The sequence below is a fragment of the Ostrea edulis genome, chromosome 7, assembly GCF_947568905.1.
Source record: "Ostrea edulis chromosome 7, xbOstEdul1.1, whole genome shotgun sequence".
In the NCBI taxonomy this organism is placed as follows: Eukaryota; Metazoa; Mollusca; class Bivalvia; order Ostreida; family Ostreidae; genus Ostrea; species Ostrea edulis.
Window position 1 is genome coordinate 2,703,454 of NC_079170.1, and position 55,593 is coordinate 2,759,046.

Below are 55,593 nucleotides of genomic sequence, written 5' to 3' on the forward strand. Positions count from 1 at the left end.
GAAAAGTCAGCCTGCGTATGCACAACTGTACGTTTCCTTTGGGCTTGATGACGCGATCTTTATGCATGGACTGGAATCTACAGTATAGCACGTTACCGTGGCTGTGGGAGACAAATCAGATTGCGCATGCAGAAGTAAATGAATGGTTATAGGGATTGTGATTCAATACTGTGAGTACATGTTGATGAAAGGCACAATATCATATTGTAGCTCTAGACAGTGTCGGATCCATACACTTTGCGACTTTTACCCCCGAATGTGTGTGTGTGTGTGTGTGTGTGTGTGTGTTGATTTTACCCATCTCCCGAGGACTATGATGTGAAAAAACACCAATAGTCCGAGAAAAAATCGCGTCCTCGGAAGAAAATTGTCGGGATTGTCATAAAATGTCCATATCTATCATTTGGTGAAATTTGGTAAAAGTCCTCTGATGGAAGGTAAAATGTGATTGTGTGTTAGACAGTCACACAGTTTTATCAGTCTGCCATTAACACACATGAATATTTCCGACGCGCCCGTATGCGCGCGCATTCATATGGCGGAAATGATGTAAAACCTTCGAGTCGATATGTAAGTATTCACAGCTTCATTTAACGTTGTTATTATTAATGAAAAGATAATGTAAAATGTTCGAAGTAAAATTTATACATTTAAACAAGCAGTTTAATGATAATTTTATCAAGCAGCTCGGTAAACTAACAGGACATGCGCTAAAAGGAAAAAGGCGTGGTACGTCAGGTACCTATACACTGTGGATGATAGTTAGTGGGGAGAAAAATGTTAGTAAACATGCAAGGGAAATGATAAATGCACATAATACATATTGATATTCACATATATATAACCCTCCTTTGAACGATTATATGAACGACTGTAACGTTAATTACTCCGAGTTTTTATTTACATTGATTTCATGATGTGATCAAACTTGTCTTCAATGTAGAGTGCAATGTTGTTCTAAACACAAGAAATAACCATGTAATAAATTACTTTTGATGATAATATTTAATTCTTCACCATTTTAGAAAAAAAAATAAAAAACGGTAGATTTATGGTAATGTCCGACTTTAAATAAATAAATATTATTTGATTTGAGAGGAAATTCGAACCAATAGAATACAATATGATTTTTTTTTCCAAATTAGAACCCTTGTTCCGTCACCGGAATTATTTATCCGGATTTTGATTTTTAGTTCTTTCCGATCTGATGTTTTGAGAACGTAGTACAAACGTTATATGCAGCATGTGCTCCTGAGCACTCGTGTATCTGTTTACCTGCATAAAATGTAGATCTTCAGTGTCTTGTTCACTTGAAACTGTTCCTGCACAGCGTAAGTGTTTATCTAGATGTTTTTTATTTAGATTGCAAAGTTATGGAAACTTGTTTACCTATTCAGTTTTGCATATGTATACTAGGTTGTGGATCAGAGAAATTTCGGGATAAATATGAAAGGAACTGTTATTGTGAAATTATCTGGATTTTTTGTAATGCTATCATACTAGCATTATCCTGTTATTCGCTCCGAGGAGCGAATAATATTTGACGTTGTTGACGTTACGCCAAAACTGTCAATGGAGGAAAAATAGCAACTGAAACAAAAAGCAAAACCTCGAGTACCATCCATTTTGAGAAGGTCAAGTGTTAAAAATAGGTGAAGGTGCAACTAAATAGAGAGAATATACCTTCGTAATAAACATGAAAATCTGAAGTTTTATTTCATTTGTAGCGTTTGTATTCGTATTGTATTTTAAATATAAGATTTATTCAGAAATATATGAATGATATTTTGAAAGATCGTCCTTATATATATACTCCTGTTATTCGCACCGGTGCGAATAACAGGAGTATATACAGACGAAGTTTCCAATTTCAAGCTATAACGCTCTAAAAAGGTAAAAAGGGAAGAATTTCGGATGAATTTCAATGGATATGACATTTAATGAATGAATATAGTGCCATAATTATTCGCACCGGTGCGAATAACAGGAGTATATATATACAGACGAAGTTTCCATTTCAAGCTAAAACGCTCTAAAAAGGGAAGAATTCCCGGGAAAAGGGTTTCTTTGGGGGAGAGTATATAAAAAATGGGGCTTGGAAGTTTTGGGGGTGAATTTCAATGAATACGACATTTAATGAATGAATATAGTGCTAAAATTATTCGCACCGGTGCGAATAACAGGAGTATATACAGACGAAGTTTCCAATTTCAAGCTATAACGCTCTAAAAAGGTAAAAAGGGAAGAATTTCGGGTGAATTTCAATGAATATGACATTTAATGAATGAATATAGTGCCATAATTATTCGCACCGGTGCGAATAACAGGAGTATATATATACAGACGAAGTTTCCATTTCAAGCTAAAACGCTCTAAAAAAGGGAAGAATTCCCGGGAAAAGGGTTTCTTTGGGGGAGAGTATATAAAAAATGGGGCTTGGAAGTTTTGGGGGTGAATTTCAATGAATACGACATTTAATGAATGAATATAGTGCTAAAATTATTCGCACCGGTGCGAATAACAGGAGTATATACAGACGAAGTTTCCAATTTCAAGCTATAACGCTCTAAAAAGGTAAAAAGGGAAGAATTTCGGGTGAATTTCAATGAATATGACATTTAATGAATGAATATAGTGCCATAATTATTCGCACCGGTGCGAATAACAGGAGTATATACAGACGAAGTTTCCATTTCAAGCTAAAACGCTCTAAAAAGGGAAGAATTCCCGGGAAAAGGGTTTCTTTGGGGGAGAGTATATAAAAAATGGGGCTTGGAATTTTTGGGGGTGAATTTCAATGAATACGACATTTAATGAATGAATATAGTGCCATAATTATTCGCACCGGTGCGAATAACAGGAGTATATATATACAGACGAAGTTTCCATTTCAAGCTAAAACGCTCTAAAAAGGGAAGAATTCCCGGGAAAAGGGTTTCTTTGGGGGAGAGTATATAAAAAATGGGGCTTGGAAGTTTTGGGGGTGAATTTCAATGAATACGACATTTAATGAATGAATATAGTGCCATAATTATTCGCACCGGTGCGAATAACAGGAGTATATACAGACGAAGTTTCCAATTTCAAGCTATAACGCTCTAAAAAGGGAAGAATTTCAGGTGAATTTCAATGAATATAGTGCTAAAATTTTTAGCACCGGTGTGAATCACAGAAGTATATATATATAGACGACGTTTACAAAATAAGGCATAATCATGTGATCCCCCACCCTCCCCTACCTCCAACCTACAAGGTTGTTTTAATTTATACTTCTTTCACCTGTGACATATGCAAATGTTTGAAAATTTGCATGTTCCTATAGTAATTGAACAGAATAAACCAAATTTAAAGAGCAAATAACTCTTACACTTTATCGCGAATCAAATAACATGATAATGCCTAAAATAATTACACATTTACTTAAAACATACCTCTTTATTGTGAAAAGGAAACAGTAGCATACAATATGTAATAATTTTTACGGGTTAAACGTACAACAAATATATACATTTGAAAATGTGCGTCTCATTTTACAATTACTATACAGTACAATGGAATTCCTTCCCAAGAAATTTATACACAAATTGAACAGGAAAAAAAAATAACATTTACATCAAATCCAAGTTTTTCCCTTGCAATTAACATACCATCATGTGTACATTCTATGAAAGGAATCGGGGCGTCTTAAAATAATTTAAACCTGTATTTGTCCATCTCTACTCATTTTGAAAAGGTTTTTAATTCAATAATAATAATTTTTAAAAAAGACCATTTCTTAAAATGTTTGATCCACCGTTCAAGCAAGATTTCCATTATACGGGACTAACTTAGCATGGTTTTTCCCTTTCTCACGCAATCTGAAAACGACCCCTCTAGGGAACAAAACAGAAATGATATCTTAAACCTAGTGTACCTCACTTGAATAGAAAGCAATTATTGAATGCGAACAATAAAAAAAAATTGAACGCTACTCATGCAATTGTTAGTAAAGGAATGCCATTGTTAGTCAAAACTTAGAAACGGAATAAACGTGCATTTCAATACACGATACAAATAAAATTTATATAATTAAAATTAGAAAGTTTACTTTAACCCGTATTAACAAAACAAAAATGAAATTTAATGCAAGAGACAAATACATAAGCATTTGAATGAAATTTAGTTGACCAGTTAGCATTAATTTTATCTCATGTTGGGGGGGTGGGGGTGGAGAGAGAGAATCACGGAATAGACGCTATACATTTTATTCCGTGATAATATTTCGATATTGAAATTGTGTAGTTTATAATTTTTTATTTGTATTTAACGGAATAAACGCTATACTAAAATTTTCCTAATATTATATAAATTGAAACACACTATGAAAAGGTTTACCCCGTAATATTATATTTAGAGATTTAGTTGGCCAGTTAGCATTAATTTTATTTCCTTTTGGGGGGTGGGTGGATCAAGGAATAAACGCTATACGGTTTATTCCGTCACATTATTTAGAGATTAAATTGGGCAGCTAATAATTTTTTGTTTGTTTAAATCACGGAATAAATGCTGTACTCAAATTTTTCCCAGTATAATAAATATTACATTTAAGTAACGGGGAGGTGGGGGGGGGGGGGGGGGGGCGCTGCATGAAAAATGCATTTTGGTTGAAGGCTGCATCAACGCTATATTTAAAAATTTCGTGCGGCGGGAATTTATTAATCAATACCACGACAGCAGAATGTCATCACGCAACAGACACATTCACAAATCTTGGATGGCCATTCAAGATGTTGTAGGACCAGCGGCACAATGGCCAATACTGGTGCGGCGATTATTTTGGACCCCCTGTTTAAGTCATTGGGAGAGGTTGTTGATATGTACATTTGTGTACGTTAACGGGTTAAACCCAGTGATGTTCATTGAATGGGCAACATTGCAATTTAGTACGAAAACAAATTAATAAATAACGTCAACAACGTCAAATATTATTCGCTCCGCGGAGCGAATAACAGGATAATGCCAAGTATTTAAACAAGCCTTAAATATGAATATTTCCTGATGCATACACAATTTAGGGATTTTTATGCCATTTACATGTGTGTATGGATGATGTTTATGATGCGGGGTTTTGTATCGATGGTATATACAGTTTTTTACATGAATTTATGAATATCAGAGAAAAAGTGTATGCGCTTATATTTTCTATTATCATATTTCAATTGTTTGTTTGCTTTAACACAATTTAAAGCAAATTGCTGTCTGAATTTAAAAAGTATGGTCACCAGTTATTGTCATAATCTTACATTGATTTGTGTATGTATGGTTAATCTCATTTTTTGTACATGATTGAATTGTAATAGTGTGTTCTTTGTTACTTTTCAGTTTTCTTACCATTTCATCTTTACTCAATAAAGTTTTGGAGTATTTTTGACTGGTTTTACTGCAGTATTGTCTTGGACTCTCCAGACTACAGACTGTACAGTAAGAAAAGCTACTCAGAATGGATCCAGTGGTACAAGAAGAGGGAGATCTCCGCTCCACAAGGACTTTGACCGACAAGGGACAAAGTGTATATCAATCCTCCGTAGATAAATACAAATCCAGGCTCGATGACTTGTGGAAGACTATTGGTTTGTCAGTCAGCACAATCAACAGAGAAACCAAATTCCCTACACTGTGTAAAATAGAAGAAGACCTCAACCAAGCATACGAGAAACTCAGTTTGATCAGAGAGGACTTTACGCACTTTCTTCAAAGGACAAAAACAGAAGAGAGTGAAAATTACTTAAAAGATGTGGTTATTGTGTTCGATGAAAGAACAGTAATAGTAGAAGAAGCATTTCGGAACATTAGTGAGTTAAAGGAAATCGCAATAGAAACAGCTTCAGTTGTTTCCCGTGTCACATCTCGGAAGTCTCGGTCCAGTGGATCACAAGTAGACACTGTTGTAGCCCTCAAACGCGCTAAGGCTCAAGCAGCAAGAGTGAGAGTCAGATATGCTGAAGAAGAAAATCTAGTACTTAGAAGGAAAGCACAGCTGGAAGAGCAACAGACCTTATCCGCGGCTAAAGAAAAGGCATACATAGAAAGATCTAAACAAGAATGTGAGGCAGAACTTAAACTGTTGGAAGAGAAGAAGGCAGCTGCGGAAGTTGACGCAGAACTGCACACACTTGAACTTGAGGCGGAAGAACGTGGTTCTGTTATTTGTGCACTACCTAGAGAATCAGAAAACACTCAACAAAGAACAGCTAAGTACGTAGAGGCTCGTAGGTTGAATTTCACACCCGATCCTGAGGATGAAAACTTAACATCACATCACCGTACTGAAAATTCTTGTGATATAGAGCCACCTACCAACAACATTTACGAAAGAGGAGGCCTTTCAGCTCCAACAATGTTAACGACAGCTCCAATTGAAATAAACAATCAACTGTCCGAATTCACACGTTTCTTATTAAAGAAGGATCTTTTGATGTCAAGACTCAGGAACTTTGATGATAAAGCAGAGTCTTTTGCAGCATGGAAAATGACTTTCCAAAATATCGCCAAAGAATTGAGTGTGTCTACATAAGAAGAAATAGATTTGTTAATTAAGTTCTTAGGCCAGATTCATCGAAACATGCCAATAGCATCAAGACCGCTAATTACCATGATTCTAAAGGATGTCTTCACATAATCTGGGAACGTCTCAGTGATAGATATGGCTCTCCAGAAATGGTGGAATCTGCCTTAAAGCAGAAACTCGCGAACATACCCAAGTTGACGGATAAAGACAATAAAAGACTTTACGAACTCTGTGATGTATTGAGTGAGGTAGAAGCACTTAAAGAAGATAAAAAATATGCTTTGCTTCTAGCATATTTTGACTCCTCTGCAGGCATCTTACCCGTATTAAACAAACTGCCACATTCGATCCAGGAGAAGTGGACAAACCATGCCGTGAACTATATAAAGAGAAACGATGTGTCTTTCCCACCCTTTTCAGTGTTTGTAGAATTTATGAGAGACATAAGCAGGGTGAAGAACGATCCAAGCTTTCAGTATGGTGGAATTCAGTCGTCGACAGAAAAACCATTTGTCTCCAAGACAAAGAACTTTCACGTGACAGCGAAGAAAACAATTTCTCAACAGGAAGTTCACGAGGAACCAGACAAGGAGTGTCCTCTACATCGCACAAAGCAACCATTAAATGACTGCAGAGTCTTTAGAAACAAGTCATTAGAAGAAAGAAGAAAATTTGTGAAAGAAAATGGCATCTGCTTCAAATGTTGTGAATCAACTAAACACGCTAAAAGGAACTGTCGGAAGGATATCAAGTGTACCGAGTGCAACAGTGACACACATCCCTCTGCTTTACATGGCACACTTCAGCAAGTAAGATCCCTCGGAGTGCCCAGAGCTGACGGCGGGGAGGGAGAGAAAAGGGGTGACATTGTAGACACCAAATGCACACAGATTTGTAAAAATGTCAGTAGCGTCAGCAGATCATGTTCCAAAACTGTTCTCGTTAATGTCTACTGTGAAGGATTTCCCAACAATGCAGTGAAACTTTATGCGATAATAGATGACCAGAGCAATCGATCACTTGCAAAATCAAAATTATTTGATGATCTGCAGGTCAAGAGCAGATTAGTGGATTATATCCTCACATCATGTGCGGGGTCTGTACCTACTAAAGGAAGACGTGCCACAGGTCTTGTTGTGCAGTCTTTAGATGGCAGCACCAACCTTAAACTTCCTACTCTCATAGAGTGTAACAACATTCCGAATGTTCGTTCCGAGATTCCAACACCAGACGTCGCCAGATCTTATCCTCATCTTCAGGACATTGCTAAATACATTCCTAATTTGGATGACGGTAGTGATACTCTGCTTCTTATTGGTAGAGATCTCATGGAGGCACATCATGTTTTAGACCAACGCCTTGGTCCCAGGACCACACCTTACGCCCAACGCCTTCGTCTCGGTTGGGTTATTGTTGGTGAGAGTTGTCTCAACGGAACACACAGACCAGAAGTTGTGAATGTGAACAAAGTACACATTTTGGGAAATGGACGACCATCTTTGTTTGAACCGTGTGTTAATGTACTGAATCTCAAAGAAAGCGGATTAGACACTTGTGCGCATTCTGCGTCGTTTAATACCACAAAGTATTCAAACTGCAATAACTCCGATATTTTTGTGAAAACAGCTACAGACGAAAAAATTGCGTTTTCTATCGAAGACTCCGAATTCTTAGAGCTTATGGATAGTGAATTCCGAAAGGACTGCGACGGAAGCTGGACAGCTCCTCTTCCTTTCCGGAAAAATAGACCCAAATTACCAAATAACAGATCTCAGGCGATGAAACGAGCAAGGATACTGACAGACAGCCTCCGTAAAAACACTCAGAAAAGGCAGCATTTCACCGAGTTTATGGAGAAGATATTCATGGAAGGGCATGCTGAGCCACTCCCCTTGATTAACAGTGACAAAGAATGCTGGTATCTTCCCTTGTTCGGGGTATATCACCCACAAAAGCCAGATCAGATCCGAGGCGTTTTTGACTCATCTGCCAAATTCAATAATATTTCCCTCAATGACGTTCTGATGTCAGGACCCGACCTCACCAACCGTTTGATTGGAATACTTCTTGGCTTTCGTCAAGAACCCGTTGCATTGATGGCAGATATCCAGAGAATGTTCTACTGCTTCAAAGTTGAAGGAGAACATAGGAACTACCTTCGCTTCCTATGGCACAAAGACAATAACATTGACAATGAGATTGTAGACTTCAGGATGTGCGTGCATGTGTTTGGAAACAGCCCGAGTCCAGCAGTGGCAACTTATGGTCTAAGGAGGACGGCTATGCTTGCAGAGAAGCAGTACGGCGCTGACATGAGGGAGTTTGTCAATAAGAAATTTATGTTGATGATGCCTTAATCTCACTCCCGACTTCAAAGGAAGCCATAAGTCTCCTAAAGCGGACACAAGGAGCTCTAAAAGCAGAAGGCAACTTGCGTTTACACAAGATCTGCTCCAATTCCAATGAAGTTTTGTCAGCCTTCGACAAAGAAGACTTAGCCAAGGAACTCCGTGACCTGGACTTTGACCACGGCAATCTTCCCTTACAACGTAGTTTAGGAGTTTGTTGGAACCTGCAGCTTGATACATTTACTTTTCGTGTATCCTTGAATGAAAAACCATTCACAAGGAGAGGTGTGTTGTTGTCTGTGGTAAATGGACTGTATGATCCGCTTGGATTCGCGACACCAGTGACAATTGGTGGGAAATTACTGTTACGTGAAGCAATGATAGAACCAATAGAGTGGGATCAACCACTGTCTGATGACTTGCGAGTCAAATTTGATTCTTGGAGAGACAGTCTTATCTCTCTAGAAAACGTCAACATCTCAAGGGCTTATATTCATCAAGTTTCAGGAAGGAAGAATCCCAAGGATCTTCTCGTATTTTCGGATGCTTCCGAAAAAGCTATCGCCACAGTAGCATACCTGAGAACTTTTGATAAAAACAGTACGCAACATTTGACATTTGTGACCGGGAAGGCTAAAGTGGCACCAAAACATGGCCATACCATTCCGAGATTGGAATTGTGCGCAGCTGTGATGGGAGTTGAAATTTATGAAACTATTCAAGATGAACTTGACTTGGATCTGAATCAAGTGACATTTTTCTCAGACAGTAAAGTCGTACTTGGATACATAAACAATGAAACCAAGAGATTTCATGTATATGTCAGAAATCGCATCGACAAGATCAGAAGAATTAGCAAACCTGCACAATGGAGATATGTTCCTACGGGTCTAAACCCAGCAGATGAAGCCACACGCTCTATACCTGCTAGAAACCTTCAAGAAAGTTTGTGGCTTAATGGACCGCCTAGAAAACTCCTAAGTCAAGTAGATTCAGATACTTCTTTCCCACTAGTTTCACCAGAAGAGGATAAAGAAGTCCGAGCCTTGAAAACGAGCACGAAGGTAACATTAGGTTGTCATTATTTCGAGAAATTCTCAAATTGGAGAGATCTGAAGAAAGCGATTCGCATTCTTAAAAATTCAGCCAGATTGAACGGTGTAGTGCACAATGACAACCCTGTATCAGAAGAAGAGTCGCAGATCTTCATCATCAGAACCCTTCAAAATGAGATGTTTCAAAAGGAAATAGAAGCATTACATTCAGGACTACCTTTGCCGAGACAGAGCACTATACTTTCTCTCTCCCCATATCTAGATGATCTTGGAGTACTGCGTGTAGGTGGTAGACTTCGAAATGCTAAGATGAACCTCATGCAAACGAATCCCATCATCATTCCCAAGCATCATGTATCTGGTTTGATAGTACGTTACTATCATGAAAAGGTTCACCACCAAGGTCGTCAAATGACAGAGGGTGCTATTCGAAATGCTGGCTTTTGGCTGATAGGCAGCAAAAGGCTTGTTACCTCTCATATACACCACTGTGTCAAGCGTCGTAAATTACGAGGCCGTCAAGAAGAACAAAGAATGGCGGACTTACCTGCTGAGAGATTTGACATTGCACCGCCATTTACCAACATCGGTGTGGATGTTTTTGGGCCCTGGACAATTTCCACGAGAAAGACGCGTGGTGGCCAAGCAAATTCCAAACGATGGGCATTGATGATCACCTGCCTAGTTGTACGTGCGGTCCACATAGAGATTCTGGAGGAGATGACATCCTCGTGTTTCATTAACGCATTAAGACGCTTTTGTGCCATCAGAGGCGAAGTCAAGATGATAAGGTCAGATTGTGGAATGAACTTTATTGGGTCTGTAAAGGACTTGAACGCGAATGTCATTAGCATAGAGGCACGACCTGTCAGAGAATATCTTATTGAGAACAGAATCAACTGGGTGTTCAATCCTCCCCACTCCTCACACATGGGTGGAGTGTGGGAGAGGATGATTGGTGTAGCACGTCGGATTCTCAACCCTCTTCTTCTTGATGTCAAGCATTTAACACATGAAGTACTAACCACACTGATGGCAGAGGTTTCATCTATCATGAATGCGAGACCTTTAGTACCAGTGTCGTCTGATCCAGGAAATCCACTTCCTCTGACGCCCAACACTCTTCTAACCATGAAAACGGATCAAACTGTGCGGTGATTCGAGATGGATAACTTTAATCCAAAGGATCTTTACAAAAGGCAATGGAAGTGTATTCAGTACCTTGTTGACCAATTTTGGACGCGATGGAAACGTGAATACTTACCAACTCTACAGTACCGCAATAAATGGCAGCAAAATCGCAGAAATGTGAAGGAAGATGATGTCGTACTCCTCAGAGACAAATCGCTGGATAGGAATGATTGGCCCATGGGGATTGTAGTGCGAGCTTTTTTGAGTGACGATAAAAAGGTCCGTAAAGTAGATGTCCGCACTGGACTAGATAGAAAGGTTTTCACAAGACCTGTCAGTGACATTGTTCTCCTTTTGTCAGAATGATTGTGTAGTCATTATTTGTAATGTATATGATACTTTGGATTTTGTATTGTGATATCTATTGATATCAGACGGGGAGTGTTCCGTCACCGGAATTATTTATCCGGATTTTGATTTTTAGTTCTTTCCGATCTGATGTTTTGAGAACGTAGTACAAACGTTATATGCAGCATGTGCTCCTGAGCACTCGTGTATCTGTTTACCTGCATAAAATGTAGATCTTCAGTGTCTTGTTCACTTGAAACTGTTCCTGCACAGCGTAAGTGTTTATCTAGATGTTTTTTATTTAGATTGCAAAGTTATGGAAACTTGTTTACCTATTCAGTTTTGCATATGTATACTAGGTTGTGGATCAGAGAAATTTCGGGATAAATATGAAAGGAACTGTTATTGTGAAATTATCTGGATTTTTTGTAATGCTATCATACTAGCATTTCTTGAAGTATTTAAACAAGCCTTAAATATGAATATTTCCTGATGCATACACAATTTAGGGATTTTTATGCCATTTACATGTGTGTATGGATGATGTTTATGATGCGGGGTTTTGTATCGATGGTATATACAGTTTTTTACATGAATTTATGAATATCAGAGAAAAAGTGTATGCGCTTATATTTTCTATTATCATATTTCAATTGTTTGTTTGCTTTAACACAATTTTAAAGCGAATTGCTGTCTGAATTTAAAAAGTATGGTCACCAGTTATTGTCATAATCTTACATTGATTTGTGTATGTATGGTTAATCTCATTTTTTGTACATGATTGAATTGTAATAGTGTGTTCTTTGTTACTTTTCAGTTTTCTTACCATTTCATCTTTACTCAATAAAGTTTTGGAGTATTTTTGACTGGTTTTACTGCAGTATTGTCTTGGACTCTCCAGACTACAGACTGTACAACCCTCTCGGGCATACAACATACATGATTGTTAACATTTCAATGTGCAATGTTTATTTTTAAAAATGATGATAAAAAGAAAAGAACGAAACAAGAGCAAAATATGCACTATTAGTATGAGGAATGTTCATACACGAGACATTTTGAACATGATAATACTTATTTGTATTACATGTACGTAAGTACCACCGTGTATCCTAATGCAAAACAGTCAGAAATACACACACACAAATATATATATATATACATGTACATAACCGCACTGCATGTAATAATAGTAAAGGTAGTATAAGTACACATGATTAATACTCCACTGTAATGCAAAAGATACCACGAACCAGAAATATTGTCACAAAAACTTTTTTTATTCCATTTTACGAATAATGTGTTTGTTAGATCCCATGTATCATTTTGAGAGAGAGAGAGAGGGGGGGGGGGGGGGGGATTCATACTAAATTATACAAAATAAGTAATTGAAGATTTTTTTTTATTTAAAAAAAGTGATAAATTTAAATAAAGGATGTTTATGATAATGATATCATTAATTAGGCATATGATAGGCTTTATCAGTAAAAAATAAAATCTGACTGTTCTTAGATTTTCATCAGTGGTGTCTAAAACCAGGTCCGATGTATCATGGCATATATTTCTTTCATTCTGTCTTCACATATGTTTATGAGTTGGGTAATCGGATTGGTTTATAATAACCATTTCATATCATGTCTATATTTATGCTGTCGATTTGGACAACCGCGTTATGGACGTATTATTCAAATCGTCTGTGACTGCACGTAGCGTTGATTAGCCTACTCTCGAAATGTAAACTGGTCTTCAGTTAGGAGAACCAGATGACGGAAGACCATGATGTTCTGACACTTTGGTCAGTTTGGAACTTGTGATAAAACGGTAGTAGGCGTACTTTATTGACCACTAATATAGTTATGTGTGTCATATTTAGTTTTAGCAGCATTAACTTGAAACTTTCATTAGATGTGCATTATTGACAACGGGGCTGCATATGATATACCTTCGACGACGACTGGGGAAATCTAGCCGTGAGTAATAGTCTAGTACAGCTACAGTGCAGTGTATGCAGGCCTAACAGGGTATTATAAACAGATAAACTTAATTGTTATTTTATGGCTATTGTAAGTTTGTCATTTTAAGCCCTAACAGTTCAATATTGGCATGATAAGAATTTGAAATATCAACTTTTCATGTTATTCATGAAATCTGATGTCATGTTTGACAGGTTGGGAACACTTCCCCTTATAGCGAGATATTCTCGCTAAAACGCGATTATCAGGGTTGTCACTAGAAATTCTTGAAGACAAGTCCCGGACTCGTGGTTTATAAGCATCTTGAGTCCCACGAAAATTTGATGAGTCCCATGAATATCTAATGAGTCTTTTATATAAGACAATTAAAATGGAAGCAGTACTAAACATATCAATTTTAAAGATTTATTTTAAATCATTCGTGACTAATGGCCTCGGACATCTAATTGTCCACGCCAACAGAATTATTTCCCCGAATCTCCTATCATCACAACAACCCTATTCAGCGGGTTGGGAACACTTTCCCCTATAGCAAGATATTCTAAAAAAAACAACGCGATTATCCCTCTCTAGCGAGATTAAATATATCCCGTACAACTGAGAAAAACACCTGTGGAGTACATCTCTTCGTGTTTCACGTGAAAAGAAGAAAAAGTGCTAAAATGTTGGATACTTCTGCAAATATATTAATCAAAACAAAGACACTATGTGTATTGGATTTCAGACTGCCTCCCTCTTACGCAGCAACTTTGATATGCAATTTTTTTTACTATGTTTTAAATTTCATAGAAACAATTCACATCATGTTGAGTTTGTGTCACACTTATTCAGCGTTGCAAGGGATTTGCCATTATTTTCAATAAAGACGCCAAAATACCTGTTTATGGTAATGTTTACTTTCTCGCTAAAGAGGGATACTCGCGTTTTAGCGAGAATATCTCGCTATAAGGGAAGTGTTCCCAAACTGTTCAATATTGAACAGCATTTTAATCAAATTATTATTGTGATGAAATAGATGCGTACTAGTTTTGCTTCACCCCTTGGGCCCCCACAAGGACTTTGCCCTTGACCCACTGGGGACCTCAAGGCGGCCTCCAGACCCCCTGCCTCATAAAGTGGTGCCCCCCCCCCCCTGTAACCGCAATTCTTGGATCGTCCCTGTCTTGAACCAGAAAATAGTGATGTTGAGATATTACAACAAGGACAAATGGTCTTTGACATTTCAGTATTTTAAAACCAAATCAAGAACGATAATTTAGATGCAATGTAACATGTTAACTAACATTTATATAATTACTTAAAACAATTACGGATATTTTTTAAATTAAATGACTTTCACAACTCAAACATGTGTGGTTAACTATAATGTAAGTCAATTATGCATGAAACTGAGATACATTGATATTGATTTGAACCAATTTCTTTGATTTATGAAAATGTTGAAGGAAGACTGGAAGTTGATAAGGAAAGATTTGTTAAATTCATTCGAAATTTTAAAAGATTTTGTGATAGTAGCGTAGCGGACATTTTGAAAATATTGGAAAATTTCCCTTCTTAGAAAGTCAAACCAATGGAAATTCTTTACAAATACACATTTCCTTCAGGGTTCCAACTTTGACTATAAATACCTTGGGGGGCCAAGTGGGCCCCTGAATAAGAAATCATTTTAGCCCACATGAAATTTTAGTAGCCCCTACCAGTGCTCCCACTGGACCAAAATTCCCTTTCGCCACTTTTTCGGGGTGCGGCGCGGAGCAGATAATATCATGCTTTACAATTATTTCCATCATATTATTTTATTCATTACACTAATTTTAGCATTTTGAATCAGTTACATTAATACTTAATCATATCCAGCTACAATACCTAAAAATAAGAAGTTGATTTGTTTGATAAATTATATTATGGAAATCAAAAATCAAATAATAAATCATATAAATATAAATTTCATGATGCTACACACCCCTCAGTGAGAACATTGTGTACATTGCCCGAAATGCAGATGTCACAAAACATCAAGCCCAATTTAGAGTCGTATCTCAACCATTCCCTACTAAATTTCCGTTTTGGTATGGAATATTTTGCAATTTGGACAGAATCAGATGTTTGAGCAGGTGGGGTTGACTGTAAAGCCAAATATAGTTGTTTTTTTTTTAATTTTAGACTGACTAGGGTCAGAAGCTACAAGTTTAGTGTCAAAATAGAATGGGGTGCATAGTCTTATGAGATTAGCATTTTTGTAATCTTGTGCACCGAACCTCAAAAGAAAATTATTTATTAAAATTGTTATGTCCATATCAATGGTGACCGACCGCAATGTTTATGAAATATTCGAACTAAAATCAAACACATTAAAATCTTGTAATCAACGAGCTTGGCCCGCAAAAACAAACAATGGATGTATTACATTATACACAATAATACGGCCAATTTAATTACCGGTCGGGTCTGTGGTTAAGAATGGACATTAATGTGGAGATGATAACACGATAATGAATAAAACTGTAAATGTTAAACAATTGACCCCAGCAGGGTACACAGCTGTCCAATGTACTTTATTACATAATAATCGATTTTTTTTTTGCAGCCATACATTACCTGAGGCTATTATCTGGTCTTCGTGACCAGCTCTTTGTGCACTGGAGCGACGCGAGATTTCTGGTCGCTCTCGTTGACTGAATAAACAGATTTTGACCGCATAAACAAACAGGCGATAATGTGTCACTGACAAGACAGATTTTGAAATACAATTTATTGCAAAAAGGGATTTTCGCCACTTCCATTTTTTTTTGTTGCCATTTTTCAAATAAATTCGCCATTGGCGAAAATGTCGAAGCCCAGCTCGAGCACTGGCCCCTACATAAATAATTGAATAACTTGTTGTTTATTTTATAAGAAAAAAAATATCAGGTCACATTGCGATTTATTCGAAAAATTGAAATATCAATATTCAAATTCTGTTTCCATTTCCTTATTGTTTCAAATCTAAATCTCTCTCTCTCTCTCTCTCTCTCTCTCATGGCATCTGACTGCAAAACATTCTTCATCAGACTTTTTATGCGATTTCGAAAGTTTTCAGCTTTACAATGCTGTCAAGTTTATAACTCGGGCAAGCTGTCATAACAATTGGACCTTTCGTGTCATGTTTTGTACACACAGCACATACCATCCCCTTTTAGCCGTTGTCGAGCTATATTCTCCCCTTCTTTCCACTTTGGTAAAAACAGACACTTTCTTTTCTATGGAACGCCGCAGCTGTCTTAAGGCTATAAAATATGCAGCATATTGTCACTGATATATAATATCAAGTTTATTCCTTATTCAATGGGTCTATTCTCTATACCATTAAGGCCATTTTTTATATCATTACGTCTACTTGATATAATATGTAGTGAAAAACCAATAACATGATGTCAAATCAATGTATTACATAGTTGGGTATACATAATATTCAATCTAAAATCTATAATATGTTGTCGAAGTTGTATTTCATTAAGTCATATTCATAAATCAGAGGGTTCAGACGTTATAAGATGACGTCAAAACAACATGTCACTCTGTCGTTTTAAACAACGACATCAAACACACACAATATCAAGTCTATCCACTGTATCATCAAGTTCATTTATTATGACATGCAGTGAAAACACTATAATATGATGTCACAACAATACATCATTAAATCCTTTTCACATGACATGTGGTTCAATGTATAATAATTTAAGTAAAATTTTTATATCAGTTTCTCGTGTTTACTGTTATTTACTCTGTTTTAAATGACGCGCTGTGAAATATTTATAACACATTGTCAAAGTTAGGTTTCATTTCATCGTTCATAAGTTACATATACCGCTACGTTATTATACGATGTCAAGACAATACACCGTTATGTTGGTTTTATATATTATGTTGTTGTATTCCGAATGATTTAAAGTGCATTCGGAGTTTCTCTCGCCGAATCCTGGTGGTTTCGCCTCAAATTTTACATGTTCACCCTGAGTGGATTCGCCCCAGTCACAGTAGTCGAGTGATATCGCCGATTGAAATTCCACACAATTCCTATCACACATTTTGCAAATTCTTTTCCCTATTTCCTTTAAGTATAACTTTCTTTCCGTCAGTGTTATTCTTACCTCTCACTTTCAATTCTGAGATTATGAGCACTTTTTCTAATTTCGCAGTTTTAAAAACCTTTTAAAAATATATTTTTCATTTTCGAAATTTGTTTACAGTCAAAATATGTAAGAGATTCTACACAGGTAAAGGGGGGGGGACCCGACTATATAAATAACGCAGCAGGCGCGGATCCAGAAATTTTTTCCAAGGGGGGGGGGCCGGGGGGTGGGGTCGAACCTATTATATATAATATAATAACAGTCAACTCAATTTTCTTATAAATCGTTATATTGTAATTTTTTTTTCTTTGCAAATTCCGGGGGGGAGGGGGAGGGGGTCCGGACCTCCCACCCCCTCTAGATCCGCGCATGCGCAGTCTTCAACTATATACGTTACCTGTATTAAATTGGGGCGAAACCACACGATCCTCTGGCGCGAAAAGTCATAAAAACATGGAGGACCTACGCGAAATACTTGAAGAATTAGGTATACCTAACGTTCTTGAAAATTTCGAGAGGGAAAACGTTTCACAAGAAATGATATGTATGTTATCGGACAATGAATTAAAAAGGTTGGGCATAGAAACAATAGGATTGAGGCATAAACTGAAACAACTTCTCGATTTAAAGAAACATCAACCTTCAACTTCTGTCATTTCTGAAAGATCGCGCCTATTCAGCCCTTATTCTCGCACTTCAGCAAGTAAACCTGGGAAAAGATCACGTAAGAAAGAAAAGTTTATCACGCTGCATTTTCTCTGCTTGGCACACACAGGACAGAAGAGTGTCCCAAACGGCAACGAAAAAGAAGTTTTGAATAAAGCAGGACTAGGAAAGAAAAAAATTCTTTTGAAAAAATCTGATGATGAGAAGGAATTAGCAGAAACACTTATTTCGAAAGAAGTAAATGAAGATGGTGATTTTGTCGGCTTTCCAAAATTAGCAGATGGGGGTGGTTTTGAATTACTTCGCAGTACTCAAAACTGCAGAGATTTAACTTTAATAAACTGTTCATGGTCAGCTAAAGAATTGCAGAAAAATGTGAACCCACAGGTTACCATATACATTAGACCAATACAGAAGAATTTATCGACTGAAGCTATCGTTAATCGTCCTGAAAAATTGGCAGAATTGAGCATTGAAGAAAATTGTGTGACATGTGGAAGAAAATTTTAGTAAGGGAACTACGAAAACACACAGAAACGTGTGACCAAGCACCCTCAGTTTCTACAGATGTTGATACTACCAGTATAGTGCCAGTAACACAAATCGTGCAAACTGATGTACCAGTTGATGTTAATGGAATGAGTTTTTTTCAGAGCCTATTCGAAAGTAATGACATTACCCTTACAGTGGCCCCAACAGTTGATATCGAAAGTGTTGCAACCCCATCGATAGAGTTTGAAAATGTTACAACCCCATCCATCGAGGATGAAAGTGTTGCAACCCCTGTGCATGTTGAAACTGTAACAGGTGTGACAAATAGAATAGTTAATTTTTGCAAAACACAAAATATATTGGACCCTGTTGAAATTTTGCGTAAAGTTCAAAATGAAATGGTGACTGGTAGACCTTTGGAAGTCGTTGACGTTACAAATAGTTCTGAAGGCGACACAAACTTCATTTTGGTAGACAGAACTCATCTTTTGGAGACATCGTTTGATGAAATCAAAGGAATTGAGGATCTTAGAAAGACTTTAGAAGTACAGTTTTATGATGAGGTTGGTATAGATATTTTAGAAATGCATATAGAGTGATGATAGAATTTGAAAAAAATGGTAACAAATTACTTTTAAGAACAAATGTGGGGTGATTAATTATGACATCAAATATGGCATCTTGGTGGCCAAGGGTTTATGATCCTCTCCGCTTCTCTACAGGTGTAGAAAAGCGGAGCGGCGTATCACAAACCCTTGGCTAGCGAAGATAACAATATGGCTGAAGAGTAGAGAAACAACCTAGGAATGCTAAAGTTTTATTATATGAAGTGTGACTGTCAAAATTCTAAAGGATGAAAGCACTAACAGATGACAATATTGTTGAGTTTAGTGAATATTGACTTTTGGGAGGGGGGATATTTTATTATTGTATCAAGATTTGGATTTACAAACTATGTAATAATGCATAAATTTATATGCATATATATACTTTTTGTTGTAGACGGCTGTAGATTATGGAGGCCCCAGGAAGGAGTTTTTCAGATTAGTTTTGCAGGCCATCAAGGAGAAATATTTTGACAGTGGACTGAGAGAATTACTTCATGAAGATTATGAAGTTGTTGGAAAGACTTTTGGTTTGTATTAAACTTTTAATTTATAATAGTGTGCTAATTAAGTAACTACATTTAAACGAATGTCAAACAAGAAATTTCAGTGCAAAGAGCCAAGACACTTTGGCCTGAAAACTGTCATCTAAAAGACCAAAAGGGGAGGGGGATTTGCCTTATAAATGTTGTACCCTCCCAATTTTACTATAAATGTAACATATGAATAATCAAATGTTACAATATATTGAATAATCATATTAAAGTACTCCTGGTGTATAATATCATGATTTTAATTGTTTTCTCTTTCTTTTTAGGGGATTGGTGGGGTAGCGATATTTAATAGAATTATATGTTCTTGTTATTGTATGAATAAAATTTTGTACATTTATTAACATCTACTTTTACACAAAAGTATAGAAATATTTCATCATCAACACTAGAGACAATGATGCCTTGTTATGATTCTGTAATAAGCAATATTGTTGAGTTTTTATAGAAATAATGTTTAAAATGTGCTTCTTTTTGTTAATAATGCCTTCCGGGGCCCTTGATTGGTCGATGAAATACCTTGTTCGGGGAAAGTAGGGTTTTAAAAAAGACTTATCATAAATTATGATACAGATACTAAGATGTACAATGTAAATTAAAGCTGATTTCAGAATTTAGGGAGACTCTTAAGTTAAGCTAACAGGAACTCTTTTACATAGAAGCTTGAATGTTATATTAATGTATTATAAATGATAATGTTACATACCTTTGGAGTTTAAATGCATGTGATTACAAGTATGTTTGTATTGCAGCTTTAAGTATTCTACAAAATGGCAAAATCCCAACTTTTTTGGACCCAGATGTAATCCAGAAGATATTTTCTGATTCCACAGACAATCCATGCATAACAAGCTTGAGAGGAGGGCTTGAGACATTGGGACTGTATACAGTAATACTTCTAGTATAATTTTGATTTCAAAGACCTTCATAATTGTGTGAATATCAAATTTACTCATGTACTGGAAAAAGTGCTATGGATATATGTACATTAGGGCTGTGCGGTGCACCGAAAATTCCAATACATTGAGTTTTATACCATTCGATTCTATGTACTGATTACAAATTCCGGATTTCGGTTTGGTTTAGATTTTGCATGCACCAAAACAACAATTATGGCGGATGTGCAGACGTGTATTTTTATACAACAGAGAATCAAATCATGACTGTTGAGATTTAACATTTTCACCACTCAGATACATGTACCAACTGGGCAACAGAATATGATCAGCCAGATCATTGCAGTGTATCTTTACATGATTTATGACTTTTCTGTCAGTGCTGGGGATCGTAGATGATGACACAGATTAAATGATTTGACAGTTGATATGAGAGAGAAGTAAAGATTTTCAAAGACTCAATTGATTATGATAGAATTGTTGAATTTTGACATAAATGAAAACAATATCATATACATTTTAGATTGACTAATAGATTTGTATGATAATCCAAAAACTATGCTGCACATTAATATAACAAAATTTAATAGACTGTTAGTGAATGTTTTCTGTTTTTATTAAAGTTAAAATATGCAGTTATAGATATGATGTTTACAAATGACGTCATATAGTTATATAAAACTTGAATGAAATTAGATGCAGTATGCTACTCATTAAGAATATAAATTTTTGTACTGTTATTGAATAAATTGGACCGAACATGAACTGAATCGTAATCTAACTTAATCGTGCTGCTCTGAATCGAAACGGAATTGAACTAACCCTGAATCGTCACAGCCCTATATGTAATGAATTTGCCATCAATGCTGTGTACATAAGTAATTGTGTGCTATTTTGGAATCAATCAACAGTTACAATCAATGAAAATATGTGCTGAAGGTTTATTAATATGTGAGATTTTTTTAACACTTAATGATTGATGTCTACCCATCTGTCTGTCACAATCTGTAAACTTCTCACATTATTAGATATCATCTGTAGATTGAACCAAACTTGCACACATATGCATTCTTGTGTATAGGGCTTTAAAAATTACTAAATCATATCTACATGTGTACCATACCCTGGCATTTAGAAAGGGAGGAGGGATTATTGAACATAGGTACAATGTAGTGATCATTCGAAATCTTTCACAAGAACTTACAAAACTTCTGTGAAAGAATTATTGTACATTCTAAATTGTTCAATCAGTGAACTCGGGCTGCCCCCACAATTGTCAAATCAATATGAAAACATCCTTATACTGAGTATAATGCAGATTCTGTATATTTCACAAACTATTCTCTGGGGCCACGAAGGGGAATATATTTTAACATAGATTTATATTGGAAAACATCTTTAGAATTTTCTCAGTACCAGTAAATGCCCAAACTGTCAGATAGAAATGAAAGCTTGTTGAAAATATGGCATTAGGGAAAAAATATAGTGTGGGTTTAAAGATATTCAAGTTCATGCTGTTTGAGATTGATTGACATAGTAAATCCCCAGAAGATTGCATGATGACGACTTTCATCAAAGGTAGTATATTCTTAATTCTATTGCATTTTTCTTTTAGATTTGTATGCAGCTTCCAAGTTTTCTGTACCTTTTCCAAAAACATTCATTACCCTTGACATTTAGGATGCTCACATTCCTTTTAAAGCCTCAATTTTCTCAAGAGGGCAGCAACAACATGGAAGTTGAAAAGAAGGTCTACGCTGCATTTGTTCGATATCTAAGAGAAGTCGCAAGTAAGACATGCAAGTCTGTGTAACGGTTTTGAGAATGTTTTCCTGTTTATATTGCAAACAACTGTGACTCAGGTCTGAAAGAGTCCAGGTAGACATTTTGGTTTTTAAGCTCACCTGAGCTGAAAGCTCAATTGAGCTTTTCTGATCGCCTGTCGTCTGTCTGTCCGTCTGTCTGTACACTTTTTACATTTTTGACTTCTTTTCCAGAACCACTGGACCAATTTCAAGCAAAGTATTCGATATGCAAATTTGGTAAAAGGCATCCTTTGGTGAAGGGCTTTCAAGTTTGTTCAAATGAAGGGTCATGTCCATTGCAAAGGGGAGATAAACACAAAAATGCAAAAATAGGGTGGGGCACAGGGCCTAAGTCTGTTTGGGCCCGAACTCTGTGATACCAAAAATGTAGAAAGGGGTCTAACTTTAACCCAGATCAAAAACTACCCACTCACTTCAAATGCCCAAAAAATCAGAAAATGAGTGCAGTATGCATAATTTACCGGTCTCCTTGCATAGATTAATGTCTTAACTACTTGCATGCCAAATTTCAATCCACAGGTTCTTAAAATAACAGAGATATACATCATTGTTCTCTCGATTTCACTTGTTTATTTTTACTAAGACATTTACCAGTCCAGTTCACCAGGTGGTTTTTCACCTAAGACAGCAGCAAAATTCAGACTAGTGTGGAAGATTTTGGACCTATCAATTAAAATTTCACATTGATAAATAAAAAAGCCAAAGGTGCACAGATTAGGTCCCACGCGAAATGGATATATGAAGGGGAAACGAATTTGTCCTTTTTTCTCAAACATGAATCTTCCCACCAAGAAAATAATATTATTAAATGTATCAAATATGAAGATAATATTGCCACCATTTGTAATGATATTTAAGGTAAAATGTATGATTTCTACACAAAACTATATAAATCATCAAATATTGACGACAATAATATGAAATTCTACTTAGATAGTACCACTATATTGTATAAAGTTAACGACAAACAGAAATTAGAATTAGACCGGTAAATTACGCATATTGCACTTATTTTCTGATTTTTTTAGGCATTTGAAGCAAGTGGGTAGTTTTTGATTGGGGTTAGAGTTTGACCCCTTTCTATATTTATGGTATCACAGAGTTCGGGCCCAAACCGGCTTAGCCCCTGTGGGGTAGGGTCATTTAAAAATCTTCTCAAGAATCACTAGGCCAAAAGAGCTAAAAAGAGCTAAAATTAGTCTAGTCAATCTAGCTCATATATGAGCAAAACCTCTAATTGCAACAGAAATTAAATTTTGATTATTCATGCAAGAAAACACATGCAAACAACAAATTAAAAATCGGCTTTTGTATTTCAATGGGAAAATTGGAATTTTGGGGTAAAATGATGTGCTTACCATTCCGGTCCTATGTTTCACATATTTAAAACAGTGTATAGTAAAGCTTACGTTACCAATTCTTTATTAAGCTGAGTTTTATAATAGTTTGTACTACATCTATGACGAAACAAGGTTCAGTTTCTTCGATTTTATAAAGAAATCTTTAATACGTGCACTTCGTCAAATTCTAGAGTTTGGGAAAGAGGGAGGGGGGTATAGCCGTATTTGACATATAGTTCTATCCAAATTTTTGTGCAATTAATATCGAGAATTTCAGAAGTAATCTGTTTTAAAAACAATGGACACATAGAATTAAAAGCAAAATGAATCAGGCACAAGCATCGTAAAAAAAAAAATGGGTTGGGGTGGGGGAGTTTGAAGATAATTTCACAATATTGCCTGAAAATTGACAAGTAAATTTTAATCCAAAGTTATAAATATCGTCAATATATATGTTGTTACAAGGTGAAGGTCAGTTGATCCGGGTGTGTATTGAATTTGAAGAGCAAAACAGAATGTATGCTATAGGCCTACCAGTGCTTATAGCTTCGATATATCCATTTTCTCGCATTTTATCAGGGTCTCTGTCCAAGCGGGTTTTGAAAAGGTGACTGGGTGTGTTTTTAGCTCACCTGAGCTGAAAGCTCAAGTGAGCTTTTCTGATCGCTTTTTGTCCGTCGTCTGTCTGTCTGTTCGTCTGTCTGTTAAACTTTTCACATTTTCGACTTCTTCTCCAAAACCACTGGGCCAATTTCAACCAAACATGGCCAAAAGCATCCTTGGGTGAAGGGCTTTCAAGTTTGTTCAAATGAAGGGCCATGTCCCTTTCAAAGGGGAGATAATCACAAAAATGCAAATATAGGGTGGGGTCATTTAAAAATCTTCTTCTCAAGAACCACTGGGCCAGAAGAGCTGAAATTTACCTGAAAGCTTCCTGACATATTGCAGATTCAAGTTTGTTCAAATCATGGCCCCCGGTAGTAGGATGGGGCCACAAGGGGGGATCAAAGTTTTACATACAAATATATAGGGAAAAACTTTAAAAATCTTCTTCTCAAGAACCACTAAGCCAGAAAAGCTGAGATTTACATTAAAGCTTCCTGACATAATGCAGATTCAAGTTTGTTCAAATCATGGGCCCCTGGGGTCGGATGGGGCCACAATAGGGGATCAAAGTTTTACATACAAATATATAGAAAAAATCTTTAAAAATCTTCTTCTCAAGGACCACTGAGTCAGAAAAGCTGATTTTTACTTGAAAACTTTCTGACATAGTGCAGATTCAAGTTTGTTCAAATCATGGCCGTTGGGGGGGGGGGGGTCAAAGTTTTACATACAAATATAGGAAAAATCTTTAAAAATCTTCTTCTCAAGAACCATTGGGCCAAAGAAGTTGACATTTACATGAAAGCTTTCTGACATAGTGTAGATTCAAGTTTGCAAAGGGTAGTTTGGGCCATAATAGGGACTAAGGTTTTACATGCAAATATATATGGAAAGTCTTCAGATATGGGCCAAGGTGACTCAGGTGAGCGATGTGGCCCATGGGCCTCTTGTTTCATGATGGTGCTATTAATGTAATGTTAATCACTGATTGAAAATAATGACATTTTACTTTATTTTTTTACACAGATATTATGATATAATAACATAAATAAAGTCTAGTAAAGTTCTTTCTTCTCCAGGTGGTCGGAGAGAACACTTGTCCTTAGCAAACGTACTACAGTTTGTGACAGGAACTGATGAGGAGCCACTACTGGGGTTCAAAATCCCACCCACTATCCAGTTTCCAGAAGTCATGAACTCATTCATTCCAACTGCCAACACATGCATCAACTCTCTCCAGCTTCCAAGACCAAAACCAGACTTAAATGTGAACTTTCCTTTAGATGAAAAGCTATTTGAATTATATGATTATGCTTTCTTAAACCTCTTTTATGGACTGCATTAAGTTTTTAACAAATTTTTAGTCATTCTCTATCACCCAATCAAGTCTCAATTTTTTTTATAAGAATATGTTACACAATTATACAAGTATCACCACATACTTATTACAAAAAATTCTACAGTATGTAGGGTCCATGGGTACAGCTTTAGGGGATTTGTTTCATAAAACTTGCTGAATTTAAAAGAAATTTGTTATATCAATATAAAGTAATCTTTATATATAGTGAAGAACTAGTAAAGTGCACTGGTCTGGGTCAGGACAGGACTATTTTTAGTGCAAAGTTTTATGTAAATTTACACAATGTATCTTAAAAGATATTCCTTCAAAATGTGTAGTAAGAACCTGACCAATTGATATGAAAGCATTCTTGTATAATAATGCACATTCAAGTTAGTTCAAATATTGGTACCAGGGGAGTTGATGAGGCCACAATAGAATTTCAAAGTTAAATGTATAGAATACCAAAGTTGGCACAAAGCATCCTTAGGTAAAGGGAATTCTAAATTGTTAAAATAAAGGGCCAGGCCACCTTCCAAGGGGAGATAATCAAGAAAAGATAAAAATAGAGTAGGGTCATTAAAAAATCTTCTCAAGAACCACTGGGCCAGAAAAGATGAAATTTATAGATGAGCTTTACTAGGTAGTGCAGATTCTAAATTGATAAAATCATAGCCCCCGGGGGTTGGATGGGGCCACAATAGGGGATCAAATTTTTACATACAAATATATAGGGAAAATCTTTAAAAATCTTCTTCTCAAGAACCACTGAGCCAGAAAAGCTGATTTTTACATGAAAGCTTTCTGACATAGTGCAGATTCAAGTTTTTCAAATCATGGCCCCCGGGGGTAGGATCGGGCCACAAGGGGGGATCAAAGTTTTACATAGAAATATATAGGAAAAATCTTTAAAAATCTTCTCAAGAACCATTGGGCCAAAGAAGTTGACATTTACATGGAAGCTTTGTGATATAGTGTAGATTCAAGTTTGCAAAAATCATGGCCTCCAGGGGTAGGTTGGAGCCATAATGGGGACTAAGGTTTTACATGCACATATATATGGAAAGTCTTCAGATATGGGTCAAGGTGATTCAGGTGAGCAATGTGGCCCATGGGCCTCTTGTTAACTCATCTGAGTCGAAGGCTCGAGTTAGCTTTTCTGATCAAAATTTGTCAGTTGTCTGTCAACGTCGTCGTAAACTTTTCACATTTTCCTCTTCTCCTGCAGAACTATTGGGCTAATTTCAACCAAACTTGGCACAAAGCACCATTTGGTAAAGGGGATTCAATTTTGTTCAAATGAAGGGCCATGCCTCTCTCAAAGGGGAGATAATCACAAAAATGCAAAAATAGGGTGGGGTCATTTAAAAATAGTCTTCTCAAGAACCACTGGCAGGGCAAAAACCGTCCAAAATCAAATAATTTTCAAAAATCCTTTCTTTACAACTACACATCTACATGTATATGAAAAGCAGGAACGCCTCCACCAAAAGTATAAATTCATAATACCCTGGATAGTAGTTTTTGACTCAATTTATTATCAATAGCAATAAAGATGATGTTATTTAAATGTTTTACACAAATTTCATAATCACAGGGGTAGGGATTTTGGTTTGAGGGTGGGACCAACATTATCATAATGATTATTGTCTTTACTTCTTAAATTTTACTGAAACTGTATAAAAACTAAATGTATAATAAAAAACAGCAGAAAAGTACGCACTAATTTTGAATTTCATAACAAGGGTTGTGACTCGAGGGCTGGTCCAAAATAGCTGTATAGTGGGTTGGTAACAAGCCATCCGATGCGATTTTGTAACAATTTAATCCGTCATGTTATAATGGGGAATCGCCCCATATGGGTGTACTTCTGTTTTGGGCAGTATGTGGTTGTCTATATTGTATCAGGTCGAAGATTGTTTTTCCTTTACATTTAACATGTGTATTATTGTCAATGCCACATGTAATTGAAATCCATTACTTTATGAATTTTTGTATTCTACATCTTGCCATAAGTTACAGGTATAACTCTGTCTCAAAGTCCTTCTAGTCAAAAGTCTGGTCATTTTGTACTTGTAACATTTTTGCTCTTGGTGTGAATTACCATATATGTCTTCTTCATTATTTAATGATTCTGTGTATATATGTTTACATTTTGTCATTTATTGAATTAATAAATGACAGTTTTAATCACCTTCATTTGGTGTTCACGTATGTTGACATAAATCATATAATATGTAGTTTTTCAGTAGTATGGGCAGTTTTGGGGTAATTTATGTTTGAAGAGCACATCTTGTTAATCCTGTTGCCGAATATTAGAATTTAGCTTTGATATGCTGAACAAAAATTCCTCTAGATTTCATGACCCTTGGGACTAATGATTCTTTTAACTGATCCTCGGGTGATCGATAAGACCTTTGGGCCTCTTGTTTTATGCTCGTCTTTAAATCAGACATATTAAGGTACTGTAATGTCTTTGTCTGCATGTTTGTCCCCCCAACTCCAACCTAAGTTTTCATGTTACAAAGTTCTTGTATATGTTACAGAATGTTTGTATGAGTATTGAAGATTTGCATTACATTAAGACTAGGAATTTTTTTGGCTCAAGTGAGCTTTTCTCTTCAAAATTTGTCCGTTGTCTGGCATCGGCGTAAACTTTTCACATTTTCATTTTCTTCTCCAGAACCACTGGGGCAATTTCAACCAAACTTGGCACAAAGCATCCTTGGGTGAAGGGCTTTCAAGTTTGTTCAAATGAAGGACCATGCCTCCTTCAAAGGGGAGATAATCACAAAAATAGGGTGGGGTCATTTAAAAACTTCTTCTCAAGAACCACTGGGCTGAAATTGACAGGAAAGCTTCCTGACATAATGTAGATTCAGTTTGTTCAAATCATGGCCCCTTGGAGTAGGTTGTGACCACAATAAGGGATCAAAGTTTTACATGGGAATAAATAGGGAAAATTAAAAATTCTTCTCAAGAACCACTGGGCCAGAATAGCCGAGATTTACATGAAAGCTTCCTGACATAGTGCAGATTCACGTTTGTAAAAATCATGCCCCCCACCCCCTGGGGTAGATTGGGGCCACAATAGGGACCAAAGTTTTACATGCGAATACATTTGGAAAATCTTTAGATATGGGCCAAGGTGACTGGTGAGCGATGTGGCCCATGGCCTCTTGTTTAATTTGTGAGAAAAATTGCAGGGTTTTGAATTACATAGTTTGCCTGTTTAACTCCTCCTAAAATGAGTAAGTTAAAAAAAATCATACAAATTTAATGTATTGGTATTAAAGAGCAGCAAATTGCAAGAGTTTTCATTTTCCCCATTTTGAGAAAATAACTGCTTGCTAAACTTCGTCATTTTAGATGAAATATTACTTAAGGATACAAGTGTTTTTTTGTTTTTGCTTCAAATATGTTGTGAAGTATCACTTTTTTATGCACCTTGTACATGTAAAGACCATCACATGGTTGTGCAAGGCAGCTTTCAGCAACAGGCTTCATTTTGATGCAGGATATATTTTTTGTCCATTCATAATAAATTTTCATATTCATGTATATTTCAGACCTGTTTCATACTGGGTTTTTTAAGAGCAATATGGTCATTTGGTCTCTTCTTTATTTGTACATTTATAATTGATAGGAAGCACAAGTATTTAAGTTATTAGTGTTTATGATTTTTTATATTAACTAAAAATACCCTGTCATAATTGGGGGGGGGGGGGAGTAAATAACTTACTGACAATTAATTGAACTTTCTAATGCCAATACATGTACTTTGTATGAAGTGAATGATTATAAATTTCATTTATGAGGATACCATCCTATGGGAGGAATAAAAATGTTTCATCTACACACATTGATAGAAATTGCAGCAATGTATCAACAAGCCAAAAGTAGATGAAACTCATTTGAGTTGATCATTAGGTTTTGTTTGAATAGAAAACTCTGTGTAAGTTACACTATTGATTTGTTACAACATTAAATATAATTCTAAAAGTTGTTGTTTTGTCTCTTTATTTTCATTTGTACAATTTTACTGATGGTTCTTTATTATATCAAGGACTTTTAAGTAAACGTCAATTCCAAAATTTGTAGAATTCCAAGAACTAGTTATTTCCTGGTCAAGTTGGTGTTTGCAAGCGGAAGTGATCATGCTATCTGAAACGGAGGTAATGATTGGTCTGCCATCTACATCATCATGATCATTGGAATTTATTCCAAAACCCTCAGTTCCATATTCTGCATTGACAAAGTCTATGCCCGTAGGATTCTGAATATGTCCCGAGGTCCATAAAGCTTTCGGGGACGATTTTGTTGTTCTCATTCTATGTCCAGTCCAAGCATCTTGCCAAATTTTTAGTTTCTGATTTATAAATGGAATGTATGTATAATGTAGAGCTGCTATCTGCAAATCATCAAGTGGATCCAAAATCCCATCATCTTCCATGTAGTAGAATAATTTGTAGAAAAGAGCCAACACACCAGTATAGACATCTCTCCACAAGCGCTCTATTCTTTGATTGTGCACACTTTTACCAGTAAGCATGCTTCCTCTGCCAATTCCTCGATTGGCAATCATAAAATCAGCAATTGCAGTATTTTCTAATCCCTTATCTGAACGAACTCTGAGTGGAAGGCCAAATTGAGAAACACCCTCAGTAAATTCAGAGATTGAAAGGAGTCTTGATATTTCTTTAATTGAAAACCCGTCGTTTAAGAGGTTTTCTAGGACATTCTGCGGAACTACAAATTCCTTTGGACCAAATCTAGAAAAATCTTGTTCGGGTCTTCGAGGACCATATGAAACACATGCATATCTTAGTTTAACCATGTCAGACTTGTTACCAATTCCCAATGACTTCATTTCTTCAGCTGATAATAAACCCACAATGTCAGGAGAAATGTCCTGCTCTTCAAAGTGTCTAGAGTATTCTCCAAAGCCCAGCTCTTCCAGAATGTGGCGCATTTCCGACATTTTCAAATGGATTTATACAAAGCATCGACTCTTGTGTGAAAAACTTCAAATGCAAGTCTTCGAAACACATGATATACATACACGACATTATATATCAAAGTAACTACGTAGTGTATAGTTTTGACAGTGTATTAAATGATGTAGCTACATTTTATATGCAAACGATTGTATGATATAGAATTAAAACCCCATATTTTAACGTTTTCGCAATTTATCATATAAAAATGACGTAATAACATAGTCACATCAAACTGTTATAAGAAAATGAAATGATAGTAAGGTGTTTTGACATCATGTGGATACATTTGAACCACATGTCATGCAGAAATGACTTATTGGTATATAGTTTTCACAAGTTATATCAGAATTCAGACTGTATAATTATTGTTGTGACATCATATTATAGTGTTTTCACTGCATGTCATAATAAATGAACTTGATGATACAGAGGATAGACTTGATATTGTGTGTATTTGATGTCGTTGTTTAAAACGACGGAGTGACATGTTGTTTTGACGTCATCTTATAACGTCTGAACCCTCTGATTTATGAATATGACTTAATGAAATACAACTTCGACAACATATTATAGATTTTAGATTGAATATTATGTATACCCAACTATGTAATACATTGATTTGACATCATGTTATTGGTTTTTCACTACATATTATATCAAGTAGACGTAATGATATAAAAAATGGCCTTAATGGTATAGAGAATAGACCCATTGAATAAGGAATAAACTTGATATTATATATCAGTGACAATATGCTGCATATTTTATAGCCTTAAGACAGCTGCGGCTTTCCATACTTTTCGTTTAAAGTAACCCTTGCATTGTTCAACTTCTGGTTTAATTGCGTTTTGTAATTTGATACCTCAGGAATGTTTTATAAAGTGGCAACTGGAAATTAATCTTTGTTTATACAGTAAAATATCTCTATCTCGATTTCCGAGGGACCTCGAACAAATTTCGAGATATCCAGGGGTTCGAGATATCCAAAATCGATCTTGGATATTTTTTTGAAGGAGGATATTTGATGCATAGTATGGGATTTGCATTATAAACAGCAACCCCGTTGCTGTTTCATATAGTTTAATACAAGTTGATAAATTAATATTGTGGAATTTCAAAGACAAACATTTCGTTTTTTAAATATATATAAACATCCAATTGACTTCACAATGTGTTTCAAAATTAAGATGATCGTGCTTGTATGCTTATTTTAAGTTTACTGATGTCCAGGCTCGACTGGGATGTAGTTATTGCGTTGTAATGAAACCTATCACGTAAGAAACAAAAAAGGAGGGATTTAAAAAAAACTTTTAAATGTTTATTAAATAAATTTTCGTGTTATTAAATGCATTATCATTATTAAGAGCATTACCTTCAAGCGTACTTCGATGATTTTGTGCGTTTATCTAACCCACATGTTAATGATAGAGCGTGTGTCATTCAAAACACCATCCCCGGAATCGGATGTGTTAGTTCCTAATTGGTGGGAACTTTAGCCGTAATGTTGGAAGCTTCACTAATCACCCAAGCTGTTAAACCATTTATTGCGACCTGGGTCTTCCCGGAAAAGGCGAGTGTGGATTAGCGGTCATTAATTATAATTGATGTAGCCGCGGGTGTGAATGTGTGACTTAATGACGCCAGGTATGGTAAGCAGAGCGGAAAATCGACTGCACTTCGAGATAAACCAGGTGAATTTAGGATATGGGACCTTGAAAATACTTCAACATAAGCGGGGTATTCGAGATTACTGTGTTCGAAAAATTAGAAGGTTTTTTATTAATCATTTCTATAGGGGAAACGGCCGGGACCGGCGGTCGACTTCGACTCTGAAGCGGGGTATTCGAGATAAACCATATTCGAGATACAGATATTTTTATTACTGTATTAGGACTTGGATCAGTGGGAAAGAAAAATGTTGATCAGACAATTACGGTCACCACAGAAATTTGGGGTGCCCACAAACAAAGTATAGTCGCCAGTGCGAGTGGGTGAGCAGTAATTTGAAACCCTAGCTGTTCCATGATTTTTTCTTTTTCCAAGGAAAATTCACAAATGATAAAACTTGTGAGAACAAAGGAAAAAAGTCCAACAGGTAACAAACATGAATGAGTGATGAACATATTAGGGATTGTTTCCAGATCTAAATTATAAATAGAAAACATTCTTTGCAATTTTTCTATCGAAACAGGGATGTTGATCATGATCAGAACATTCTCCTGGGGAATCCTAAGTTTATCAGAATGTAGGTTAAAAACATTTAAATGATGAATATTAAAATCATAATAGAAATAAGGGAATAAAAAGAATTTTTGATAATGATAACATATGGTTTGCATTTTTAAAATTAACAATACCATGAATTATTATGATTATAAACTGATGACGTGTGTTTTTTGATTTGTTAAACTTGTTGGTTATGTACATTTTGATTTAATTATTGGAGTTCAAACTCAACTTAATTGTCAAGTGTGAAAATCAAGTTAAAAAAAGACTTGATCTCTCATATTTTCTAGTTAGTTTTGTATCCTGGTACTTAAAAATTGATTTGAATGTGATAAATGTCTCAACACTGTGAGAAAATAGTACATTTAGATCCAAGAAACAAACATTTTTATGAACATTCCAGCAACATAAATGTATGAAAATTATGATGATTATAATGACCAGAACAGCCTAGATTCAATTCTACTTTCATATATTAAATACATGTATTAAGAAATTCATATTTCTAGAGATTATTCAATAGATACAGGGATTTATTAATTGAGGTTCTTTTACTACCAGTAAAGGGTACCTTTCCCCCTTTGACAACAAATGAATATTTCCCCATCCAGGATCTAAGCATAATTCCTTCGATTGTAAAAACTACACAAATTGTATTGGAATTTTAACAAAAATCAGTAAAATTGTATTCTACATAATTTCTTTAATTATCAAAGTTTCACAATATAGATAATAATCAGTAATCAATCAATTCATATGCCATTTTTTGGAGATATTATAGTCTGAGGATGCCCCCCATCCTAACCCTCCCCTGAAAGTTGATAATTGCACTGACCATCCATAATAACATTGATATAGACCGGGACATCGAATGGACACACTTAGCGAGAAAGACTGTAAATAAGTGTACCAAGGATGCTTGTGCATAATATGATGTAAGAGTGATCGCCAAAAACTTAAAAGACCATATTGCCAAAATTTCTAGATCTATACCTTTTTTTTATTCAGTTGAGGTGGGCAGATGTATGAAACGTATTCATGTTAGAAATGGACATGCATTAATTGTCTACATCCTTCTCTTTGCTAGCCTGTTTTGATTTTTGAAAATGTGAAAATATGCTAGAACTGGTGACAGTTTGCACTTTAACGATTCAACTCAGATTTGCCTGGATTTATGTACTGAGTATAGATTGACTTTCCATAATTTTGATATTGCATGCATCTTTAATTGTAAGGAAATCAACACTTACTTGCTCATTTTCACACTTTTCAAGTCTCTGGTTGAATTATCATGATTATGAGTTAATATTTATTAGCGGTATGCTATATTTGTTTACGAAATTTTTAAAAGAAATGGATATCGATATAAGTTTATTGTATCTTTCACATTTCAAGCATTTTGGGGGCAAAATGTGTCATTTAGAAGTTCAAATTTGAGATTATGCAAAATTAAGATCTTTTATATTACAAAATCAATATTTCACTTGTTTGTTTTTATACATAAAAAGACTCGAGTCTTTGTTTACATAACACAGATTTAAGGCTAAAATATTGCTATTATTCTTGCATTCAGAAGGTCAAAATTTTGGCTGTCAGCATTAAATTAGTTATATTTTTAATGTTTACCATAAAAAAGGAAATTTTTTTTTATTAAAAATCGTGAACCAGTCTCTTTAAGGGACTGGTTCACAATTTTTGAAATTTTTTTTTAGTTCACCTGAGTAAATTAGGATGACCTATTGCAATTGGTTGTCTTCCATCGTTGTGCATCGTCCAATTGTTTTTGAATTTGGTATGAAGCATCTTTGAGGCAAGGGGGCAAAAATTATAAATTTCAGGACTCTGCATCCCTGGGGCCCTAGGGATAGGGCAAAATTGACCAATTTTTAAAAAATCTTCTCTGCAACTGCACATGTGTAAAGAAAACTAAATGCATAGTGATGTGGAGCAGGAAGGCTTTTACCAAAATTGTAAATTTCATGATCTGCAGGTTAGGAGCTCTGACCCAAGGGCGGGGCCAAACTTAGTATATATATAGTGTTTATGTGTAAAACACTTAATAACATCTTCTTTAGTGCTATTGATACTAAATTGAAACTAAATGGATAGTTAGAAAGAGCAGGTATAGTCCTCTAGGGCTGAAACGATTCACTGAAATATCGATACTGTTCAATATAAACGCTCGATTCAATGTTCGATTCATATGCATAACATGAGGAAATAAAATTTTGTTTTATCTCTCGTGTTTTTAGTACTAGCTATAGGGCATTCACTTGTATTAAACATTCTGAAAAATAATCTTCAAACCTGTGCAGGCAGATATTTTTGTATCAGAAATAAGTCGTCTTTAGCCATCACTAATTCATATACAAGAGTAAGTCACGCATAATTTTCGTAACTTCTTTTTATGCCCCTGAGATCGAAGATTTTGGGGGCGGGGGGGGGGGGGGGGGGGGGGGCATATTGTTTTTGTTCTGTCTGTCATTCTGTCTGAAACTTTAACCTTGCTAATAACTTTTGAACAGTAAGTGATAGAACTTTTATATTCCACATGAGTATTCCTTGTGACAAGCCCTTTCCGTGGGTACCAACATTTTTGACCCTGTGACCATGACCTTTGAGTTTAACCTACTTTTTGAAAACTTTAACCTTGCTAATAACTTTTGAACAGTAAGAGATAGAGCTTTGATATTTCACATGAGTATTCCTTGTGACAAGACCTTTCCGTTTGTACTAAACCTTTTGACCTTGACTTTTGACCTACTTTTTAATTATTTTTTTTACATTGGTCATAATTTCTAAAATTCTTGTGACAAGATCTTTCTACTGGAACCAAGATATTTGTCCTTGTGACCATGGCCATCCTCAGAATTGGCCATTATCGGGGGCATTTGTGTTTCACAAACATATTTTGTTCTGTAAAGTTCTAAAAAAAATTCTAATTCCGTTATCCCATATTGATCAAGTTAGCAAATAGAGAGATATTTCAAAGCTAATTAAGTGTCTTAATTGTTCTTTAATACATTAAAGACTTTTAATTGATAAACTTCCAATCTATAGTGCTTTTGATGTTGATGTCATCGATGCAGACAAATGTCACATCTGTGAGATTTTTATGCACATTTATAACCATTTCTGCTGCAGTTCTTGCCGAGGACATTGTGAAAAAGCAGTAAACAAATTAAAATTTTGTTATAGTTAGATAATTTTAGCTAGAAAAGAGTTGGATCCCATTAGGATGAGTGCATGGGGTCTGCCCTGACTGCATGTCTGCCTATCCTAGCACCATTTAGATTTTGTATCAGTAAACTTAAAATATGTTAGTGCATGTTCATATCTCTGTGATGATTTAGTTGGGGCTGTTTTTGTTTTTTGTTCAAAACTATGACATTATTTTCCTATCAAACATATCCAATAGTAGTATTCGTATGGCAACCCATGATATGGCACCATCGCTGTAAAAACGTTTTATTAGTATTATTCATATGCTGTTCCACTTTTTCCCCTTCTAAATATATCTGTGATCATTTGACCCAGCATGACGTTTTAGTGAGCAAAATATTTACGAAGGTAATGTGGCCAGGGTTAAAATACTAGATGATTCAAGGAGAAGAAATAATGGAGTTTGAATGATATCAATGTTGTTTATTTGTGTTTGAATGCATGATGGTGATCATTGTACATTGATAAAGTGGCTTTTTATAGGATCCGAAACAGTATGTGACAGTGAGAGAGTTGGTTGGCGGGGATTTCTACTTTCATTTTTGAGGATGCAGTAAACGGACGACAGGAGGGGAAGCTGTGCATTTCCTCGTTGGATGATTTGTGTACATGTGTGGACGTAAATGTCATTTCAGTGAGTTAAGTTGGATTTAAGAGGCTGAGCAAAGGCACAAAGAAAATGTTTCCTGAGTATAAAATCTGAACAGAGAATATTGCATCATTCCTGATCAGGCAAGTCTAGCTTGTTCATTTATTTCATTTATCATTTCTTTTCTTTTCTTTCTTTTTTTTTTGAATTATTTTTTATTCATTTATTGGTTTACAATATTACAGAAGGTGAAATGTACATGTTTAACTCTTTCTGTGTATGTGTATTTGTTTTATTTATTTTTATTGGGGGGGGGGGATTATCAGTTTGTGTAGAGTGTCAATTTTGTGTATTGCTTAAAGATCAGTACCAGTGTCCTAATGTTGAACAGATATGTAAATTGGTACTTGGTTGGTTCATGCAGTCCTCCTTGACATTGACAGAACTTTCCCATGGAGAAAGTTATGCGTAGAGAATCGGTCATCTATCTGTGTCTCGCAAGTACTTGATGCAGACAGCTATCATGCTGAATCCCGTGAGGGAAGGGGATATATAGACTTCCTTTGGAATGACGTACATACTCAATGTTGCGTCACTTGTGGAGACCCACATCTTGAAGAGTGACCTTGACTTTTGACCTTGACCCCATTTTTAAGGTCAACCACCCATACCTTATGGAGGAGAAAGTGATTTTGACCTTAACCCACTTTCAATGTCATTCAAGGTCAACAATCCTAGAATATCATGTGACTACTCCTAAAGATGTAGATGGAGCTTTATGATAGAAAACGTCATTTTTCGGCCCCTATTTTCGCCCTTGGGCCAATATGAAAATTCCAAAACCTTATTGCACATCTACAGGACATTACTATTCAGCTCCTTGAATATCATGTGACTATTCCTAAAGATGTAGATGGAGTTTAAGTAACAAGCTTTATGTTAGAAAACGTCATTTTCCAGGCCCTATTTGCCCCCCGGGGCCAATATGAAAATTCTGAAACCTTATTGCACATTTACAGGTCTTTGCTATTCACCTCCTAGAATATCATTTGGATTGCGCTGTAAATGTGGACACAGTTTTAGTGACAACAACTGGGACGGACGGACGGACCGGGATAAAAACAATATACCCGAACTTTCTTCAGAAACAAAGCTGCATAATTTAGGGGAGGGGGTTCTAATGAGTCTGATGAAATTAAAAGAAGGACCCCCACATTTGCATTCAAACTAGATGTACTTCAAAATGAAATCATTTCTACTCTTACTGAAAGCATGATTCTCAATTCGGGAACGAATCTTGCATACAAAATAATTAATAGGGGAACACATAAATTCGAGCTCCTTTGAAATTTAATGAAATGCAGATATGCACCTTTCTTTCAACACGAATTGATATGTTGTTTCAGGCACGTATACAGGCCGGGGGTTGAGGTGGGCAGGGAGGCTGGTCTACTCTCCCCACTTTTTTGACAATTTACTTTTTTCCGTTATTCTAACATACAAAGTCATTATTTTCTACATCCGCAGTTCAAACTAATATTTTTTTTAAAAAAATTTGTAATGAATTCAATTTTAACCATCAACTCCTGTAAGTTTCCAATATATTGTCATTCTTTAAATTTTTAAAATAGCTGGAAATTGTTAATGCTTGTAAGCTTACATTTATATCTATACAGTGATCAATTTTCTTTCCTTCTGTGAAATAATATATTGTACATAAAGTAGGACTCTTCTCTCTCTCTCTCTCTCTCTCTCTCTCTCTCTCTCTCTCTCTCTCTCTCTCTCGCACCTGTTCAATCAATTAATATGGACATACAAAGACCGTAAATAATTATATGGTTCCCAAAGAGACAATAAAACTATATTTTTGTTTATATATTTCCTTTTATATGTGTCTTTGTGTAATCAACTGTTTATTATGGATTGCAAATGTATTCCCTTATTTGTATATCCAGGTTTGTATTATGATCATCGATAAGTTTTGAATTATGCATGCAATACATGTATGATTAGATTCCCAATTTCTATAAACTGCAAAACCTTGACCAGACAAGCATTCAATACAGGAATTTTTTTTTACTCTTACATCTTCCCTGATTGAAGATACCCAGTTTGGCATGGGTGAAGTGTGTCGCAGTCTGTATAATGGAATGACGTGTTGTAAAGGCAGTCTGTATAATGGAATGACGTGTTGTAAAGTTCTAACGGGATACAAATGGAGTTTATCATTTTGTTTCCTGGATTTATCAGAATAAAGAAAATCTAATATTTTCAGTAAGTGCACATCTCCGATACCTGTTGAGTAGACGTCTGTATTTGATACGTTGTTTTTTTTTGCGAATATGCCATGTGCATTACATATTATGCATATGGCATGCACCTGTATTTTGCAAGAATTGATATAAATAATAAATTTTATGCTCTTTACTTATTCCATTCTATCAGTATGTAATTGGCAAATGATTTCTCCGCATTTATTTCACAAGAAACTGCAAATACTTGCATGCACTTACAAGTATGCAAGAAAATCTTCTTTTTTTTTTTTTTGCATTTTTGTCTAAATTATCTGAACTTTCAGAATGTTGCATGGTATACAATAAATATTTTGCAATTTTGAGCAAAGCCTAATGTTTTAAAATGATTTTATTTGTTTCTCATTCACTATATATTACTATCAGAGATGTGCACTGGTCGAGTCCACCTAGAAAATCACTCAGGTGTGACAATCACATTTGGGGTATATATGGGTAGAGTAAATTGGGCTACCTGAGAGAAATATGGCGGATAAGATGAGAAAGGTGTACGTATTTATTAATTCATGTCAGCTTAAATCGAGCTTTTAAAAATTATTAATGAATACTATTTTACAAACTATATCAGTTCATTTTATTAACAATTTTGAATTCTACGATAAGTATTCACTATTGAAAAATTATCGTTATCCGTGTCGGATAGAAGCCATATTTTTAACGTTTCCTCCCGGTAACATGGCTATTACTTCATAATTTTAGATACATATGTAGTACATGCCTTGAATTACAAATGTACCAACTTTGATGGTGTTTCCATTATTTGAAAAGTTATGGACATGCATACATGGGTATATAGCTGTGAATCTTTTCATTGTGTAAAAGAAATACAAAGACACAGTAGAGACACTTTAAATGCCAAATTATTCTAACAAGTTCAAATGATTTATTTTTTGTGATATTCATACTCAAAAGGAGTAATAGTGTTTTAATGCTGTAATTTATACCCCAACATTTTGAATATCTTTGTGGTGTTTAATTTTGGCACAATCTTTGCTAGAGTAGTTTGTATAGAGTACTTTGGTTACCAGCCACAGAATTCAATTGATAAAATGCTTACAACATATTGAAATTTTACTTTATTTCGATTCTCAAGACTTAGATCATCTCTTTGGATTTCAAATCAAAATTACAAGGATTATCTGTAAAAGCATCAAGGATGGAAACACCTTAAATCCATTCTCGTATAGTGTAGATCTATACTAACTGGACAAGGTATTCAGGTGTAAGTTCAAGTTAATTAAGATTATCTAAATGTTTACACAGAATTTAGAGCAAATAGATTATGTAACTGAATTACTTTTGACTGCATGCTCAGTGAATTGTCAGTAATTAATGTTGAATTTTTAGGTCACCTGAGTAAACTCTGGCGACCTATTGCAATTGGTTGTCGTGTGTTGTCCGCCATGCATTAACAATTGAACATTTTTAACTTCTTGATAACTACCAATCCAATTCTTTTCGAACTTGACATGTACCAAATGTGGATACCATGGATAGGGATCTTTGATCTTGAATTTTGAATCTTAAATGTACATTTTTGTTTTAGATTACCATAAAGTAACTAATTAGAGCTCATAAGATGGTGCTGTGTAAACCCTCCTTTGTTGGAAATCGTGGACGAGTCAACTCTGAGTCAGTGGTCCGTGAGACCTTTGATTTTATGAAATGCTATGAAACTCGTTATATCAACAAATATTAGTAGTCAAGACAAGATATCAAGGTTGTTTTCATTTGGGGGTACAAAAATCTTATTAACTTCTTTGTTTTTTAACAAAATTATTTGAAATATTAAGTTTTAGGTATATATTATGAAGTTGTTCAATATGGCATATATATAAACATTCTGAAAAATGCATATGTGCTGCAATTTGATTTGCTGAAATTTAAATTTATTTTTTTTTATGTTTTTTGTTTTCAACCAAATGAGACAACATTTAGATTATTTGTTTAGTTATTGTAGTATTTACTTTCACATTATAGTTACCTTTGTAATGATATGGTGACATGATTGTTTATTTTACCCTAAATTTTTTTTCCAAAGCCAGTAATTAAGTTAAAGGAGAGTCCCATAGACAGATGCTGAAAAGAGGACAGTTAGTCAGGGTTGTGTCAATTAATTCGGTATAACGTTGGTTTCAACATTTTAATATTTACAACTGACCAGGTGTAAAGGTGCACATTTTCCATTTTTTGAATGGAAAAAGGAGTGGGTTCGATTCCCTCGGTCAGTATATACAATAAGTTTTGAAATCATAGCATATACCGAAAATTCATTTTTGTATTACATGTTGTAACTTGCTGGGTCCTTGAATGAAAGGGGAGGGGGTAAAATAGAACACTTGCAATCTTAATTGTTTGCGAAGGGTCAGAGGTCTTTCCACTTTTTGTTAGTTTTTGGTGACCTAGCTTTTACCTTAATCATTTCCTTACATACCTTACGTTGAATGTAAACAAAGCTTATAAATAAAAGAAAAGAGAAAAAATTAGTGTTGGGTATGACTAGTCAATAACTGCTGTATAGTTTCATTTGGCAATATGAATTAGGGTAGAATTACAAGTATTAAAGGACGGATAATGCAAGCATCAGATATCATGGAATTCAAATAGTTTCAATGTTATTTATTTCTGTATTGATTTATTAAGGTAGTTATTCTGCATTGATGAAGTGCCTTGTGTAGAATTCAAACTGGTGAATATGAAATGTGGTAAAGTTTGGATTTTTTGCATGCAATTGTACTTTCAATTTAAAAAATGGTAAACTTTATATAGAATGCTGCAGATTTATTTGTTGGCTTTGTTGAGTGTGTTTATGTGTTGGGTGTCATTCAATGAGTTGACTAGGATTTTAAAAGAGGATGTGCAAAATCTGACAGGCAGTGTGTTCAGGATGACAATTGTGTACAATTTGCATAGATTGAACATTAGTAATTGGTTTCTCTGCATGTCTTTCATGTACTCTGTTTAGGCAGCTGTTTGAAATCCTGGGTAAGCTTGACTGATAGATGCATAAAGAAAAAGAAAGAACTCTATAGGCATGATAGGAGAACATGGAGGATATCAAGAACTTGTTTTTCAATTCTATACAAAAATATCAATTAAAGGACTAAACGTTTAGGTTAGTGATGTTGGTAACCTAGACAATATGAAGGGTGATGTATGCATTTATGTTAAATTCTATATATACATAACTTTTGATGTACACCAATAATTTCTCCAAGACACAAAACTTCTTATGTGTACATTATGAATAAAATCTACCCTCATATTTTTGGCCCACATAGTTTCATCAAACCCCTGCAAGAAGATTGAGAAATATCGGACATTTGTCATTATAATGTGCATTGTGTAAAAGATGTTGATATACAGATCAAGATACGTAACAAATGTTTGTGATGTTATTGTTGCTAAGAATAAAACCATATGTATATATATGAATTGCAGATACATTAATATGTCTAACTTAAAGATATCTAAAAAATGTTAGAATGAACTTTTATGAAAATTCAACAAAATATCATCATTTTGTATATGACAATAACAAACAATACAAATTTTATGAATATTCAGCTACATATGTAAATGATTATATTAAAGTAAAGATTGAAATTTGTCAAAATGAGAAAAATATATAAAATATATTGGTTTCAAATATTTTGGAGTACATGTACTAAGAAATAACATTGAACTGACATTATTGTTTAGCTCATCAAAGGCTTTTAATTAATATTAATAACATTTAATATTTGTCTTAGTTGTCAATCCCCCCCTCCCCCCAGATTTTATCTTTTTCTTAAGAATTAGATCTGTAAATGGTGAGGGAAAAGATATTGTCGAAATCTTTTAGACAAATATATACCATGATGATATATCAGGATTTAACTTTTGCTGGTTTCTTCATAATTGATATTTTTTATTTTAAGGAAAGAAAATGTAGATTTCAATTTTTTTAACGAAAGTAGAGATCGCGAGATTGTAAGATGTAAATGAAAAATTTATATTAAAAAAAAAAAATAAAGAGTAAAAATAATAGGCGAGCGTCGAGAATGCGAGGGACCTTGCACTTTCAACCCTCGCCTTTTATTTTTTATACCCCCCGCAACAAGTTGTGGGGGGGGGGGGGGTATACTGGAATCGGGTTGTCCGTCTGTCTGTCCGTCCGTCCGTCTGTAGACGCAATGATTTCCGGGCTCTAAAGCATTATCCTTTCCACCTACCGTCACCATATCATATATATGGACTACCCATGGGATGAAGATGTTCCCTATCGATTTTGGGGTCAAAAGGTCAAAGGTCAAGCGCACTGGACATCGAAGTAGCAGTATGGTTTCCGGGCTCTAAAGCGTTATCCTTTCCACCTACAGTCACCATATCATACATATGGACTACCCATGGGATGAAGATGTTCCCTATCGATTTTGGGGTCAAAGGTCACGCGTACTAGACATCGAAGTAGCAATATGGTTCGGTTTGTCATGCCATTTGTTTTTTACACTCAGAAAAGAGGTAGTTTATACCTATTACCAACACCCTTTGGGAGATTGGGGTAAGCGGGGGGTATTCTTAGTGAGCATTGCTCACAGTACCTCTTGTACTCTCTATTTTTGACTTTTAAAAAAAAAGTAGTTAGCATTTCCTGTATCTTTTTACGCATTTGGAAACCTTTGCTAAGTTTATTATAACTGTCCTTTAATTATTGTAGAAATCAATAAATTTTGTAACATCCTCATTAAAGCAGTTTTTTGTAGATTATTAATTCTTTGACAAGCCTCCCCCCTTAAAATTCCCCAAGTTTATTTTTATTATATGACTAGACTTCTTTCTATACGCATCATAACTCAAGAGCTTCCGGGGCCTTCACTTCCTGGGCCCCCACTAGGGTTTTGCCCTGAATATAATGGGAACCTTAAGGCGGCTTCCACCCCTCAACCTCTTTCATATATATTCTTGGCTGTATCCTCTTTCAATTTAAAAATCCGTGACAATTCTACCATCACCACAATTACTCTCCGCCATTGTTGGGCGCATTGATCAAACACCCGGATAAATAGCAATTCGTCCGAACGAAAAAGTTTTTTGTTCGAACAAAAAATTTTTTTGCTCGAACGATTTTTTTTTTGTCCGAACAAAAAACTTCATTGTTCGGACAAAAAAGTTTTTCGATAGGACAAAATGATATATATGCGGAATTTAAGGGACATTTTCATCGTGTCTTTATAGAGAGCTCTGTAGATACATGTACATGTAGGTATACATACATACATATATACAGAGATCTATAAGCTTGTAGAGAGGGTTGGCAGCGGATACTCGTCAGTGACGTAGCAACAGGGAGGGAGTGGGGCAGGAAGAGCCTGGTCCCCTCCCTACTTTTTAAAAAAAAGTCTTCACCCTTTTTTTTACATGTTAAAATTCTTTTTGGTCCGGTTACCCCCCCCCCCCCCTCTCCTTTTTGGCTGGCCCCCAGCTTCCCCTTTTCAAAAACGATGCTACGCGCCTCTCGTGTCCCCTAACACTTTCAAAAGTAGGAGGTGGGGACAAGAGTATGGTGTGCCCCCTCCTTACACTTCTGGGATCCCAAACGAGATCCTCATCTTTATAATAAATGTTGTTTGATAACACCCCCCCCCCCTTGATTCTAGAGTTAGAAATTTCTGTTCAAAAATTGTTATTTGCTATAAAGAAAGGTAGGCCTACTAGTATATCATAAAATTTGTATAAAATTTGGATATCCAGATTTGCGTTGACAAAACTTTGATAGGCTCTGATTGGCGCGTAATTGCATTATTGTCGTCCTATACAAAAATTTATTTCCTTATTGAATGTGTTACACTCCGTTGTACAGAAAATTTTCATTTAATATATTTTTGCCCGGGGGGGGGGGGGGGGGGGGGGGGGGGGGGACTTGAGGCCTACTTCAAACTTTTAAGACTGAGCAAGGTGTAGGGATTTCCACCATTTTTAGCTTGTTATTTCAGGGGTTGGGGTTGGGGGTGATTCTGTAGTTTACTGTATTTACCGTCGCCATCTTCATGATGTTTATATGGAAAATTTTGGAATTGAATCCCATTTTAGCATGTACCCCAATTTAAGTTTTGTGCTTCCCAACCACCACTTTACGATGTTTCACTACGGCATTGGCGTTGCCTTATACATGTAGCTAATAACAAATTCGTCTGAACAAATTGCTAACTCGTCCAAACAAATTACTAATTTGCCCGAACAAATTTACTTATTCGTTCGAACGAATTTCCACTTCGTCCGAACAAATTGCTAATTCGTCAGAACGAATTACTAATTTGTCCAAACAAATAGCTAATTCGTCCGAACGATTTGCTAATTTGTCCGAACGAATTGCTATTTCGTCCGAACAAATTGCTAATTCGTCCGAACGAATTACTAATTTGTCCGAACAAACTGCTAATTCGTCCGAACGAATAATAATTTTTTTTACATGGCCTTTCTACGCCGCCGTACAAACGAAATGATAACAAAAACGAAGATAATACACTGCATGGGGTCAATGTAACGAACATCCAATCTGATTAAAATCAGCTCCTCGATCCGCTCCTTTATTTCTTTTGATTTGTCGCTACTCGAGGAGCGACAAATCAAAAGAAATAAAGGAGCGGATCGAGGAGCTGATTTTAATCAGATTGACGAACATCCCACGATGGATGACTCTGACGCAGCTGAACATTATTATTGTTGATTTAGTAATAACATAAAAGGATTGTTTTTCCGTGTTTCGTGTTTTAATTGCTGTACTTCTATACATAGAAATAAAATACAGAGACACTGTGTCATAGTTTTTTCCCCTAAAAGAAATACAAAAAGGGGGTATTGTGGGTAACTGTAAAAACTAAATCGTAGTTGATGTTGGTAACTTGAAAAATTGATTTACGTAACTGATGCTACCATTAGACAAGAAAGATCATATAGGTTTGAAATTCGTGTCTTCAGAGATAGTTGAAACTGGTCAATATAACTGAGGAGTTTGCCAATCGACGACTCTCGCGATCAAAATTAATCCCCTTCTCATTATCAAAAATACCATAGGGGGAAACATATCAGGAACAGGCACTTGGTAGCGTTTTACGGGGCGGGGAGGGGGGAGTGGGGAAGTCCGCGGAGAAGATGACTTCGCAATTCTCTAAAATGCTTTTTAAAAAGGGAAGGGTAGCTGAGAGAATGTTCTTCAATACATGTTCGATTCATGACTCGCACAATAAATAGTACGCTACTCCTCCACCCCCATCAATACGAAGGAAAATATGTTTTGGAGGTTTAATGAGTTGTATATTACCCCCCCCCCTCATAATTATGGTTTTTGTCGACCAAAATCATGTTCGAATTTGTATTATTTTTTAACTAATTTCATGTTTTGATTTGCTTGTCAATAATTTTACGCAATTTTACGTAAAGGATATAAGCCAAAAACTGTCCATTCTGTGAGAGAAAGAACTGATCGAGGCCCGTAGAGCCAAGATTAGTTCTTTCTCTCACAGAATGGACAGTTTGAGGCTTATATCCTACTTAAAACATTACATCTTTTGTTCTAAGAATGGACAGGCTCAGGTAACCCATTCACAATGATAATTATGAATAAAGCTATTTTTTAATAGTCTGACAATAACCAGTCTTGTGTAGAAGTCGGTTTCTTTTGTTCACTTATTGGACAGTGTCAGGTAAGTAGTCTTGTACTGCAGGTTTTATATTCACTCTCTCTATAGTACTGGACCATATCAACATGTCGTCCTCTGATAGGGAGAGCATATTCATTGTACATTCAAAATATACGGATTTTAATGAAAGTACTACGAGAGTGTTACATTCTGGATATGGAGGGTGAAAAAGTTATGGAGCCAAATTTTTTATCTGAAAAGCATTGTTTTCAAATATTTGGATGAGGAAATAATTAACGGCAGCCAAAAGAACCTAATACACCCATGTGAAAAAAAATTATTCATGAAAGCGAAAATAATAATTCAGAATTAAGAATATGCTAAAAGAAAACATAAAAAAAAAAAACACTGTGAAGGATTTTCGGAATGTGCCTCTGGATCCAACAAAATCCAAATACAGCATGGAAGCACGTCTTTCAAATTTAAGTTTTGATGCGATATAATAATGACCAATTGAATTTTAAAAAATGTTAATCTTAAAGTTGGAGCAGACAATTCTACTAAGGGGGAATATAGTTTTAAGTGTTTCAGTGATTTTTCCGATATTTGTGTTGATTCTTACTTGTAGGGAATTGAAAATTAAATTTGTATCTTTTTGACAAATGTATTGTCTTTCTCTTATTTTCAGCCTATCTAATAAGTTATTGGGGTTACCTGTCACTGTCCAATAAGTTGACAATCACTGTCCATTATTTTTAAGAACGGACAGCATCTGTCCATTCTTAAAAATAATGGACAGCAATTGTCAAGTTACTGGACACCTACAGGTAACCTTTTCATTACAAGTGGACTTTCTTCTATATAAAAGCCTAAAAAGACAAAGGATTGCGTAAAAACAATGTTTTAATAAGTCATCTTCTCCGGCTGCTCTCCTTCCTTACATTGAAAAACGATGCCACGTGCTGTTATATGGGGCTTCACCAAATGATATGAAAGAGATGCCATTAATTTTATATGTTGAAAAATTCAAAATTCAGGTAAGTATTATTGATAATTGTAGACGAAAATTGTGAAGTATGTTCACATTACAAAGTCACAAGAAAAAGTGATGGAGAAAAAGGAACAATATTTAAATTTTCTTTCGTATATAATCATAGAATTTGTACATACCTGTATCAGTTCACTTATTCATATATCAAATAATGTATGCGTTCCATAAAATTAAGACTTGTTATTTTTTCTGGGTGTTTATGTACTGCTTACAAAATGTTGATATCTCAATGTTAATGGGAATTTGAAAAAAGTTTAACATAACGAACAGTTATCAATCTCATAACTCCTATAAGCAATACGAAATAGAGAGTTGGGCAAACACGGACCCCTGGATATACCAGAGGTGGTATCAGGTGTTTAGGAGGAGTAAACATCGCCTGTCCACCGGCCAAACCCTCTGTGAGCCATATATCTTGATCAGACAAACGGAGATATCCGTAGTCAAAATCAGTGTGCCAAGAACGGCCTAACAATCGGTATGAAACATGTCAGACAGCATTGACCCAATGATAGGTTGTATTGACAAACTAGATCGTTATAACGACCATAGAATTTGCGAAATGCTGACTTTAAGCGAGGTATGTGTAATAGACTATACATGTGTATTATAATTTTAATATCGTACTGGTGATTGGGGAAATACTTTTTATAAATCTGGGGGCTTACATCTTCGATGGCCTCGACAGTTTGAGCTTTTTATTTTTAGAGCCGTGTCTGGACGAAAGTAATGCCTCTCAGAGAGAGAGAGAGAGAGAGAGAGAGAGAGAGATTATAATTACATGTACAAAGTCCCGTATTCAAAATTACAAAATCGTTGTAAAACTACATGTACAAACATCGAATACACATGGACATTTAAACTAAACAGTCTGTTAAGAATACTTAAAAATTTGATTAAGTTAGATTCATGCATCTGTGTACATCGTTGTTCATCCGATGTGGTCGAATCATGTGCACTTTGGTGTAGTACAATATATGGACATTGAAAGTTTTATACATTCAAATTCCTTGATTTATTTAATATCGAATCATTCTTTTTATTTTACTTTAACCACTTACTTATTTCATTTTAACTATTCTTTTTCCTCCATTTTTTTTTTAAATGGAAAAATCAACTTTGACAAATGAGATAAATTATATAACGTGAATCTTCTATTTCTAAAAAGTTAAAAGACAGTAACTTCTTAAATAACCCCGAACTCTAGTCTAAATATTGAAAGAGTTAACGATTTTAATGCAAATAAAGTGAGAAAAATTATTAGATTATAACTTCCTTTGTCTAGAATTAAAGATTTTTAAAACAAGATATGTATTTTGATGTGCATTTACTGATACTTACATATGCGTCTGAAAAATATCAAGTTATATTCCAAACTATTTGCTGATATTTTGGCTCCAAACTTGTTTTTAATGCTTGGAGGATATATAACAATCGTTTTCATTCATTTTTTTTTCCAAATACATAAAAACTCATATAAATGAATACATACAATAATTGTACTTTAAAGTTTACAAAATACGGAGAGTAAAATCGGCAAATGTTTCGCCTCGCCATTTTTTCAGCCATAGTGAATTTTTCGTTGCATTTACCAACACCTGTCCCACATACACGGTGCAGGTGATGTACACCAAAACGCCTTTGCGCTTGACTAAGGAGGGGTGTACAATTTGTGGTCAATGTAGACAGATAGAATGCACATTTAGTGGTATTCTCTATTCTCTTTAGAAAATTGGACAGGCATGGATGTAGACTATGCCTGTCCACCTCTCTAAAGAGAATATAGTATTCTCATCCATGCTTGTACATCTCCGTTAACCAAGGGTGGCGCTCCACGGTGTTGAGCGCCACGCTTGGCTTGCGAAGATAATCTATTTACGGAGTACAACAGGGCCGAGTTTCACAAAACTATCTTGATATATGTCATAAGATAGATCCCAAGAATGTCTTAAGATCTTACTTATGACAATCATAAGATACGACAGTACCGTTTCACAAAACTATCTTAACTTCAAGAAATCTTAAGATAGATCTTAGGACGTTGTTATAATCGAAGGATCTGTAACACGAATTTCAAATCACCTAAAAATAAGTAAATTATCAGAAACAAAACAGGAATATTGCCTAAATTGTTCCACTCCACCATGGTCAGTAGTTAAGGTGAAACCCTAAGAGTGGCAGATCTATAAAAAAAAAATATCAGAGGGAGGGGTCCAGTCAATGTTGCAGTATATTTTGTGGGTTATTACTACACTAGTTAGGATGATAGTCCATCTTATCGATAAGAATGAGTTGGGTCCTTTAGTTAACGGGTTCTGATTACGAGGATGATTGATCCCACAGAAAAAAATAAGATCTATGTTATCTTTTTAGTATTCTGTCCTTGTTTTAGCTTAGGGCCCAATAATAGTTTTGATAGTACTCACGTCTTTAGAAATATGTAACTGCATGCTTAACATCAAATGGTTAAGGTGAGCTTCATTGATTCTAAGCCTTTAATGGATCTCAACATATCGTTACCAAATTGGAGAGGGATGATCTTCACATGTAGAAAATTTGAATCTACATTTATTTACCATATATACGAATTCCGAAATATTTTGATATCTAATCAGTGTGTTACATATTGATAATAGTAAAAGTCACAAATATAACATATTTTAAAAGTCAACAGTTACGGACATGCTTTATCTAGGTTTTCTCATCATTTACGAACATCGTTTTTTACAGTTACTCTTTTTGGTTGTTGGTTGTTTTTTTTTTATTTATTTATTTACTTGGTTGGTTTTTGTTTGTTTGTTGTTGTTTTGTATTTTGTTTTGTTGTTGTTGTTTTTTGTTGTTGTTGATACGATGGATTTCTTCATTTAGGGATTATGTTATGAACAGGCTGCTGTGTATTTCCTTTCTATATCTAATACATATAACACATTAATGGCATTATAAAAAACGAGAGAATTACAAAACCAATGATCATAATTTTCAGCTTAGGATAACTGTAGTAACGGACATCACACTGACCCCAATGACATGTTTCCTCAAATATAGTAGAATTCTCTGTGTTTGCCATATTTCTCTGCTTATCCGCCACATTAGATGAATATCCTATTCGTTTTGCATGGTATATAAGGGGACAAATTTGGTATACCCTTCACTTCACATCAGTATTTCCGATTTATCTGAGCGGATAACCTCGATAGGTAACACGTACATCTCCGATAGTAATGTGTATAGGGTATATGTAAGTAATTTGTTATATAATGACTCGTGATTTATAGAAATTCATCGAATTTCACGTAAATGCCCGACCCAAATGGACATATATAACTTTGAATCTATATATCTATTATAACAATGTCTCTATATGAGAAAGGAAATGATGATATATTTCTCCTTTATTTTTCCTGTCAAATTTTGTAGGAATGGAATATTAATTTTGTTGTCTGTCGTGGATAGTCAATAATTACATTTACAAAGAATTATAACATTGTGCTCAGATACTAGTATTCTACTAAAGAAATCTTCTAATATTATAAAAAGAATAGAGTAGTAAAAATGTGGCGGATTTAAAGGGGCGCCCCCCCCCCCCCCCAATCCAATTATAAGTTAAATCATAGTCTCTTGATTAGAAAAAAGGATAAAAGTAGCAATCATTTTTTTCCACTCTGAGAATAGTAAATGACAAGATCTTATATTCATTGTTACTCTAATTGGATTTTTAAAATTTTATTTCCAAAACCCTTAAAATTTGTCATTTTTTTCATTTCACCTAATTAAAAATGATAGAAAATTGGAAAAATTACTACTTAGGAAACGTATTTTAGGTCCTAAAAAAATTGCTAAAATCCAGACATCCTGCATCATTAAATTGCGTCCCCTTCATAACTTCAATTCATAGATCCGCCCCTGAAAAAAACTTTTCTTCTATTTCGTTTTGGTCACACGGAACACATATTCTGTTTTTCATTGGTTCACATTTACATCTACCAGTTTCGATTCTCGGTGGTGAAATGCTGCATCTAAACATGGCCATAGTTGAACTCGCATTTTAAGGGAGGTTTTGCTACACGTATAAGAAACAAATGAAATCACTTTTAGAACACCATACAGAGCTCGAATAACGTTTCTGTAGCATGTCATAATGATTACTTCTCAGGATTGGGTAAAATTTAGAAAAATATTAATTAATTCATAAACTTTTTCGTTTTGCCATCTGGCACAATGAATATAAACTGAAAATAGACTTATAGCTGTATTTTGAAATTTCAAATCGATGTATTCGATAAGATAATAGTAATCATAAATCAGTAAAAATCCATGATGAGGTGTTATCATTCTTTTATGATGCAATGTAATTATAATGCATTAGTGGGAAATCCCAGAATCATATACTGATTTAGATATCCATAATAACAAAACTGAATGCTTCTCCTTTTTCTAACGTGTCTAACGAAATTCAAGAAAAGAACCCCGCTCTTGCATTTAATCTAAATGTACTTCAAAATTAATTTATTTCTGCTCTGACTGTAATCGTTTTTCTAATTTTCTGGGACGATTTGAAAGGGAAATACATAAATTGGAACTCCATTAAGATGGAATGAAATGCAAATAAGTACATGTATAGTATATACATGTATTTTTATCAGTAGTGAATCACTTTTTGCCACTCCCTCCTAAGAAATATCCCAAATCCATTTTTTCTTGCTTGTCGAGAAATGTAATGCAAGTGTGAAATGAACTCCTCCGGCTGTTTCCTCCTCACGTGGCTGTATTCTCCATCCGATTGAATGATTGATAATATATTGTTTAACGTCCCTCTCGAGAATTTTTCACTCATATGGAGACGTCATCGAGCTGCAAAATTTAGACCTATGCTCGGCGCTTACGGCCATTGAGCAGGGAGGGATCTTTATCGTGACACACCTACAATGTACTGTGACACGGGACCTCGGTTTTGCGGTCTCATCCGAAGGACCGCCTCATTTAGTCGCCTCTTACGACAAGCTAGGGGCACTGTGTTCTAACCCGGATCCCCATGGGAATATCTCCATACGAAGAATTGTTATACTTAGAGTTTCATCCAAAATAATCACTCAGCGATACGAATTACATTGTTTTTGAAATTGGGAGCCGCCATATATAAATTAAGTAGCGGCCGCCAGATAAAATAACTGGCGGCCACCAATTAATTTATATGGCGGCCGCCAGATAATAAGTGGCGGCCGCCAGTTATTCTATACCCTCGCACCTATCGGCTTCCGTACTACATGTATAATGACAACTTGTTACAAAAGAAGTTTATTATCTTATCAGAATATAGAGAATCTAACATTTTTGGGAAGCGTACATCTCGAATCCGGGTAAAAAGCTGTCTGCATTTTTTTTTAATGTCATGTGCAATACTTATGCATATGTGCCTGCATTTTGCAAGAATTGAATATGCCATATCTCTCTCTCTCTCTCTCTCTCTCTCTCTCTCTCTCTCAGCAAATTATTTCTCGGCGTTTCTCTCATGTCATTGACATAACTGCAAAGTCTTGCTTGCACATATAAATATGCAAGAAAACCTGTTTCGCATTTTAGTCTATATTATGTAAACTTTCAGAATATTTCACTGATATACATGTATACAATATGTTATTTGTAATTTTGAGCAATGCATGATATTTCAAAATGTGATTTCATTGTTTTTCATTCCCTGTACATTCATATCAGAGATGTACACAGGTCGAGTCGAACTAGAAAATCTTGTATAGCAATTAATTGGCTGTCTGAAAGAAATATGGCCTATGAGAAAAAAATTCGTGCCAGCTTAAAGGAATACGCTGTTTCTGTTAATTTGTCGTCTTTTCGCAAGTGTTTTGTCAATTTATCTGCTTTACGCAAGGCGGGTTGTCATCTTTTCAATATTTTGGGGCAAAGAATCACTAATTATCGTTCTGTCGTCTTTTCGTTTGCTGTCTTTTCACCACAAAATAACGACAAAACGCTAAGCGAACACACAAGAAAATTGTTTGTTAATTTGCGAATTTTGTTTGTCGACTTTTCGCATGTATTTTGTAGTCTTTTCGACCTTCCGTTTTGTCGTCCTTCGTCTTTTCGTTATTTCGGTTGCAAAAAGTCGCTAATTTTCGTTTTATCGTCTTTTAGTTTTGTCATCTCGAAATCACGATAGAAAGACAAAAAAGAAAACAAATGACACAAAACAGCCACCACAAGGATCCTCAAGGAAAATTTGCTTATTTGCTTTGAGTTGGAAGTACGAGGAGGTATTGTATTTCATCATATTTCTGTGGAAGAAAATTGGTACCATAAAGCCATTTTTCTAGGGAAGGGGTACTTTTGCTGGTTAGAACAATGTTGGGGTCTATTTTTTAATGTATTTTGCATTTCAAATATAAATGTTCTATTTGTATGCAATTCACAAATAATCATAAAGTACGAAACCTCAAAATTAAGTATCGCTACAAGTGCCCAGGTAAGAAACGAACAGCCAACCCCTGTCTATAAATTTTAATCAAACACGTTATGTGCCACGTTAACATTCCGTTAAAAAAAATGCTCTTCCTGATTTCATTTCTAGGACAACTATAGCAAAGGAGGTCTTTCGAAATATATATTTTTGAAACCTGCTCAAGCTCGAAAAAAGCTGTCAATGCGCATTTCAGATTCACTGAAACCATCCTAAAGCCGGGCAAGAATGTTTTATAATTTCTTTGGGGACTCTCCCTATTTCTTTCCCAAACTGCATCAGTCACGTAGATATCAAATACGGTTCTAGATAGCGCTCTTGCATTAAAAGAGGAAGTGTTTGAAGGGGTTAAAATCCCACTAAAATTCGTCAGAAGTCACCGATATACCTTTCATTTGCTCCTAAAGAATTGAAAAAACTAGTCGAGATATATATATATATATATATATATATATATATATATACTTTTTTTAAAATATGAAAGAAAACACAGAAATCCTCCGTAAAGCTTAAGCGCTTTCATTACATCTTCAGAAGCTTTTTAAAATATTTTTTTTAATATTATTCGATTACTGAGACTCTATTTCAATTTTGGATTAATATATATATATATATATATATATAGAGAGAGAGAGAGAGAGAGAGAGAGAGAGAGAGAGAGAGAGAGAGAGAGAGAGAGAGAGAGAGAGAATAACGGTTGACACACCGTCCTCTCACGGTTAAAACACCGTCCTCTCACGGTTAACACACCGTCCTCTCACGGTTAACACATCGTCCTCTCAAGTTAACACACCGTCCTCTCAAGTCATAACACACTGTCCTCTCAAGTTAACACACCGTCCTCGGAAGTTAACACAACGTCCTCTAAAGCATAGTGAAAATACAATGCTTTAATTTTCAAAATACGACAAAATTTAACCCCTCATCGTGTAACTACCATTATGTCTTCTAAATAAACCAAATCTTGAAGCAATATCTCCATTAGAAAGCATGGTCCTCGGAGGAAGGTGTGGTGTCATAGTCCTCGGATGGTAGGTGGTGCATGTGTGTGTGTGTGTGTGTGTGATACAGGCCTCTACGCATGGCAACAGAGAGAGAGAGAGAGAGAGAGAGAGAGAGAGTGTGTGTGAGTCTCTGTAGTTAAAATATCTGTAACTAAAAAATAACTGTATTATACAGTTTGTCCATTCAATCAAATCTAAAGTCCTTTTTGAATTTCAAATCAACATCATTTTGAATATCATACATGTAACGTTGGTGGC

General features: G+C 35.3%; 3 protein-coding genes across 3 annotated transcripts; all 3 read left to right on the forward strand.

The window, feature by feature from the left end:
* Positions 1 to 6,696: 6,696 nt before the first annotated feature.
* LOC130047575 (uncharacterized) lies at positions 6,697 to 8,904 on the forward strand. The gene has a single exon (XM_056142895.1). It carries the CDS (start codon positions 6,697 to 6,699, stop codon positions 8,902 to 8,904), a length of 2,208 nt encoding a protein of 735 aa, XP_055998870.1.
* A 368-nt stretch (positions 8,905 to 9,272) lies between these two features.
* On the forward strand, positions 9,273 to 11,108 carry LOC130047576 (uncharacterized). The gene has a single exon (XM_056142897.1). It carries the CDS (start codon positions 9,273 to 9,275, stop codon positions 11,106 to 11,108), a length of 1,836 nt encoding a protein of 611 aa, XP_055998872.1.
* Positions 11,109 to 17,926: 6,818 nt separating this feature from the next.
* LOC130047654 (uncharacterized) lies at positions 17,927 to 29,842 on the forward strand. The gene is made up of 5 exons (XM_056143025.1): positions 17,927 to 19,238; positions 19,678 to 19,810; positions 20,584 to 20,720; positions 22,343 to 22,517; positions 25,579 to 29,842. The coding sequence occupies exons 1-5, from the start codon at positions 18,675 to 18,677 to the stop codon at positions 25,842 to 25,844; spliced, it is 1,275 nt and encodes a 424-aa protein (XP_055999000.1). The 5' UTR covers positions 17,927 to 18,674; the 3' UTR covers positions 25,845 to 29,842.
* The last annotated feature ends 25,751 nt before the right edge of the window (positions 29,843 to 55,593 follow it).

What these genes read in the sequence shown, in the direction of transcription:
- LOC130047575 (XM_056142895.1), top strand. Translation starts at nt 6,697, where the DNA reads ATGGTGGAATCTGCCTTAAAGCAGAAACTCGCGAACATACCCAAGTTG.
- LOC130047576 (XM_056142897.1), top strand. Translation starts at nt 9,273, where the DNA reads ATGATAGAACCAATAGAGTGGGATCAACCACTGTCTGATGACTTGCGA.
- LOC130047654 (XM_056143025.1), top strand. Translation starts at nt 18,675, where the DNA reads ATGTGGAAGAAAATTTTAGTAAGGGAACTACGAAAACACACAGAAACG. An exon ending in AAGTACAGTTTTATGATGAG is followed by an intron (nt 19,239 to 19,677) that starts GTTGGTATAGAT and finishes TTTTTGTTGTAG; the next exon opens with ACGGCTGTAGATTATGGAGG. An exon ending in AGTTGTTGGAAAGACTTTTG is followed by an intron (nt 19,811 to 20,583) that starts GTTTGTATTAAA and finishes TTTGTATTGCAG; the next exon opens with CTTTAAGTATTCTACAAAAT.